The sequence below is a fragment of the Oncorhynchus mykiss genome, chromosome 3 (assembly GCF_057628025.1).
Source record: "Oncorhynchus mykiss isolate SJ-2025 chromosome 3, ASM5762802v1, whole genome shotgun sequence".
NCBI lineage: Eukaryota > Metazoa > Chordata > Actinopteri > Salmoniformes > Salmonidae > Oncorhynchus > Oncorhynchus mykiss.
Genome location: NC_143024.1, coordinates 89,977,552 through 90,048,426, shown reverse-complemented (window position 1 = coordinate 90,048,426; position 70,875 = coordinate 89,977,552). Strand labels below are relative to the sequence as shown.

General features: G+C 43.5%; 4 protein-coding genes and 1 long non-coding RNA gene across 16 annotated transcripts in view; all 5 read left to right on the top strand.

Annotated features, from left to right (window-relative positions):
- Positions 1–10,602: 10,602 nt before the first annotated feature.
- On the top strand, positions 10,603–18,634 carry LOC110520639 (exosomal polycystin-1-interacting protein). Of its 4 annotated transcripts, none has more exons than XM_036975290.2 (3): positions 10,603–10,852; positions 10,966–11,091; positions 13,426–18,634. In XM_036975290.2, the coding sequence occupies exon 3, from the start codon at positions 13,489–13,491 to the stop codon at positions 14,251–14,253; it is 765 nt and encodes a 254-aa protein (XP_036831185.2). In that variant the 5' UTR covers positions 10,603–10,852; positions 10,966–11,091; positions 13,426–13,488; the 3' UTR covers positions 14,254–18,634. The 4 variants fall into 4 exon arrangements, with proteins under 4 accessions (XP_036831185.2, XP_036831187.2, XP_036831186.2 ...); XM_036975292.2 differs by having other exon boundaries at positions 10,690–10,852; positions 10,999–11,091; XM_036975291.2 differs by lacking the exon at positions 10,603–10,852 and having other exon boundaries at positions 10,958–11,091.
- A 6,441-nt stretch (positions 18,635–25,075) lies between these two features.
- On the top strand, positions 25,076–33,668 carry LOC110520637 (uncharacterized). Of its 6 annotated transcripts, XM_021598053.3 has the most exons (8): positions 25,084–25,253; positions 25,657–25,770; positions 26,561–26,681; positions 28,681–28,841; positions 29,067–29,215; positions 29,900–30,059; positions 30,262–30,389; positions 30,767–33,668. In XM_021598053.3, the coding sequence occupies exons 2-8, from the start codon at positions 25,722–25,724 to the stop codon at positions 31,661–31,663; spliced, it is 1,665 nt and encodes a 554-aa protein (XP_021453728.3). In that variant the 5' UTR covers positions 25,084–25,253; positions 25,657–25,721; the 3' UTR covers positions 31,664–33,668. The 6 variants fall into 6 exon arrangements, with proteins under 6 accessions (XP_090086583.1, XP_021453728.3, XP_090086584.1 ...); XM_090230458.1 differs by lacking the exon at positions 26,561–26,681 and having other exon boundaries at positions 25,092–25,253; XM_090230456.1 differs by lacking the exon at positions 25,084–25,253 and having other exon boundaries at positions 25,623–25,770.
- LOC110520638 (uncharacterized) lies at positions 32,997–44,611 on the top strand. Of its 4 annotated transcripts, none has more exons than XM_021598057.3 (9): positions 32,997–33,130; positions 34,175–34,328; positions 35,001–35,130; positions 36,615–36,793; positions 37,064–37,209; positions 37,440–37,605; positions 37,679–37,791; positions 42,563–43,353; positions 44,093–44,611. In XM_021598057.3, exons 2-8 carry the CDS (start codon positions 34,280–34,282, stop codon positions 43,346–43,348), a joined length of 1,569 nt encoding a protein of 522 aa, XP_021453732.3. In that variant the 5' UTR covers positions 32,997–33,130; positions 34,175–34,279; the 3' UTR covers positions 43,349–43,353; positions 44,093–44,611. The 4 variants fall into 4 exon arrangements, with proteins under 4 accessions (XP_021453732.3, XP_021453730.3, XP_090086585.1 ...); XM_090230460.1 differs by having other exon boundaries at positions 33,020–33,130; positions 34,051–34,328; XM_021598055.3 differs by having other exon boundaries at positions 42,563–44,611.
- A 1,275-nt stretch (positions 44,612–45,886) lies between these two features.
- On the top strand, positions 45,887–47,658 carry LOC149984720 (uncharacterized). Its single transcript, XR_016494881.1, has 2 exons — positions 45,887–46,625; positions 46,697–47,658. It is a non-coding gene; the product is annotated as an uncharacterized LOC149984720 (long non-coding RNA).
- An 11,989-nt stretch (positions 47,659–59,647) lies between these two features.
- Positions 59,648–70,875, top strand: part of crfb4 (cytokine receptor family member b4 precursor) — a 12,656-nt gene continuing 1,428 nt past the window's right edge. Inside the window, 6 exon segments of the mRNA NM_001281378.1 lie at positions 59,648–59,759; positions 60,291–60,417; positions 62,589–62,761; positions 63,100–63,254; positions 69,273–69,420; positions 69,602–69,747. Coding sequence (NP_001268307.1) covers positions 59,693–59,759; positions 60,291–60,417; positions 62,589–62,761; positions 63,100–63,254; positions 69,273–69,420; positions 69,602–69,747 — 816 coding nt within the window. The 5' untranslated portion in view covers positions 59,648–59,692.

Sequence of the window (70,875 nt, the reverse complement as noted above, 5' to 3'; positions counted from 1 at the left end):
AGTGTTCACTGAGGATAGCTTGGGTTTAGTGAAAACAAAAAAAAAACATTTTCAGACACTGAGATGGTAAAAATAATTCATGTGTGAAGTTGCTGACGCCTTGCTTGAAGGTAAAACAAAAAGATGAGCTCAGAGAAAAGATCAAACAGATCCCACTGTCAGAATCCACAGCAACGAGGAGAAGTGAAATATTAGCTGAAGATTTAACTTCACAACTTCTTTGTTTCATTAGCAGTGAATGAATCAACAGATGGCACTAATGCCTAGCTTCTGGTGTTTGTCAGATTTTACATCAAAACATAGCAGGTAATTCTCTGAGGAGCTGTTGGACACATCTAGAAGCAAACACACAGGGAGAGGATATCCATGAGGTCATCAAAGGGAGACAAAAATGGGGAGAGAGCGCTGAAGTAAGGGGTCTCCATGACCACTGATGGAGCTCCAGACACGATAGGAAGAGGGATGAGACTGGTTGCACATTTGAAAGAGGACCACCCTGATCTGACATATCACTGCATGATCCATCAATCTGTCCTGTGTACCAGTCTAGGAAAATAACCCCTGCAAAAAAAAAGAAACGTCCTCTCACTGTCAACTGAGTTTATTTTCAGCAAACTTAACATGTGTAAATATTTGTATGAACATAAGATTCAACAACATAAACTGAACAAGTTCCACAGACATGTGACTAACAGAATTTGAATAATGTGTCTCTGAACAAAGGGGGGTCAAAATCAAAAGTAACAGTCAGTATCTGGTGTGGCCACCAGCTGCATTTAAGTACTGTAGTGCATCTCCTCCTCATGGACTGCACAAGATTAGTCAGTTCTTGCTGTGAGATGTTACCCCACTCTTCCACCAAGGCACCTGCAAGTTCCCGGACATTTCTGGGGGGAATGACCCTAGCCCTCACCCTCCGATCCAACAGGTCCCAGACGTGCTCAATGGGATTGAGATCCGGGCTCTTCGCTGGCCTTGGCAGAACACTAATATTCCTGTCATGCAGGAAATCACACACAGAATGAGCAGTATGGCTGGTGGCATTGTCATGCTCGAGGGTCATGTCAGGATGAGCCTGCAGGAAGGGTACCACATGAGGGAAGAGGATGTCTTCCCTGTAACGCACAGCATTGAGATTGCCTGCAATGACAACAAGCTCAGTCCGATGATGCTGTGACACACCGCCCCAGACCATGACGGACCCTTCACCTCCAAATCGATCCCGCTCCAGAGTACAGGCCTCAGTGTAATGCTCATTCCTTCAACGATAAACGCAAATCTGACCATCACCCCTGGTGAGGCAAAACCGAGACTCGTCAGTGAAGAGCATTTTTTGCCAGTCCTGTCTGATCCAGTTACGGTGGGTTTGTGCCCATAGGCGACGTTGTTGCCGGTGATGTCTGGTGAGGACCTGCCTTACAACAGGCCTACAAGCCATCATCAGTCCAGCCTCTCTCAGCCTATTGCGGACAGTCTGAGCACTGATGGAGGGATTGTGCGTTCCTGGTGTAACTTGGGCAGCTGTTGTTGCCATCCTGTACCTGTCCCGCAGGTGTGATGTTCGGATGTACTGATCCTGTGCAAGGGATGTTACACGTGGTCTGCCACTGTGAGGACAATCAGCTGTCCGTCCTGTCTCCCTGTAGCTCTGTCTTAGGCGTCTCACTGTATGGACATTGCAATTTATTGCCCTGGCCACATCTACAGTCCTCAAGCCTCCTTGTAGCATACCTAAGGCAAGTGCATGCATATGAGCAGGGCATCTTTGGGCATCTTTCTTTTGGTGTTTTTCAGAGTCAGAAGAAACGCCTCTTTAGTGTCCTAAGTTTTCATAACTGTGACCTTAATTGCCTACCGTCTGTAAGCTGTTAAGTGTCTTAACGACTGTTCTTTAGGTGCATGTTCATTGATTGTTTATGGTTCATTGAACAAGCATGGGAATCAGTGTTTAAACCCTTTACAATTAAGAACTGTTAAGTTATTTGGATTTTTACAAATTATCTTTGAAAGACAGGGTCCTGCAAAAGGGACATTTCTTTTTTTGCTGAGTTTAGCATTAAGGTCATGACAACAAGGATGAGACTTGTCCACTTTTTTGAGAGCAACATCCCTACAACACCGCCTGCTTCGAGGCATTCTGACAGAGGCCAATGCCAGTTTTAATGACTTACTACTGCCCAATCATGTCAGATGGCTCGGCAAAGGCAGGATTTTGGAAACACTTTTGGGACATTCGGGAGAAAATCAAAGCTTTCTTATCAGAGCAAAAGAGTGACAAGGCAACTCAGTTTTCTGAGTTTTGCTGGAAGATGAGGAGAAGATGGAAACAGTTGCATTTTCGACCGACATTACATCACACCTTTATCCACTGAATGTTAAGCTGCAGGGATGGGACATAACAGCAGTTCAGGCTTTCCAGAAATGTTCGCTTTTTAAGAATCCCCAGGGAGAACTTGCCAACTCCCCAATCTTCTGGTGCCCAACCATGTCGATTTCATCCAAAACAAATGGATAGCTTCAAGGCTCGCTTTGATGACATCACTGTTGGAAGAGAACTGCTGCTGCTCATTCAGAACCCCTTCTTGGTCACAAATGTGAGTTGTCAGAAGAAGCAAAACAGATCTTCAGATGGGTAGATGTTGCCTCAATGCAGATGGAGTTGATTGAGCTGCAAGAAAATGTGTCTTTGAAGGAGCAGGCTAGTGATTGTGACCCTGTTACTTTCTGTGGAAAGATGTTGCCTGCAGCCGATGTCCCTGTTCACATGAAACTGGCACTATACATCCAGACTATGTTTGGCTCCACATACTGCTGTGAATCAGCCTAGTAGTTCAGTACCCCAGATTTAGGGTACACATTTTTTGACAGCTACTGGACATATAATGTTATGCTAAAATATAATTAACAATATCTAGTTAGTAAACGTTGGTTCAATACAAAGTTGTGCCCTGACATTAAAATGTAGAACACATCTAATGTAGAACACATTTTACGATAGTTGCTGTAAAGTAATTTATTGGCATATAACCTAGCTCCGCAATATTTATTGAGTTATTGCCTGGACGGTTAGTTGCCATATAGGTGGCTAAGTTTAGTTACTTACTAAGCTAGGCTAGCTAACTTCGGTTCACTCAGATTTTAAATTCTCAATGTTGAGCACCTCATCATAAACAATTTCACTTCTCTAACTATATAGACCTGCTGGCTATCATAAGGTTGTTGCTGCTGGTGTGCTTACTACTAACGTTACAGCAACGTTAACATTGGGTAAAGTTAGCTAGCTGGCTACAGCCAGGGTCGCATGGTAAGCACTGTCACTTGGCACTGAATTAACGTTGAACTAGCTTTTTTTAGAAAATTCAACTTAACTTTCTGTACTGAGTTTCTCAAACATCGTAGCATTAAAATAATCTTAAGAGGTTAGCATGTCTTGGGGGGGTATAATATTCGTGCCTCTGTCTGTACATTTTCCACTCATCATTATTCACAATGAATTCTGGTTTATCCATAACCATGATCGCATCCACATTCATGTAGAAGTGTTAAGAAACATTATATTCTTATTTACAACAAAGTGACTCCAAAATGACACTGTACGTTATACATGAATTTCTATTGGCACAAAATAATCTGAAACGCAACCAAAATTAACAGCAAATGCAGCCAACACATTTGTAGAGTCAGAAGCTTGATGTAGTCATTGCGTGCTATGAATATGGGATCAAAGACTTTACTTTATTTGAATTTGCCCAAGTACTTTTGGTCTCCTAAAATGGGGGAGACTATGTACACAAAGTGCTGTAGTTTCTAAACGGTTCACCCGATAATGATGGAAATACCCTGAGATTAAAGCTGACAGTCTTCACTTTGTATCAATCCAAATGCAAATTGCTAGAGTACAGAGCCAGAAGGGGGAAAAAATGCTTTACTGTCCCAATAATTAGAGGGTCCTACTCTGAGATGTTGTAATTACAGACCCTGCTTAATGACCAAATTGAGCATGATCTTCTTTTGTGACATCTTATGAAGTGATCTTTTGTCTTTAAATTCTTGTTTCAGCTGAGGGCTGATTCAACTGGCCCTTGGTAGCCCTGAGCTAATAATTTTTTCAGGTGAGGGCTGATTCAACTAGAAGTCTCCTGGGGATCAATCCAGAACTGGGTCAAAGACCAAGATGAAGGGGGGGGGGGGGGTGAACAGATACTGTTCTGAACGACTTTGAAAATCCTTGGAAGTGTTGAAGAGCGCAGGTTAGAAGGAACACGCCTTAGTGAACAAACAGTAGAAAGAACTTTCAATTTAGATTGAAAGAATACGCTAATCTCTCTCCATCTCTTTCCCCTGTCTGTTATTCTTCCAACCTCCCAGCAAACCAATTTTGGTTCTGTTCTCGGAATGCAAAAACTGTCGTTGTGATGATAGTTATAAAATGTTTTTTATAATTTACTTAATGTTGCAAGAACGTTCCCAGAACACATAGTCTGTTCTTTAAAGGCTCCCAAAATGTATTTTATTTAACTAGGCAAGTCAGTTAAAGACAAATTCTTATTTTCAATGACGGCCTAGGAACAGTGGGTTAACTGGTCTAGGAACAGTGGGTTAACTGGTCTAGGAACAGTGGGTTAACTTGTCTAGGAACAGTGGGTTAACTGGTCTAGGAACAGTGGGTTAACTGGTCTAGGAACAGTGGGTTAACTGGTCTAGGAACAGTGGGTTAACGGTCTAGGAACAGTGGGTTAACTGGTCTAGGAACAGTGGGTTAACTGGTCTAGGAACAGTGGGTTAACTGGTCTAGGAACAGTAGGTTAACTGCCTGTTCAGGTGCAGAACAACAGATTTTTACCTTGTCAGCTCAGAGATTTGAATTTACAACCTTCCAGTTTTTAATCCAATGTTCTAACCACTAGGCTACCCTGCCATCCCAGAATGTCCTAACCTGTGTTTGAATACCCATACTAACATACTGTACATACTGAATGAGTGTATATACTATATTATTAGTTCATTTTAGAAGTCTGTAAACTAACAGTATCCTTTCAGTTGAGTTTACGAGCTCTTCGCCTGTCTCCCAGAAGTTGATGCTGTTGCTAGGCAACCTCTTACTTGCTAGTTAGCGTAACAAATAACTAGTTAGACATTTTATGTCTTCGGGTGTGTTCTTAAATTCAATCTGAAGTGCCAGTGTGCGCTCGTAAATTCAGAGCATTGGTACGTTTGTAATTTCTGAGCATTTGGCTCTCTGAGCGCACACTGGATGTTCGGGCAGAGGAGTAGGGTTGATTTGACCGTTCTGACCTTACAACAGACAGTCAAGCACCCAAGCTAACATTGGCTAAGCTTACTAGCTACTTCCAGACACATGAGACAACTCTGACCATTTTACTCGCCTTAGCAGAGCTGGAGAGGCAGTTATCCAGAGCGTTGGTGACTGTAACTGACGTTTACTGACACTGGCCATATTCAACTGGTGTTTAGCCCTCTTAAATTCATTATTATGCGCTCTGGTACACTCAGACAAGAGTGCTCTGAAATCGGAGTAGATAGCCAGAGCTACTTTACAAAAGCACCCGAATGTCCATTGAGAACACACAACGACTATACTATTTAGCTAAGAATGACGGGTATAATCAAGTCAATAAACGTTGGGTAGTTAGATAGCATATAGTTAATATACTGGCAAGTTTGATGTATAAGTAGCCAACTAACATTAGGTAGCTGGCTAACATACCGGTACATACTGCTGCACTGATACGCTATGTGGTTCATAAGGACAGCCTAACCTAACGTGTAACATAACATATTTGCAAAGTCATTACTTTATTACATTGCTCAACATTTTCTTAACATTTGTCATAATTAGTTTGTAAGTTTTTTTGAACACACTACCATAAACAACCTCTGAGAAACTGATGAAACCATCTCCTGTAAGTAAACTACTGTAAGTGGTACATTTGTCAACTGGTACTAGTGCACCAAGTAGGTTATTGTAGTATTCTGAAGAAAAAAAAAACGGTTGATATTGTTTTTAATGTAATTGAGAGGAAGTAGACTATTCATCGGTGCAGAGCTATAGGTGTGCCCTTACAGTTGATCAAAGGCTGGGTTATGGAAAGTGATTGGGGCTCTCCCTCTTCAGAGTGCTGTAAATGTGTGACTCAGAAGATCTCTCAGTTCCGATGATGATGATGTAATGTGAATATGAAGTCATGGGAACTGTTGGTATTTGACATGATTCTTCAGAACAGGAATATAGAAGGATTTTTTTACTGGTTTCCTTTCTCTAATGTACAACCTTGTATTTTTTTATTTGATTTATTTCACCTTTATTTAACCAGGTAGGCAAGTTGAGAACACCTTTATTTAACCAGGTAGGCAAGTTGAGAACAACTTCTCATTTACAACTGCGACCTGGCCAAGATAAAGCAAAGCAGTTCGACACATACAACGACACAGAGTTACACATGGAGTAAACAAAACACAGTCAATAATTCAGTAGAAAAATAAGTCTATATACAATGTGAGCAAATGAGGTGAGATAAGGGAGGTAAAGGCAACAAAAGGCCATGGTGGCAAAGTAAATACAATATAGCACGTAAAACACTGAAATGGTAGTTTTGCAGTGGAAGAATGTGCAAGGTAGGGATAGAAATAAAATGGGGTGCAAAGGAGCAAAATAAATAAATACAGTAGGGGGAGAGGTAGTTGTTTGTGTTAAATTATAGATGGGCTATGTACAGGTGCAGTAATCTGTGAGCTGCTCTGACAGCTGGTGCTTAAAGCTAGTGAGGGAGATAAGTGTTTCCAGTTTCAGAGATTTTTGTAGTTCGTTCCAGTCATTGGCAGCAGAGAACTGGAAGGAGAGGTGGCCAAAGGAAGAATTGGTTTTGGGGGTGACCAGAGAGATATACCTGCTGGAGCGTGTGCTACAGGTGGGTACTGCTATGGTGACCAGTGAGCTGAGATAAGGGGGGACTTTACCTAGCAGGGTCTTGTAGATGACCTGGAGCCAGTGGGTTTGGCGACGAGTATGAAGCGAGGGCCAGCCAACGAGAGCGTACAGGTCGCAGTGGTGGGTAGTATATGGGGCTTTGGTGACAAAACGGATGGCACTGTGATAGACTGCATCCAATTTATTGAGGAGGGTATTGGAGGCTATTTCGTAAATGACATCGCTGAAGTCGAGGATCGGGAGGATGGTCAGTTTTACAAGGGTTTGTTTGGCAGCATGATGAGTGAAGGATGCTTTGTTGCGAAATAGGAAGCCAATTCTAGATTTAACTTTGGATTGGAGATGTTTGATGTGAGTCTGGAAGGAGAGTTAACAGTCTAACCAGACACCTAAGTATTTGTAGTTGTCCACGTATTCTAAGTCGGAGCCGTCCAGAGTAGTGATGTTGGACGGGCGGGCAGGTGCAGGCAGCGATCGGTTGAAGAGCATGCATTTAGTTTTACATGTATTTAAGAGCAATTGGAGGCCAAGGAAGAAGAGTTCTATGGCATTGAAGCTCGTCTGGAGGGTTGTTAACACAGTGTCCAAAGAAGGGCCAGAAGTATACAGAATGGTGTCGTCGGCGTAGAGGTGGATCAGAGACTCACCAGCAGCAAGAGCGACATCATTGATGTATACAGAGAAGAGAGTCGGTCCAAGAATTGAACCCTGTGGTACACCCATAGAGACTGCCAGAGGCCCGGACAACAGGCCCTCCGATTTGACACACTGAACTCTATCAGGGAAGTAGTTGGTGAACCAAGCGAAGCAATCATTTGCGAAACCAAGGCTATCGAGTCTGCTGAGGAGGATGTGGTGATTGACGGAGTCGAAAGCCTTGGCCAGGTCAATGAATACGGCTGCACAGTATTGTTTCTTATCAATGGCGGTTTCGATATTGTTTAGGACCTTGAGCATGGCTGAGGTGCACCCATGACCAGCTCTGAAACCAGATTGCATAGCGGAGAAGGTATGGTGGGATTCAAAATAGTCGGTAATCTGTTTGTTGACTTGGCTTTCGAAGACCTTAGAAGGGCAGGGTAGGATAGATATAGGTCTGTAGCAGTTTGGGTCAAGAGTGTCCCCCCCTTTGAAGAGGGGCATGACCGCAGCTGCTTTCCAATCTTTGGGAATCTCAGACGACACGAAAGAGAGGTTGAACAGGCTAGTAATAGGGGTGGCAACAATTTCGGCAGATAATTTTAGAAAGAAAGGGTCCAGATTGTCTAGCCCGGCTGATTTGTACGGGTCCAGATTTTGCAGCTCTTTCAGAACATCAGCTGACTGGATTTGGGAGAAGGAGAAATGGGGAAGGCTTCGGCGAGTTGCTGTGGGGGGTGTAGTGCTGTTGACCGGGGTAGGGGTAGCCAGGTAAAAGGCATGGCCAGCCGTAGAAAAATGCTTATTGAAATTCTCAATTATAGTGGATTTGTAGTGACAGTGTTTCCTATCTTCAGTGCAGTGGGCAGCTGGAAGGAGGTGTTCCTATTCTCCATGGACTTTACAGTGTCCCAGAACTGTTTTGGGTTTGTGTTTTGGGGGGGGGGTTGAGTTTGTGTATACACATGTCTGCACGTGCACTCACACACACACACACAAGTTGATGTCAATCTGGAACTCTTTGGGGTCTCAGTGAATCCATCATCCCAGAATCCTTTGGGGCACTGGAGCTCCTGAGATTCAGCCACATCACCCACTGGGCCACAGGATTGTGTGTTTTTTATAGAGGCCCAACTCTATGCAAAGGGGATGTGACGCTGCACGGGGCAGATAGTGGTCACACCAGTATTCAAACACAATTCTAGACTGCCTCAGGCTTTTCCTGTTTTTCATTTAACCAACCTGGAAGACCAGGTGTGTTGAATTTATCTCTGAACTGATCAATTAGCTCAGTTGGTCAGGAGTGGTGCCTAGTTGAAACAAAATCCTTCAGTACCTTCGACACTCCAGGAACACTGGCCTTGGCTCTCACATTGAGCAAAGAGACAGCTATGTTAATGTAACGGATGTGAAACGGATAGCTTAGTTAGCGGTGGTGCACGCTAAATAGCGTTTCAATCGGTGACGTCACTTGCTCTGAGACCTTGAAGTAGTAGTTCCCCTTGCTCTGCAAGGGCCGTGGCTTTTGTGGAGCGATGGGTAACGATGCTTCGTGGGTGACTGTTGTTGATGTGTGCAGAGGGTCCCTGGTTCACGCCCGGGTATGGGCGAGGGGACGGTCTAAAGTTATACTGTTACATTAACATGAGTTAAATGTCATGTGTCTTGCTCTGTGGGAAATATTTTCTCGTTACTTAAACTGTATATATTATTTCTATTATTTTGATCTACACTGCTCAAAAAAATAAAGGGAACACTAAAATAACACATCCTAGATCTGAATGAATGAAATATTCTTATTAAATACTTTTTTCTTTACATAGTTGAATGTGCTGACAACAAAATCACACAAAAATGATCAATGGAAATCAAATTTATCAACCCATGGAGGTCTGGATTAGGAGTCACACTCAAAATCAAAATTAAAGTGGAAAACCACACTACAGACTGATCCAACTTTGATGTAATGTCCTTAAAACAAGTCCAAATGAGGCTCAGTAGTGTGTGAACTCCACGTGCCTGTATGACCTCCTTACAACGCCTGGGCATGCTCCTGATGAGGTGGCGGATGGTCTCCTGAGGGATCTCCTCCCAGACCTGGACTAAAGCATCCACCAACTCCTGGACAGTCTGTGGTGCAACGTGGAGTTGGTGGATGGAGTGAGACATGATGTCCCAGATGTGCTCAATTGGAATCAGGTCTGGGGAACGGGCGGGCCAGTCCATAGCATCAATGCCTTCCTCTTGCAGGAACTGCTGACACACTCCAGCCACATGAGGTCTAGCATTGTCTTGCATTAGGAGGAGCCCAGGGCCAACCTCACCAGCATATGGTCTCACAAGGGGTCTGAGGATCTCATCTCGGTACCTAATGGCAGTCAGGCTACCTCTGGCGAGCACCCCACACCACACCACACCATGACTGACCCACCGCCAAACCGGTCATGCTGGAGGATGTTGCAGGCAGCAGAACGTTCTCCACGGCGTCTCCAGACTGTCACGTCTGTCACATGTGCTCAGTGTGAACCTGCTTTCATCTGTGAAGAGTTGATGTGTGCAGAGGGTCCCTGGTTCGCGCCCGGGTACGGGCGAGGGGACGGTCTAAAGTTATACTGTTACACAAGTAATGGTACTCGGACACAGCCAGTGTATTAGTGTGCTTTGGTGAGTGAGTCATGGCAGAGAGGGTTTGAATACTACAAATCATGCATGGTTCTGCAAGCAGAGGTATCTCTTAGATTTTTTGGTTCTATTCTGTACACTGTCAGGCCTTACCCATGAGCCCCAGTGTCACAATGTTCCATGGAAGACAAATGGTGTGTGTGTGGGGGGGGGGGGTAAAAACATTTCAGATTCATTGTTTGGTATTCAAATAACATGATTTGATAGATATGATCTTGAATACTGACATTTTTATAGTGTAAGTAGTCTGTATTAGTCTGAATGGTAAAAGATTTATTCAGTAGTAGGCTTATTATATTCTACCAGCAGATGGCAGCTTGAGGAACATCGACAAGAGGGGAGGGAGTGACATAAGAGAGGGAGGGAGGGAAATAAGAGAGGGAGGGAGTGAAATAAGAGAGGGAGGGAGGGAAATAAGAGAGGGAGCGAGGGAAATAAGAGAGGGAGGTGGGGAGGAAGAGGGAGGGAAGAAAGAAGAGAGAGAGGGAATGAAAGCGAGTGACATGAGGAGAAAATGGGCAGATTATTTGTGTCCCGTGTCATCATCACCGAAGACTGTCCGTGCTGTCCCATGTTCAGAGAGTAAGTCTGTCTTTCTTTCTCCTCTCCTTCTCTCACTCTTCCCAGCTCTCTCTCTGTCTCTCCCCTCTGTGCCTCTCTCTGGGCTGACTGTTTCTCCCCCTTGCATCTGCTAGACGGGTGAGGAGTTCCACTGTGTCTGCCAACAGATGGGGAAGGCTAAGTTGCTGCGTCTGGAGCAGAGCTGAATCATAACGTCTGAGAAGCATATGCCTCCCTGACTGCTGCCAGCGCTCTTCCCTGTAAGTTGCCATACTTTTAATAATCAAGCCACATCGTCTCATTTATCGCGTGTGTGTGTGTGTGTGTGTGTGTGTGTGTGTGTGTGTGTGTGTGTGTGTGTGTGTGTGTGTGTGTGTGTGTGTGTGTGTGTACGTGACAGTCTCAGACAGAAAATGGGATTTCGAGGAAGAAGTAGAGGGAGTATTTTGGAGAGGCAGAGAGGGAGAAAGGGATGATTTGGAGAGGCAGAGAGGGAGAGAGGGATGATTTGGAGAGGCAGAGAGGGAGAAAGGGATGATTTGGAGAGGCAGAGAGGGAGATAGGGATGATTTGGAGAGGCAGAGAGGGAGAGAGGGATGATTTGGAGAGGCAGAGAGGGAGAAAGGGATGATTTGGAGAGGCAGAGAGGGAGAGAGGGATGATTTGGAGAGGCAGAGAGGGAGAAAGGGATGATTTGGAGAGGCAGAGAGGGAGATAGGGATGATTTGGAGAGGCAGAGAGGGAGAGAGGGATGATTTGGAGAGGCAGAGAGGGAGAAAGGGATGATTTGGAGAGGCAGAGAGGGAGAGAGGGATGATTTGGAGAGGCAGAGAGGGAGAAAGGGATGATTTGGAGAGGCAGAGAGGGAGAGAGGGATGATTTGGAGAGGAAGAGAGGGAGAAAGGGATGATTTGGAGAGGCAGAGAGGGAGAAAGGGATGATTTGGAGAGGCAGAGAGGGAGAAAGGGATGATTTGGAGAGGCAGAGAGGGAGAAAGGGATGATTTGGAGAGGCAGAGAGGGAGAAAGGGATGATTTGGAGAGGCAGAGAGGGAGAAAGGGATGATTTGGAGAGGCAGAGAGGGAGAGAGGGATGATTTGGAGAGGCAGAGAAAGAGAAAGAGAGGGAGGATTCAATGGGTGCTTGCGGCCGCATGCGGAACATGATGTCAGAGGAATGTCCTGCACCGCTCCTCATAGCTGACTGGAACAGCAGCCACCTTCCTCTCTCTCTCCCTCCCCGTCTCCCTTTCCTTCAGCATCCGGCCCAGCAGCTGGAGCTTGAAGCTAATGAAGGGAGTGGAAGGGAAGAAGGGAGAGAGACAGAGGGAGAGGCAACGTTTGGTGTGACATAAAGAGAGGGGGATAAGTTGGACTGGGACAGTAAAGGAGTGGGAAGGAAGGGAACAGAACAGTAGTCTGTAAAGCTGCACTGAGCTCTATAGTAATGCAAACCTGTGAGTCATGGCTGTGGTCTGTATAGGAATGGAACAGAACAGCAGTCTATAGAGCTTGGGCTCCGGTAATGTAGACTGGGCTGTGGTCTGTGTACTTAGCAGGGATCCGGTGACTGAAGGATACAGAGGCTACATGGAGCAGTCAGACACCTTAGCACAGAGTGGGAGTAAGTTGACACAGTGTTGTATGGCGTCATGGCTGCTGAGCTTCTAGTTTAGGTTTAAGGTCTATGGTATATTCCGTTTAAAGACTGAGAATGTCTTGATGTTTTGTGATGGATAGGAGATGTTTGATGCTAGGCTGAGGAGAGGGGATCGACATAGCCGAATCCTCTGTTAGTCTGGGTTTTCAACCAAACATATCCTCTTACATAACTTCAGTTGCCACTACAGTGCCAGACTGGCAGACTATCATTAGCGCTACATGCTGGTTATATAAGAGATAAATAAATAGGATTCTTTGTGACCAGAGCCATCCTTCTATTTTTTCAGACGTGTTTCAGACAACTAAGTACATTTTGTCCAACTGTGATGCCAATCACAACATCGGAAAGTCCTCTCCTTTAAAAACAAAAAGAGGGAAAAAGTTATTCTGGAAGTCTTTTATTCATCCCACTTTTCCTCTGCTCCTCGATGGGGAAAGAAAGAGGCAGTGTTTTATTTTTCCTGACAGTTTTAATGTGGCTGGCCTCTGCCTTTACCGCAGCACGGTGCAGGCATTTTTATAGACAGTCGTATGCCATCCGCAGTAGCCCAAGACCTGAAGGACCTCTCCCCAATAAAGTTGGAGAGCAACAAAAAAAAAAAGCTAAATTACGGGCGCCTGGAAATAAAGAGCTGAATTCAGCTGGCTGTCTCTCACGGACCTCCAACCAATAAACTGGAATTTTAAATAAGAAGCAGCTAGGTTACTGTAGGACAGAAGAGCTATTTATCATGTGCTATTCTGAGCGAGTGAGTATGATTGAGTTCTTCTGTGACAGAGGCAGAAGGCTATCTGACACATTTTTCCCAACTGGTAGGATTTGTCTTGGTTTCAATTTAGCTTTTTTTTTTTTTTTTGTCTTGGTGTCTATATTAGGTTGAAATCTATCTCAAAGTACACTTTGCTCTTTAACTTTCACCTCCCATCCTACAGATTTGCTTACAGGCTTCAGGATATCCACTCGGTGAAGATGTAGTCCATTTGGTTTCCGTGGAGATGTCTCTAAACAGGGCCTCCTCTTGTCGCTTCCCTCCTGCCCTGTTGCCGTGGCTACTGTGGACTCTGTGGGTTCTACTCCTCCCCACGGCCGTCGCCTCGACCACGGGCCCCGGCAACAGCACCCTGCTCTTCAACAGTGCCGCCCACGGCAACAGCCTGCGGAAATGCAGCTGCTCCACCCACATCCAGGACTGTGACGAGGCGTTGGCAAACCTGCTGTGCAGCTGCCGCACCATGTCGCACTCAGAGCTGACCCCTGGGGGCCTGAGGGAGCAGGGTAGCTTGACCATGTGGCTCAGAGAGCCTTGGGTCCTCACAGAGCTACTGAATGGGAGTGTGGTGCCAGACCTGCGCCTGTCCTACTGTGGACCCGGGTCCCTGGCCATCCCCACCCAGTACCTGGCCCTGTTCGGTCTCCGTAGGCTGAGGGTCCACAGCGCTGCCCAGGGTGCCCCACACCCGGAGCAGGTCCTCACAATCGCCTCTGGGACTGAGGATATAGACGGGATGGGGTCCCTAGCCTCCACTGACCCCTCGTCTTCTATCCTCCATGTCTCCTTCCTGGATGTAGCGTTGCTTAATGGCTTATCGTCCCTAAAGGCCTACAGTGTGAGCGCCCCTCCCATGCCCACCCTCTCCCAGTACTTCCCCCACCTGCCCCTGTACCCCTCCACCGCCTTGGACCAGCCCCTGTACCCCTCCACCCCTCTGGACCAGCCCCCAGACCCCCAACAGGACTGCATCTTCACCTTCATCTACTAGACCTGTAGGCTCTGAGCAGAGAGCAGGGCTGGGTCAGTTCCTCAGCTAAATAGATCTATGGAAACTAGTCTGGGCTGGATGGATAACACTGAAGTGGTAAGTGCAAGAGCTCCATTCACCCTGATGTTACTGAATGGACTTGATGTGCAGAGAGCTATGCTGCTTTTCAATTTGTTTCTAGATAGTGCGTTTCTACGCTGCAGAAAACACTATTCCAATATCCACAAGAAGACTCTGGACAAGACAAGACAACCATCTCTGAGAAGAAGAAGGAGGCATCTTGCAGTATCAATGCAAGAGCAAGGCAGAGAATAAGAGATGGAAAGAGACTGAGAACGAGACAGAGAACGAGACAAGGACGGCATCCGTCTGCTGCCCTAAAGACTAACAGAAAGTTTGTAGGCCTGCTGTTATGAATGCTATCTGACAGTTAGCTTGTAGGCCTGCTGTTATGAATGCTATCAGACAGTTAGCTTGTAGGCCTGCTGTTATGAATGCTATCAGACAGTTAGCTTGTAGGCCTTCTGTTATGAATGCTATCAGACAGTTAGCTTGTAGGCCTGCTGTTATGAATGCTATCTGACAGTTAGCTTGTAGGCCTGCTGTTATGAATGCTATCTGACAGTTAGCTTGTAGGCCTGCTGTTATGAATGCTATCAGACAGTTAGCTTGTAGGCCTGCTGTTATGAATGCTATCTGACAGTTAGCTTGTAGGCCTGCTGTTATGAATGCTATCAGACAGTTAGCTTGTAGGCCTGCTGTTATGAATGCTATCAGACAGTTAGCTTGTAGGCCTGCTGTTATGAATGCTATCAGACAGTTAGCTTATAGGCCTGCTGTTATGAATGCTATCAGACAGTTAGCTTGTAGGCCTGCTGTTATGAATGCTATCAGACAGTTAGCTTTGCCAGCTGCTCTTTTCTTCAGTTATTCGGTGCAGATGGCCTATTAAGGCATGTTGTTTTGAAGCAGGTTACCATGGCTCCCCTATAAATGGGTCTTCCAGGTTGGAACCCTAATGGATCGTCAGGTCATGTGACCGTTCTTAGTTGAACTGTACGGTTGTGGACCCACCTTAAGCTGGACTTGGTTGGGTTTGTAATTCAAGATGAAGCTGAGGTAGAAGCCTTTTGGACTGTTGTGCTCTGGTGACTGGGTCCGTCCGGCCCATGCTGGATTGATTACATCACTGTGTTTCTGGTGTTCTAAAATACAGGGCTTGTCCTGGAACGGCCTTGGTCTCACCCCTATGGTCCACAATATGTCATTCTGCTCATGTCCTAGAATGAGCATGTCTGTACCCTTTTAGTTTTTAAGTAATACCCTGGCCAGGAATTAGACCATGTTAGTAAAAGTTAATACATCTTACCCTTGGTTTAAAAAAAACAAAATAATTAATAAGAGGGGGGAGAAGGAACATCACAAGAGGTGTTAGGAAATATTTTCTGATCTCCACAACTCAAAAAACAAAATAGCTATATATGTTCTATTTTCAGCTGACATCCGGAGAGAGACATAGTCATATCATTCATCTAAAACCACCCTCACAAACCGACTGCAGCCAACACTTCTGTTCTGCGTGTGCGTGTGCCTAGGCGTGCAAGTGTACATGCATATTCTTATATACGTCTTGTAAATAATTGTTGAAGATGGGTGACGTGACGCTTCAGTTCCTCTGCCTGCCCTGTGGTGAGCAATGGTGGGTATTTTCTAGATTATGTCACTCCAGAACACACTCACTAATGACAGTTGGGAAATTAAGTTTTCTGGATTAGGTCACTCCAGAACACACTCACTAATGACAGTTGGGAAACAAAGTTTTCTAGATTAGGTCACTCCAGAACACACTCACTAATGACTGTTGGGAAATGAAGTTTTCTGGATTATTCTACATTGACATGACACTACAACATTCAGACGTATCAGATCCCAACCAGGTCCATGTATTTAAGAGAGCTGGCAATGTTTAATGTGGTTTCTAATTCTACACATTCGGTTATATAGCATTAGTGAAATATTCCAGTAGAATAGTAAAATATTGCCTATGTCATGTTAATGAGGAGCGAACACATCTCGGATACAATCTCTCAAGCACAGGCTCTCTCTGTAGAGACAAAAACCTGACGCTGGTGCTTCCCATTTGGGGAAATTTAGGTCACACCTCTGGGGAACCATTTACTGTGGATTAAACATTTAGGCTAGGTCGTCACAAAATGTGTCGCTCCTCACGCTCACTGTCTGCACCCTAAAGTATATCTCAGTCACTCACAATCCGGGCAGAACGATCCACGAGCCTCCGTAGCAGGAGATGGGTGTTTGTGTTTCATGTCATGTTTATTAACTAGTGTTTGCTACTTTGATTTTAAAGCACCTTTTGATTCAAGCACTTTTTTTCTTCACTGTATCATATCAGGATATTTTTTGAAGGTATATACAGTTGAAATTTGAAGTTTCAATAGACCTTAGCCAAATACGTTTAAACTGAGTTTATCACACCTCCTGACATTTAATCATGGTAAAAGTTATCTGTCTAAGGTCAGTTAGGATCACCATATTTTTATTTTAAGAATGAGAAATGGCAAAATAACAGTAGAGAGAATTATTTATTTCAGCTTTTATTTCTTTCATCACATTCCCAGTGGGTCAGAAGTTTACATACACACAATTAGTATTTGGTAGCATTGCCTTTAAATTGTTTAACTTGGGTCAAACGTTTCGGGTAGCCTTCCATAAGCTTCCCACAATAAGTTGGGTGAATTTTGTCCCATTCCCCCTAACAGAGCTGGTGTAACTGAGTCAGGTTTGTAGGCCTTATTGCTCGCACACTTTCTCAGTTCTGCCCACAAATTTTCTATAGGATTGAGGTCAGGCCTTTGTGATGGCCACTTCAATACCGTGACTTTGTTGTCCTTAAGCCAGTTTGCCACAACTTTGGAAGTATGCTTGGGGTCATTGTCCATTTGGAAGACCCATTTGTGACCAAGCTTTAACTTCCTGAATGATGTCTTGAGATGTTGCATCAAAATATCCACATAATTTTCTTTCCTCATGAAGCCATCTATTTTGTGAAGTGCACCAGTCCCTCCTGCAGCAAAGCACCCTCAAAATGGTGCTTCCACCCCCGTGCTTCACGGTTGGCTTGGTGTTCTTCGGCTTGCAAGCCTCCCCCTTTTTCCTCCAAACATAACGATGGTCATTATGGCCAAACAGTTCTATTTTTGTTTCATCAGACCAGAGGACATTTCTCAAAAAAGTACAATCTTTGTCCCCATGTGCAGTTGCAAACCGTAGTCTGGCTTTTTTATGGTGGTTTTGGAGCAGTGGCTTCTTCCTTGCTGAGCGGCCTTTAGGGTTATGTCGATATAGGACTCGTTTTACTGTGGATATAGATGCCATTGTACCTGTTTCCTCCAGCATCTTCACAAGGTCCTTTGCTGTTGTTCTGGGATTGATTTGCACTTTTTGCACCAAAGTACATTCATCTCTAGGAGACAGAAGGCGTCTCCTTCCTGAGCAGTATGACGGCTGCGTGGTCCCATGGTGTTTATACTTGCGTACTATTGTTTGTACAGATGAACTTGTTACCTTCAGGCGTTTGGAAATTGCTCCCAAGGATGAACCAGACTTGTGGAGGTCAACAATTTTTTTTTCTTGGCTTATATCTTTTGATTTTCCCATGATGTCAAGCAAAGAGGCACTGAGTTTGAAGGTAGGCCTTGAAATACATCCACAGGTACACCTCCAATTGACTCAAATCATGTCAATTAGTCTACCAGAAGCTTCTAAAACCATGACATCATATTCTGGAATTTTCCAAGCTGTTTAAAGGCACAGTCAACTTAGTGTATGTAAACTTCTGACCCACTGGAATTGTGATACAGTGAATTATAACTGAAATAATCTGTCTGTAAACAATTGTTGGAAAAATTACCTGTGTCGTTGCACAAAGTAGATGTCCTAACCGACTTGCCAAAACTATAGTTTGTTAACAAGAAATTTATGGAGTGGTTGAAAAACGAGTTTTAATGACTCCAACATAAGTGTCTGTAAACTTTCGACTTCAACTGTATGCTTTGCAGAAACATGTATAAATCACATATAGATAAGTACAGGCTCTCTGGTGTTGGGACTGGCTGTATAAATTGCTCTGGGTACAAGCCTTCGATGACATATTTAATATGTCATCAATAAATCACGTATCACAGTTTGGTGGCTTTGATTTGTGTATAATTTGGTTCAAGGCAGATTATTGACTGTTTTATAAGGTAGAAATAATTTGTTTATATAGGTGAGTGTGGGTTATGGCCTCTGTCTACACTCCATTAATGTTGAATATGAGTATTATGTTATTAAAAACCAATAAAAGTGACAATGTCTAAAATGCTATTATTTCTGTGTCGATGTGCCCACACATTTACAGGTGTCAGTGTATGGCCCATAGAGGGCACCTTGGAGCTACACAAACAGCAAAGTACAAAAACATTCAATGTTTTGAGGGGCACCAACTCAAATCCATCCCTTTTTACAGGTGTATAGTTTATGGAACAGCAGCAAAGATTTTGATTCAGAAGCTGGACAGAATCTGGTTTATAGCTTAAAGGATATGTATTGGTGCATTTAAATCAACATATGTACGTGTCTTACTAGTGGAGGCAGGTGAGATGCCTTTGGATATATGGTGTAATAAATTGTCATTGGCTTATTGGGTTGGAAGGCTGTGAGGTTGAGCATCCCACTGCTACTGTTCTAGATGACTGTTGGGAATATACTAGTAGACAAGGCAGGGGTTTTGGTTGGACAGTTGGAAAGCTTGCTGATGACAGTGGTTTGAGGGAGTTGGAGGTTGTTTTCTGTGTTGATAGAGGATGTTCCTCCATGGTTACTCCCAGATCCTGTTGTTGATCTACCTTGGTAGAGAAAAAGGAAAGATTGGTCATAAGTCAGTGATAAAGGAAAACCGGTTGACATTTACATTGGTAGAAGTTTATATGCTTTTAAACGCTTTTCACAGATGGATCCAAGAACCCAGATAGTGGAGCACAGGAGCAGGCGTTTACCTTCCTGGATTTGATGTGCAGATATGTAGAACCCAGATAGTGGAGCACAGGAGCAGGCGTTTACCTTCCTGGATTTGATGTGCAGATATGTAGAACCCAGATAGTGGAGCACAGGAGCAGGCGTTTACCTTCCTGGATTTGATGTGCAGATATGTAGAACCCAGATAGTGGAGCACAGGAGCAGGCGTTTACCTTCCTGGATTTGATGTGCAGATATGTAGAACCCAGATAGTGGAGCACAGGAGCAGGCGTTTACCTTCCTGGATTTGATGTGCAGATATGTAGAACCCAGATAGTGGAGCACAGGAGCAGGCGTTTACCTTCCTGGATTTGATGTGCAGATATGTAGAACCCAGATAGTGGAGCACAGGAGCAGGCGTTTACCTTCCTGGATTTGATGTGCAGATATGTAGAACCCAGATAGTGGAGCACAGGAGCAGGCGTTTACCTTCCTGGATTTGATGTGCAGATATGTAGAACCCAGATAGTGGAGCACAGGAGCAGGCGTTTACCTTCCTGGATTTGATGTGCAGATATGTAGAACCCAGATAGTGGAGCACAGGAGCAGGCGTTTACCTTCCTGGATTTGATGTGCAGATATGTAGAACCCAGATAGTGGAGCACAGGAGCAGGCGTTTACCTTCCTGGATTTGATGTGCAGATATGTAGAACCCAGATAGTGGAGCACAGGAGCAGGCGTTTACCTTCCTGGATTTGATGTGCAGATATGTAAAACCCAGATAGTGGAGCACAGGAGCAGGTGTTTACCTTCCTGGATTTGATGTGCAGATATGTAGAACCCAGATAGTGGAGCACAGGAGCAGGCGTTTACCTTCCTGGATTTGATGTGCAGATATGTAGAACCCAGATAGTGGAGCACAGGAGCAGGCGTTTACCTTCCTGGATTTGATGTGCAGATATGTAGAACCCAGATAGTGGAGCACAGGAGCAGGCGTTTACCTTCCTGGATTTGATGTGCAGATATGTAGAACCCAGATAGTGGAGCACAGGAGCAGGCGTTTACCTTCCTGGATTTGATGTGCAGATATGTAGAACGCAGATAGTGGCGCACAGGAGCAGGCGTTTACCTTCCTGGATTTGATGTGCAGATATGTAGAAGACTGACAGATGAACTGTCAGAACACTCAGTTGAACTGTTGGTGATAATAGCTGCCCTCTGGTGGGTGGAGGACGTACAACCTGTTAGAATTATAGGATGCTCAGATTCTCTGTCTGTATTGAATAGTTTATCATCTGGTAAATCTAATAGGAGGGATTTACTATTGGAGGTATTCATGTTATTATGGAGAGTTGAGACACTGGGTGTGATAGTGAGATTCTGCTGGGTCCCAGCACATTCAGGTGTGGAAGGGAATGAAATTGTAGACCAGTTAGCTAAAAGAGCTTTGAAACGAGACATAATTGATATTAATGTTCCACTGGGTAGAGGTGAGACCAAATTTAAGATCAGAGACATTTTGAGAGATGCAGATGAGATGGGACTCTGAGCCCAATGGCCTGCATTTATATGGGTGGCAGGGTAGCCTAGTGGTTAGAGCGGCGGACTTGTTACCTGGAAGGTTGCAAGTTCAAACCCCCGAGCTGACAAGGTACAAATCTATCGTTCTGCCCCTGAACAGGCAGTTAACCCACTGTTACTAGGCCGTCATTGAAAATAAGAATTTGTTCTTAACTGACTTGCCTGGTTAAATAAAGGTTAAAAAAAAAGAAATATGCCGTCCAAAGAAATGTCGGTGGACCAAGATTCAAGGGTCAGATCAGAAAGGAAGAGGTGGTGTTTGCTCGACAGCGCTTAGGACTCGTCATTACAACTGGTCAGCAAGCAAGAATGGTTTGTGTCTGAAGTGTATGGTCACGAAACAGTGTGTGTTGTAAGTATGTTGAAGAGAGGGAAAGATTGAAGTGTGGGGTCATTGAGTTGGGGGGGTTGGAAGGCAATTGTGGGAAGGGGAGGGTCTGTTAGTAGGGTTATTTTGTATTTTCTCAGAAGTACTGAGTTAGGTAGGAGGATTTAGAAATGTTGCAAACAGTGCTTGACCACAGACTCCAGCCCAGTAGGTGGCGGCATGCACCTTTAACCTTGGAGGACCGCCATTATATCGTAGAAGAAGAAGTCCATTCGTTGAGGACTATGGTTCCGGCTAAAGAAAAAGATGGCGGAAGTGGATCCTGAGTTCGAATCAAGCAGCGCGTCGAGCCAAGTTGATGAAGACGAATGTTCTGAATGGACAACGGTAGTAGTGAAAACTGTAACAAAAAGGAAATTGGCTAAAATTGGAGTGGAGGATATGTGTATGAATGATAATGAATCGCTTCTTGTTGGGATGCATATGTGGGAAACCCGTTTGAGGTGTCGAAAATTGTACAAATGTATTAATTGTTTTTCTGAAGAACAGAGGAAGATTGCAGTGAGCCTGAAAAGAACAACAGAAGTGTTGGGTTTTGAACTTCGCTGTAGAGCACCCGTCAAAGTAGTCATCTCAAGGGTGACGACAGATGTTCAGTTTGAATACCATTTACCTGAAGAAAACTCCTGCTGTGATTGGTTCCTGGTGTCTGATCCGCTGGTGTCTGATTCGCTGGTGTCTGATCCGCTGGTGTCTGATCCGATGGGGGTCTGATCCGCTGGTGTCTGATCCGCTGGTGTCTGATCCTCTGGTGTCTGATCCGCTGGTGTCTGATCCTCTGGTGTCTGATCCGCTGGTGTCTGATCCTCTGGTGTCTGATCCGCTGGTGTCTGATCCGCTGGTGTCTGATCCGCTGCCACTGGGTGAATGAAGAAAAAGAAAGTCTGACGGACCTGTCGTTTTTTGATAAAGAGGTTGTCGGGCACGCTCATAGTGTACATGGGGCATTAGGCGGCCGAATATGGCGGCCGATCAACGACCTAAACTGACCAAGATGCACCTCCAACAACAACACACACAAAACCTCACATAATTCTGCCCACAAACAATTACAATTTCTCTCAACCAGTGGCATATGGGCTTTTTAGGTGTGTGCTTTTGCCGCATTTGATAAGCAGTACCCACTGCAACATATTTTGCTTGTCCATTCCCTGCGCACCTCTCCAGGGTGGAGGGACGCATCTCTTAAGTGTGGGTGCCCTGGTTTACCTGGTGTGCGAGGTTGTGGAGGTGTCGGGGGGGGTTCCCCTGCTGGAATCATTAAGCGCTCCACCAATGTTTTTCATTAATCTAACGTAAATCATGTAGCAGATATAGGATATGGTAGAAAGAGTGTGGCCTTTTCTATAGCCTACAGCCTGGAAATATAAATATATATATAAGGATGCAGACACTTTTTTGTTTACATCATGCAGGTTTCTCCAGATCAAATACCGGAACCTAAATGGCCCCCAATCAAATAAAATATGTGACGTCATGTTAACAAAATAACATATCCTAACAACAGGACAGGTCAAAGTGAAATGGACCATATGGAATGGACCAATCACAACTGTTGTCCAGGAGTTTCACTCCCATTGTCATGATCAGTGGTTTCAAGTTTGTATCGGTCAATGTTTGACAAGCTGATCGTAGCGAAACAAGACAAATACTTCTCCATTTCCCACTATGTGTAAACACACTGCAAATAGGCTCGAGAACTCCTGATGAAGTTGACTAACTGATTTCAGAGCTTAAATAGACAAATGAATTAGTCACAGGAATCAGAACTATTAAAGCCAATACAACTTCCTGTTTTACAAATGGTGGGCCTACCACATGGATGGGCATTCATAAAATTCCATTGCCAGCCACACCCCAGTAAGCACAAGCCGACATCTAAGTTTATCACATCGATGGGCATTCATAAACATGTAATTTTAGGCAACATTGTAAGTTATACCTCAGTTAGCACAGGAGGATGTCTTTTTTTGGTGCAGTTCCAAACAGGCCTTGATTTCAACATCCACAGACATAGATTTTTGATCCGGACCAAATTTGAACCAATCATATGTTAGGTTCAGTTTTTGTCCAGTCTAGACCATTCTTGATTTGGCCCAAACATAGACATATATTTAACCAGGCAAGTCAGTTAAGGACACATTCTTATTTTCAATGACTGCCTAGGAACAGTGGGTTCAGGGGCAGAACGACAGATTTGTACCTTGTCAGCTCGGGGGTTTGAACTCGCAACCTTCCGGTTACTAGTCCAACACTCTAACCACTAGGCTACCCTAAATTACTTATTTTCAACTTTCATTCAGAACTGAAAATGAACCTGATTTCAACATCCATAGAATATGTTTTTTTTCCTGGAAAATGTTATTTAAACATATGGAAAATACCTTTTCACCTTCCATTCAGAACCTAAATTGAACCTAACTTCGTCTTTTAAATACGTATTTTAGACGTCCTTTTAACGTCATTATGCTTACTGGGACTATTCTAGTTATGTGCGGGGGCGATTTTTTTTGGTCTCGCCTATTCCGGCATAACGCCAAGGACCGGTGTTGTGCCGAAAATCTCCCCCCTGCCAGAATCCCCCATTCGCGTGAACGCGCACGCACTCAATTCTTCATTGCTGCGATTTGCTTGCTAGTTGAGATTTCTGATCACGTTAGGCTACGCCCTGGTGAAGTGTAGACCTTACCGTGAAATGATTACTTTCAAGCCTTTATTAACGAACAATGCAGTTTTCATAAAATATAGTTAAGAAAATATTTACAAAATAAACTAATCCAGACATCCTGGAGTGCCCTGTAAACGTGAAGGAGATTGAGGTGACAAAAATCAGAGCGGTCAATCGAATCTCTTATGCAGAAGCGATTAACAGAATTGAGAAAATAAGTGATGCTAGTGAATATGTGGTTGTGGACGCATCACAGTCTGTAGTAAATGTTTGCTGCCAGCCAAAAGATAGCCTGTGCGTTAAAAGGGTGGATTTTGTGGCGTTCATTTCCACAGTTATAAACTGTGCGGCACAAGTCTCTAATAAGTATAAGAATAAGAAACTGGACATTATTGTGTTTGCGGCAGAACGTTTTTGAGACTTAAGGATCTTACTTCTGAAGGCCCGCCCTCCCAGGTTCCCCGTGAGCCTGTGTATGGATCATATGGTTTATTTTGTTAACAGAAAAGTTGTTTGATTTAGTTTATTTTTTGTTAGTTTTTTGTTGTTGTTGGTATTTTGTTCCATTTTGGGGAATCCTGTTTCCATCCCGCACAGCAGGTTGCCGGATGCACATTTAATTGTGCGATCGTCAATATACCATAGAAGAAGTCCATTCCACAAATAGAACAATGAGACAGATATTTCACCAGATGTATAAATGTAAAGCATCCGCTTGGCGTTTAAACTCCCTACCAAATATGGTAGTGAGAGGAAGCCCAGTGGCCGGCAGTGGTAGAAGACGCAACGAGATGGATTTTGGCCAACATTCTGTACATTTTCTCATCGATTAAACATTTTTATCTCAATACAGTTTTCTGTTCCCAAAACTAGAATCTGTTGTAAACAGAGTGGACTACGTTTTGTAGACTTTAACATTTGCCAAAGTTGTAAAAAAATGCATTGTTTAGAAGGAACGCAAAGACGAATTTAGTTATTGCACACGCGCACTTCACCGAGTAGGGTTCCCTAACATGAATATGCAGATATCTGCTAGAACCGGCGAATAGGATCTCATCTCAATATGACTCATTTGTTCCCATTGCAAATGGCAGGCCCTGGTCTATCTTGGTTTAGTTAAAGAAATATTTGCCCCATTGCCTTTTGGGGGCGTTCGACCTGGTTATCATGTGATTTCACAAAAACGAGTGACGTTTGGAAAACACAAGTGACCGGAAGAATTACTAGTATTCACAGCACGGTCAGACTGTTTATGTGTTTACATGTCTATTTTCTCTTCTGCTTTTACCCACGGCGGGAAATATCACGTTCTTTGAAAGGGATTCATCAAGGAAGGCATATCTTCAGGTACAATTATTTATTAATGCCAGCATTTAGTTCGGATCAAGAAACGTGTAGGACAAGCGTAACTTTACCCCTTTACACGCAAAATCATTATTAGAAACACTGTAGACTTGGAAGACGACACAAATCTCTATTTTATTTTCTTCATGAAAATTGTTTGTTGTGTTTTATCATTTCAAGAGTTGCATACTGGTTGTAGACAACATATTTATATAAACACATAACAGTAACCTAAAGTAAGCATAGATTGAGTCAAGTGTTGTTCACCTGTCCCAACGTTAGATCATACAACCTGATCGCTATAGCAATAGACGCCACACAAACCTCACAGTACTGCTGTACCTTTCCTTTTGTGTGAGTGAGAATTTCATTTTCACTTCTGTATTCAATATCTTTTGTTTTTCAGAACATTGACCAACAATGGACCAGTCCTCTCGATAATTTTTTTAAAGGTTTTAGGAATAACAAGATATGAAATATTTCCTTCTAACTATTTACTTGATGTTGCAGTGTTTTTATGGTAAGTTGTCCACTGCTATTATGGGTTTCTGAACAGGTTCAACGTAGCAGTGTTTACCGCTGAGCATGTTTACCGCTGTGCATGTTTACTGCTAAACAGTGCGGAGTTTCCCAAACTAGGGGTCAAGTTGAAAATGCGGTCGCAAGACAAAATTTGGGGCAGATTCTAGATGCGGTTGTAATTAACAGACCGGTTTCTGTTTTCTTCCTATAAATGTGGCTCTCTTTTTAACGTTTTAAGCGTAACAATATTATGATGCCTTCACTGAAAGACACGACTCAGGAACACTTGTTTCCAGCTACTATGCCCACAAGTCATTAGAATGGCGCGGACAAGACCAGGCTCTAAATCAGACTGCGGGGGAAAGAACATTGTCAATGATGGTGTTATTTTCAACACAGAAGATCACACAACGTTATTGCCTGATGGTCTCCTGAACTTCTCAGTACCTTTCTGATGCATTTCAGTCACTTCAAACCATACTGTCTTTCAGACTGAAATACTGTCAGACTGATTTGTAATAAACTGTCATAGTCAAATTAAGAAAGGAACCATTGGCAGTTGATTACATAACATGGTGGGGTTACTGGCGGCTAGGTAGCAAGTCATTGATTTACTGTACCTTGGCTGGGATAAGATACTGAAGTCTCTAGTTGCTCTCAGTTGCTCTCAGACATACACCCACAAACAGTCTGTGTCTGTGGGCAGTATAGTGTCTTGTACTGTATGTTATCTTCATTTACGAGTTTAACGATACAGTCCCTCTCTGTATCCCCTTTTGCCATCCTAGCCCTGTGTACCCTCCCTGCTCCGGTCAATGTTACCATCGATTCTCTCAACTTCCACCATGTTCTCCGCTGGATCCCTGGGCCAGGCACACCACCCGGGACCATGTACAAGATCTTACACAGGTTGTCACCTACACCCCCCCCCCCCTTCCCCCATATTAAATTCTAGATAGTAGTATCACCCATCATCATGATTGTGTTTGTGTTTATCATATTGGATAATTCTACTACTGCATTGTGGTTAAGGTTTATGGACTTTAGACGAATGATGGTGATCTGATTCCCATGACACTTGATATGACTGGGTTGTAACGTGTGTCAGACGTTTGGTGTAGTAATAATAAGGATAATGTCTCCCTGTCATGGCTTTTGCTCCATCAGTACAGATCCCATCACATCTTGACCACCAAAGTCCATTTGATGTCACAAATCTGTCCAGTACTTTAAAAATATCCTCTCCTGTTGTCCTGGTTTCCAGTGGTTTGCAGAAGAGGATGTCTTCCTTAATTGACCCCCCCCCCCCCCATAAGCGTAACGGACACTCACCAGGAGCTGTGCCAGGCCCGCCACGTCTGTTGACTCATCCAGCTGTAACGCATAGAATTCACTGGCTTGTGTGTGAAGCAGTATTTGTTTCAAAACATCTCCTGCCATGTCACTGATGCGTCGTGAAACAGTGTTCGTTTGATGAAGGCATTGTCTGTATAGTTTTTTGGGTCTTTTCCCCCCAGCATTGTCCCAGCCCATATCCGCGGCAGCAGGAAGAATGAAGTCCTCCACAATAGTATGGGGCTTGCCTGTCCTAGCCACTCGGTAGCTCACCATATAAGACACTTCTAGCCCCTTCTTATTAATGGTGTCTGTTGCTTTTATACATGTCTTACTACTCGAGTCATCTTAATTCTCGCTCAAAAAACTCCTGTGGCTTATTTTTCACATTGTCATGTTTCGTTTCTAAATGTCTGCGTAAGAGTGAAGGTTTCGATCGAGAGAGTAACGGTTAATGTGATTGGATGAGTAACGGTTAATGTGATTGGATGAGTAACGGTTAATGTGATTGGATGTTAATAATTTGACATGGCTACCTGTATTTGACATTGTGTTGTTATTTCGCCAGATGGTTTATCTTATTTTTGGCAGTGAAACAAGGCTACTCAGGTGAGGGGGAAAAAAAACTCACACAAATGTATAGCTCCGTTGGAAAAATATAAAATGTGCTGTTTGATTATAATATTTTTGGTCTGTGAACCACATTTTCATTTGGCGTGCCCCCGACGGCATTGCGTGTTCCCCAGTTTGGGAAAAACTGATATAGAGGATATCGCCGTAGTCTAAAATCGGAATGAATGTAGACTGAATGATTTGTTTTCTGCTATTTAACGAAAGACATTCCCTATTCCTAAAGACCTCTTAACTAACTCAGCAATTTGCTTTTTTAGAAAGATAGCTTTTTCGTCAATCCAGATACCCAGATATGTATTAACCCTGGACATGATCAATGTGGGCATCATCTAATGTACATATGGATAAATCATCAGATACATTTCCAATATGGATAAATCATCAAGATACATTTCCAATGTGGATAAATCATCAAGATACATTTCCAATGTGGATAAATCATCAAGATACATTTCCAATGTGGACAAATCATCAAGATACATTTCCAATGTGGATAAATCATCAAGATACATTTCCAATGTGGATAAATCATCAAGATACATTTCCAATGTGGATAAATCATCAAGATACATTTCCAATGTGGATAAATCATCAAGATACATTTCCAATGTGGATAAATCATCAAGATACATTTCCAATGTGGATAAATCATCAAGATACATTTCCAATGTGGATAAATCATCAAGATACATGGATAAATACTCGTAAGCCATTATGGAACAGGAAATACTACTTTCTGTTTGGAAATGTGGTTACACAACACCACTCTGAGATAGAATATATCTTGTTGAGGTCTGAAGGCCACATTGATTCAAAATCATAATGATTTGGAATCCAAAATGAACTCACTGTATTTTGTCAATGAAGTAATTTAACTGGGTCTACTTTGTAATTTTATTCGCTACATTAAAAATGTACCTCCTCGTTTCTATCCTAACAGAGAAAACAACATGACCCTACAGCTACAGCATCAAACCAACATGACAAATCAGAAGCTGGATCTGAAGTACCCCAAAGAAGAATACAGATTGTGTGTTCAGGCTTCCCACGAGCTCTTAGAGTCGCCCCTGACCGTGATCACCTTCACCCCCTACACACAGAGTACGTCTGCTGGTCATTCTGTCTTGCTAATAGGTGGATGACTATACTTCTGCTAGGGATTTTAACCAGGTGTTTGTGTGAGGGCCATTCTTTGACATCACATAACACAATCTAGGCATGTATTTGTGTGTCAATGTGTCTGTTATAGTATGTAATATAATATGTTGTTGTAAAAAATTACATATTTAATTGTGAAATGATGCTACAGTATCATATCTTCCACAGCTGTTATTGGTCCTCCGACATTGTCTTTGGATGGATGTGGCAATTGTCTGGTAATCAACATCACACTGCCTGAGATGGAAACCATTCAAAATGTCTATGGGAGCACCGTATCCTTTCAGATCGACTGGAAGAGAGCAGGAGAGACTCGGGTAAAAACAACCATGCCTATCCTTTCCTGCCTCTCTTTTCCCTGTGTTTCCTGCCTCTCCTTTCCCTGTGTTTCCTGCCTCTCCTTTCCTGCCTCTCATTTCCCTGTGTTTCCTGCCTCTCCTTTCCCTGTGTTTCCTGCCTCTCCTTTCCCTGTGTTTCCTGCCTCTCTTTTCCCTGTGTTTCCTGCCTCTCTTTTCCCTGTGTTTCCTGCCTCTCATTTCCCTGTGTTTCCTGCCTCTCCTTTCCCTGTGTTTCCTGCCTCTCCTTTCCCTGTGTTTCCTGCCTCTCCTTTCCCTGTGTTTCCTGCCTCTCATTTCCCTGTGTTTCCTGCCTCTCCTTTCCCTGTGTTTCCTGCCTCTCCTTTCCCTGTGTTTCCTGCCTCTCCTTTCCCTGTGTTTCCTGCCTCTCCTTTCCCTGTGTTTCCTGCCTCTCCTTTCCCTGTGTTTCCTGCCTCTCCTTTCCCTGTGTTTCCTGCCTCTCCTTTCCCTGTGTTTCCTGCCTCTCCTTTCCCTGTGTTTCCTGCCTCTCCTTTCCCTGTCTTCATTGTAGTGTCAAATTCTATACATATTATTATTTTTTTTTTAAATGTATTATTTATTTATTTTTACAAATGATGTCCATTTAATGAGAATGAGGACCATTTAATCAAATAATGAATACTCTTCGATCATATTCATTTTCAGATCAAAGAGACCCGTACAACTCATTTAAGTTATATGCTGGAGAACTTGAAGGTGGGCGCAGAGTACTGTGTGAGGGTGCATACGATGATCACCACCAACCAAAAAACACAGCTTTCTGAGTGGAAGTGTGCACACACCAGTATTGTGGAGGCTAACAGAGGTGAATATTGTCTATAGTTATGTTAGTCAATGCTTCATCCTCACTTTTTACCATGCCAGATATTAGGTCATGTGTTGGCATTGTGTTACTATTTTAAATATTGCATGGAACTCTTTATGTTATCAGGATTATTCTGTTCATTCAGTGCACCTTGGATTGGGGTATAACCATGACTTGTCTCCCCCCCCCCCCCCCCCCCCAGTCCCTGCTGTTGTAGCTGGGGTGTCGGTTCTCCTCATTGTGAGTGGGGCAGGCCTGATGGTTCTCATGTTTGTCTTGTTCTACACGGGGTTCTTGTGCAAGTTGAAGACCCACCTGCCTAGATCACTGGTGAGAAATGGCTCTATCTTGTAGCTAACCACACCCTACACTCTCACTCCTTTGTTTCAATTCAATTTAAAAGGGCTTTAGTGGCATGGGAAACATATGTTTGCATTGTCAAACCCATTTCTCACAACTCTCTCACTGTTTGTCTATGATATTATTTGTTTGGCTTTGCCATTGTTGATTTGTTGGTCCTGGATGTGAGTTTGAAGAGCTTAAGAAATGCAAAGCCAAAGTAAATTCCTGCAAAAGGCAAATAACATTAACTTTAACTCTTTCATGCCCTGTTGTCCACATAAAGTTAAATCAGCTTCAGGCAGTGACATCACTGTGCTTTTCTCTGTGTCTAACACAGCCTCTCTCTTCTCCCTCTCCCCTTGCAGACTGACCTGGTTGAGGGCTACCTAGTCACCCCAGAGAGAACAGTTCCTGACCTGGTCTCCATATTCTCTGAGCCAGAGCAACAAGGGAAGGCCCTCACAACAAAAGCACACCACAACAGAGAGAACTCGAACCGAGCAGGGGAGGAAGAGGAGGAGGAGGAGGAGGATGAAGAGAAGGAGGGGGGAAATGGCACGGTCTACATGGACCGCGATGCGTGGCTCTCCTTTGATAGCAGCTCCAGCACCATACAGTCCCAGGAAGCATCAGGGGCTAATGTTGCTCTTCTTAACGTAGCAGGGCATTCTGGGGGGTTGAGTTTTGAGACAGCAGCTGAGGAGGAAGAGGAAGTTCCTGTGGGTGTGGTGGTGCTTGGAGGTCAGGGTCAGAGCGAGGTCAAAGGTGAACTAACGAAGGTCATTTCCAGCCTAGACGGAGATCAACCCAGACCTCTGGGACTTGTAGGGTTGGGTGGAGAGGAGGAGAAAGAGATGAGGGAGGTGGAGAAAGAGATGAGGGAGGAGACCTCTGGTAACGTCAATCTGTTCTCTGTGACTCTGGGGGCTTTAAAGAGGGAGGAGGAGGAGCATGAGACAGATGTTTTTTTAGGCTGTTCCAAACAGGAGCAGAAGCCTCTACTTCCCATAGACTCCTTACAGAGGACATTAGGACTGGACAGCATGGGATCACAGGGTGAGATACAGGAAGATACAGGCCTAGTACTGACACCGTCACGGGCAGACTGCACACAAAAATACTTTGAATATTCAGATAGACATGCTGTCAGCTGTACAAAGACATACCCTGACTGCCTGGTAACGCACACTGGCACTGTGCAGTCTCACAATGAGACAGAGGAGGAGGAAGAAGAAGACTTCTCAGGCTATATGGGACATTGATGCGTGCGTGCGTGCGTAGCGTGGTTCATTCTGCGTTGTGTACTTTTAATTAGGACGCTGCCACAACTGAAGGTCTGCTAGTTGAATTATTTTGATTTGCCCTGCACATGAAGAGACAACACACATTATGTTAACCCTTGGCGCAGTCATAGCTCTCAGGCACCTTGTTAGCCGAAGGTCAGGCAAGAGAGAACAATAAGGGGGTATGGAAATACAGATAACCCGCGACGGGCCAAACCAAAATATACGAAACTTTTACAATCACATGTACAATATTGATATGAAAAAGGGTTTGTACACCAAAGAAAAACATTAGCTATGCAGCTGTAATTAAATTTTAAAAAATACACTGAATTATTATTATCAAATTATTAACATCCCCTCTAGACCTGGCCTATTTGAATTGGTCCTTGTGTGCAACTTGGTGCATAATCTAGGGGAACAACATCGCACTGCTACACATGCGTGACGTGTAGGCCTACAGTGTAAGTGTTTTAGCCGATAATTGCACAGCTATTCCACTTGGTTGGATATGCCTTCTATCACGTCCATTCCTTCCCAAATATTGTCTTCTGTTGAGAATGTGTGTAAAACAAAGGTATTCACACTTTCCCGATCCTCACCCCAAAACGGATGACAGCCTTAAAATGTCTCTACGTGTTATCAGGATTCTGTTCATTCAGATACACTTGATTTTTGAAATGATCTTTCTCAAAAACGTTTGTATATTGTCAAATACTATAGCATGTACTATTTATTTGTATTTTTTTTGTTATTTGGTGACATTAATGCAGTTCCTCCAGCCCGACTTTGAATACCACTGATGTGTCCGTTTCATTCATTGTAATGTACGTGCAATTTTATGAAAGAAGAATTAGAGCTCAATGATCAAATCGTGACCCGGTTTTTGTGTAGAATGTGTGTTTTTTAGGCTATTGTTTCTAAAAGTTATTATGTGGGAAATTCCTTGATACGTCGAGACTTGAATGTCATGTTAAAGTACACTGCTCTCTAAAAAAAAGAAATGCTTAGTGTGAAACAATGTCCCCCAGGAAAAGCCAATCCGTTCTTATAAAGATCTGTGGATGGTTGCTCAACATTGTCGTCATTTCCAGCAGCAGCAGCGTTGTTATGCCGCGTTCAAAACAACTGGGAACTCGGAAAAATACGAGGTCGATGATCTTCATGTGAGAAAATCTGATCTCTAGAAAGAGGCCCGAGTTCCCGATTTGGAATTCCGAGTTGGATGACGGTTCGAAATGATTTTCCCAACCGTAACTCGTTTTTTAACGCCTGTAAATCGGAGATTTCCGAGTTCCCAGTTGATTTGAACGCGGCAAAAACCTTTTTGTATTTCTACAAGCTGGCAAGGCAGCAGTTACGGAAAGCACCCCAATTGTGGCAGAGGACTGGCTCTTCTTGTTCGACTTTCTGTTGCCAACCAGGCAGAAATGTCATCTCATAACGGTAGCTATGTTTTATTGTAATTGCATTATGCTTGGCGTTATCAAAGGATATCCACTGTTTGGCCTAGGCTTTGTTAGCGAGAAGCTAACGGACTCGTGGTATTAGTGGAACCGACAGCTAACTGTTGTTTTACTAGCGGTTATCGTGTTTTGTTCTTACTATCTCTCTGCACGTTTAGTTTGGGTAATGTTGATGTAGCTAGTTGGCAGGGGTGTAAAAAAGACTTTAAGTACCACTTAACGTTACCCCCATAAAACTACTTATCTGCTTTACTATTTTTTATTTTTTGACAACTTTTACTTCACCACATTCCTAAAGAAAATGATGTACTTTTTTTACTCCGTACATTTTAACCCCGACAACCCAAAAGTACATGTTACATTTTGAATGCTTAGCCAGGACAGCCAATGAAGAGAACATCCCTGGTCCTCCCGCCTCTGATCTGCGGACTCACTAAACACAAATGATTCAGTTTGTAAATTATGTCTGGGTGTCGGCGTGTTCCCCTGACGATCCGTAAATAAAAACTATACATGTATGCGGTCTGGTTTGCTTAATATATGCAATTTTAAAATATTTCTACTTCGGATACTGAAGTATATTTAAAGTCAAATACATTTAGACTTTTACTCAAGTAGTATTTTACTGGGTGAATTTTACTCGAGTCATTTTCTATTGAGGTACTCTACTTTTACTCAAGTATCCACCTCTGCTAGTTGGCCACCTGAAACGAGAATTTGTGATATCAACTAGTTATGCTACAAAAGTTCCCAGTTTCATTATCACAAAGCAGCAGATTTCTGTAAAAAAAAAAAAAGAGTTAAGGAAAAGAAACGCATTCTGACACCACCCCGGTTGCAATAGCCTAATGTAGCTTACCAAATTAGTCTGTTTTTCCTTTTATCTTTCCAAAATTCCAGCACAATGTTGGTTTGAGTTGTGAATTATGAACCCCAGACGCAACTCGATCGCCCGATCCCTTTGAAACCAAGTGCACAAACACCACACCCAAAGAGACAATGAAAGCCCGCCTGTCCTTTTCAGCTAGAAGAGGATGGACATGAGAGCTGCTGCACAGTGGAGTCCAGGTGGAGGATGTACGAGTCAGCTTGATTGACATGACACACCGAGTGTTGTGGCAGTGGTGTCATGTCTCCAGTGATATGGATGGTTACCTGGTTACTACAGGCACATTCAGGTGAGACATTTTTGAATAGCTTGTCGTCCCTCTGCATCTTGTACAATATATATATTTTCCTCAGTAACGTTACGGCTTCATAATTGTAGTCATCATTACTGTATTTCCGAGGGGTAATACCTAAAGTGACTGTCCAGTGTGATTTCTTTGAAATAATGACCTATAATTAATTACATTATGAGTGAAATAGCATTTTTTGGGGGATGAAAAACTAAATAATCTTTCCTGTGTTTGAATGGTGTGGCCGTACCCCAACAACAAAATGGTGTGGGTGTAGGCCTGTACTTTAAGTTGCTTTTATCAATAAGGCCTGAGTGGGTGTGGTATATTTAAGCAATATGGCCCGAAGGGGTGCGGTATTTGGCCAATATAACACGGCTAAGGACTGTTCTTACACACGACACGAAGTGGAGTGCCTGGATAAAACTCTTAGCTGTGGTATATTGGCCATATATCACAACCCCCCCCCCCCCCCCCCCCCCCCTCGAGATGCATTACTGCTATTATTAAAGACTGGTTACCAATGTAATTAGAGCAGTAAAACAAGTGATTTTTGTGTCATAGTATGTTGTGGTATACGGTCTGATATACCACAGGTTTTCAGCCAATCAGCATCCAGGACCCAAACGACACACTAAATAAAATGCATCTTCCTCTTCTTCTCTTTCTCAGCTATGTGTGATTTGCCTGCTCCAGTCAATGTGACTCTCTCCTCCAGACATTTTGTCCACCAGCTGAGGTGGGACCCAGGCTCGGGGTCCCCCAGGAACGTGTCCTACCGCGTGATGATTTTCTCTAGCAGGTATGATGTAGGTGTGTCATTCAGTATGAGTATCTCTCTCGCTCTTTGATCCTCTCAGTTAAATAGGCCAAACTGCTTTTCCTAGATGCGTTTGCTCTTTGAATGATTCAGTACTGTAATCACAACATATTGTTTGATTCTGGGTTAAACTTGGAACATTGTTAAACTCAGTATCTTATTTAAGGAGTGATAGCGACTGGTTTTTGTTTTACATCAGAAGTTAATGGTTATCTGTAGGAGCCAGATGGCTTCGGAATGTGTTGCGTGGACGGGAGGAAGTCACAGGATTGCTATAGGGGATACGGGTGGTGATCTGTGGGTTAGGAAAATGGGGGGGTTGAGGTCAGGTCAGGTCCCCTTAAAGGGAGAAATGATGCTTTATTGCCCTATTACTTCGTCTTCCCGTCAAACCATAATAGATGTAAGGATTAGAGAGAAGGAGTTGTGCCTAAATTTGAGTATATATACTAGTGGTGTTGGTGGAAACATGTTTTGTCTGAATGCAGTTGTATTGACCCTCTGGGAAGAATAAACTTGGTTCAAGCTTTCATAATGAGAATTAGAACCGAACTATATCATATACCTAGGTGAAGATAGACTTGTCAGAACATGACTTGGGAGTGTCTTCTTGTATTTTAGCTCAATGATACACACACCATACTAACTACCGTAATTGCTGGACTATCAAGCGCATCTGAATATAAGCCGCACCCACTGAATTTAAAAAATATATGTATTTTGTACATAAATAAGCCGCACATGTCTATAAGCCGCTGGTGCCTACCGGTACATTGAAACAAATGAACTTGACACAGCTTTTAAACGAAACACGGCTTGTAACAATTTTTTTTTTTAAATAGCAGTAAACCGTAGCCTAACAAGAAAGTCATTGGTCACTATCTTCCTCCTCCTGTGCACTGAAACCACTGAAGTCATCTCCTTCGGTGTCGGAGTTGAATAGCCTCAGAATTGCTTCATCCGATGTTGGATCGCTGCCCTCTTCAACACGCAGCAGTCCATCCTTTCGAAACCCGTTGATGATAGTGGATTTTGTTGACAATGCTCCACGCTGTCAGCAGCTCCATTTCCTTTTCCAACAGCCAGATCGATCGCCTTCAACTTGAAAGATGCATCATATGCATTTCTCCGTGTCTTTGCCATGATGAGGGTGACAAAATGACTACCGTAATCAGAATGATGGGAAGTTTGAGCGCGCTCGATTTACGTCACATTATGTGACGGTGCTCAGTTTTTTGGGCGGCATGAATCTTGTGAAAGCGGGGGAAAAATCCATAAATTAGCCGCGTCATTGTATAAAACGCGAGGTTCAAAGTGTGGGAATAAAGTAGTGGCTTATAGTCTGGAAATTACGGTACAGTGTAATGTTAGGCCAACTAGCAAACAAATAAGCTAGACTTGAACTTCTCGGTCTGTCTGTCTGTCTATCATTACCTCTCTCTTTTTTTCCCCCTCATTTAAATTAGGGGTGGCCAGTCTTGGGAGGTGGTGGCTGGCTGTGAGCACGTGGAGTCCCCTCTGGTGTGTAACCTGACTAAAGCATTCTCAAGCCGCAGTCAAACCTACTACAACCGGGTGTTCGCTGTGTCTGGGAACGAAGTCTCACCCCCGGGCAACCAAATCGGCTTTAAACCCATCGATGGCAGTGAGTGTCAGCGTTTCCTCAGTCACGCCGAAAAGGAGAGCAGGCCGGTGCTTATCAGGGTTGTGGGGGAAGGAGGGGCCGGGAATGGAGTTTGTAGGGTTAATGTTATAATACTTTGGAGTTGTGTTCAGGAGCGCTAGCAGAACAACTAGTAGGCTGACACGTTCTTCATTTAACAAAAACATGTTCTCCCCTTTCTGGAGAGACTTTAAAACTGCTTGGTTGAACAGCAGCCACTAAGTGCTGTTTGTCCCTCTGTGTGTCCTGTAGCCCTCCTGGACCCGCCCGTGGTGAGTGTTAAGGCCTGCGGCAGCACTCTGTGTGTGAACCTGAGGCCTCCTGTGGACGGCTTGTGGGATGTCTACGACAGTTTCCGCTACAGTTTAAGCATCAGAAGCAGCAGGCATGGAGCTAAGGTGAGGACAGGAAGAGTCAAACCTCTTGGAAAATCTAAAACATGCCTAAGGGTTGGAGCTACATGGGTCATTTTGATATTGAGTGACCGATTCACACACAGTATAACATCATCACTGCATCGTCAGAGATGCTTTACTTAATGCATGCCATGTTCTAATTTCAGTGCTGATTAACTCAGTGTATTCAAGCATGACGCATTGGTTTGATTGGTTTCTGTTGTGTGTCCCAGTACTCTGAGGAGATGACGTCTCTGAAAGAAAAGATTCTAAATAACCTGGCTCCAGGCAGAGAGTACTGTGTCTCCGTCAGAATAAGGGACAGCGAGGAGAGAAGCAACAAGAACTCTTCCTACAGCCAACCACACTGTGCCTTCACAGCTGCCAAGTACAACGCAGGTACACTGTGTGTGTGCAAGCACATAAGCACATATGTGGTCTTTGTGTTCTGACTGTCGATCTCTCTCCACAGACGCAGAGATCTCAGTGGTTTTGTGTTTGCTTGTGTTGTTTGGCCTGTTTACTACTACCCTACTGTTCCACACTGGATTCATCTGTCTGAGACGACACCTTCCAGAAGTACTGGTAAGCTATAGACTGATACAGATAGATCTATTCTAGCCCTGGTTTCAATCAATCAATAAAATCTATTTTATAAATATCTTTTAACAACAGCAGTTGTCACAAAGTGCTTCACAGATACCAGCCTAAAACCCCAGAGAGAGAGAAAGCAATGCAGAAGCACAGAAACTAGGAAAAACACCCTAGAAGGCAGGACATGGTTGGAATACTCGATCAGAAGGGGTCTGGGACTGGCCTCCCGAGTGGCGTAGCGGTCTAAGGCACTGCATCACAGTGCTAGAGGCGTCACTACAGACCCGGGTTTGATCCCAGGCTGTGACGCATCTGGCCGAGACCCGGATGACCCATGACTTTGGTCGCCAGCTGTACGGCGTTTCCTCCGACACACTGGTGCAGCTGGCTTCCGGGTTAACCACGCAGTGTGTCAAGAAGCAGTGCGGCTTGGCTGGGTTGTGTTTCGGAGGACGCACGGCTCTCGACCTTCGCCTCTCTTGAGGAGTTGCAGCGATGAGACAAGACTGTAACTACCAATTGGATACCATGAAATCGGGGAGAAAAAGGGGTCTGGAACAAGGTAGAACTGACTGAAGAGTGTTGGGTCACATTCACAAATCTTAACATTAGCTCATGCTAAAATGTCAACAGGAGGCTCAGACAGTGGAGATAGAAAATTCCTTTTTGTAATCTTCAACATAGAAAATGCTACTAAAAATAACCCATGATTCACCAAACTATATTTTGAAAGGGGAAGCAGAGTACTTTAAGCACGTGTTTTTGTTTTAGTCCACTAGCCGAAGATAATTGTATGGATTTTTTTTCTACTATTAATGTGAAATTAACAACTGTACAGAAAGACTCGTGTGAAGGATGAATTTCTTGACGCAATTAAAGGCTTTATGTCTGAGAGAACTCCAGGGTTGGATGGCATACCAGTGGAAGTATACCACACTTTTTAATATAGTCAGAAGACCACTATTAGCACGAAACTATTAGTTTTAATAGAAATGGTAGATTACCAGATACTCAACAAGGTCTGATTTAATTATTACTGAAACAGGACCCAGGTGGTAAATATAAAGATCCAGTCCATTTAAACAAAATTGGAGGCCCCTTACATGTCAGTGTTCTAGTCAAATGCATAGTGCATAGAATTAAAACAGTATTGTTTGATATTATTCAACCTAATCAGACAGATTTTTTTTTTACATCGATGATACAATAGAGATAATATAAGATAAATACTGGAAACAATAGAACACTATAAAAAATAATCTGGGAAACCAGGTCTGGTATTCATAGCTGACTTTAAAAAGGATTTTGTATGCCTGGAATTTATAAGCGATGAGACAAGATAGTAGCTACTAAACAATTGAATACCACAAAATTGGGGAGAAAAAGGGGTAAAATAAAAGGAATCTCAGACGACACAAAATAGAGGTTGAACAGGCTAGTAATAGGGGTTGCAACAATTTCGGCAGATCATTTTAGAAAGAAAGCGTCTAGATTGTCTAGCCCGGCTGATTTGTATGGGTCCAGATTTTGCCGCTCTTTCAGAACATCAGCTGACTGGATTGGACCCTGCCTATTCCTAACAACCTGTTTTTTTTTTTTAAATGATATCATCAAAAAATATTCAAGTTTATCTGAAATGGCAAATCAGACAAAATTAAACAGGATTATTTATATAATGAAGATGAATTCGGAGGGCAGAAATGATTAAATATTGAAGGATTAGACCTCTTACTAAAAGCTTCAGTCATACAAACGTTATTTTAAATCTAGACTGGTTCTCTAGCAAATTAGTAAGAATGTCTCACCCCATGTTCAAGAACGGCCTTTTTCCCTTTATTCAGATTACGAACTATTACTTTCGGATATTTTAAAATTAAATAATCTCCAAAATATTGCTATATTTAAAACAAGCCTTAGAAAGTTGGTTTCAATTTCAGTTTAATCCACCAGAAAAGACAGAACAAATAATAAAACAGATATTGTGGTTAAACTCAAATATACTAATAGATAAAAAAAATAAAAAAAACATTACAAAAAAAAGTATAATCTTTATAAATTATATCATAAATATGACTGGTGGAGTTAAGTCACACATGCAGTTTACAGAAATACATGGAAATGTCTACTCTAACCAAAATTACAATCAACTAATTGCAGCAAAATAATGGCGGATTCAAAACTTAGAATTTGTCTATTTAAATTAGTATAAAAATTTGAATAAATAATTTTGTACATGTGTAAATTGTTTTTGGTCGCAGGTCCAGGATGGTTGGAGAAGTGCAACATTGACTTGGAACTAACTCAGCAGTTAGCACTACTGGGTGATTTGATAGATAATATAGTAATACTTTTAGCAATTTAAAAACAAATCTTTAATATACAATCAGTAGAAACTATGAGAATAAGAAAGATTCAAAACTTTTGTGAACATCATAGCACTGTTGAAAAATATATGGCAAGTAGAAATACAAAAGTGATGGTGTGAAGAGATTTTCTGAGAGGGGTTGTGTGGGGCTGAAGGATGGGATTAGACACTACAGCTGAAGGATGGGATTAGAAACTACAGCTGAAGGATGGGATTAGACACTACAGCTGAAGGATGGGATTAGACACTACAGCTGAAGGATGGGATTAGACACTACAGCTGAAGGATGGGATTAGACACTACAGCTGAAGGATGGGATTAGACACTACAGCTGAAGGATGGGATTAGACACTACAGCTGAAGGATGGGATTAGACACTACAGCTGAAGGATGGGATTAGACACTACAGCTGAAGGATGGGATTAGACACTACAGCTGAAGGATGGGATTAGACACTACAGCTGAAGGATGGGATTAGACACTACAGCTGAAGGATGGGATTAGACACTACAGCTGAAGGATGGGATTAGACACTACAGCTGAAGGATGGGATTAGACACTACAGCTGAAGGATGGGATTAGACACTACAGCTGAAGGATGGGATTAGACACTACAGCTGAAGGATGGGATTAGACACTACAGCTGAAGGATGGGATTAGACACTACAGCTGAAGGATGGGATTAGACACTACAGCTGAAGGATGGGATTAGACACTACAGCTGAAGGATGGGATTAGACACTACAGTTGAAGGATGGGATTAGACACTACAGCTGAAGGATGGGATTAGACACTACAGCTGAAGGATGGGATTAGACATTACAGCTGAAGGATGGGATTAGACACTACAGCTGAAGGATGGGATTAGACACTACAGCTGAAGGATGGGATTAGACACTACAGCTGAAGGATGGGATTAGACACTACAGCTGAAGGATGGGATTAGACACTACAAGATCTAACTAATGTACTACTAATGTAAAGTATACTTTGTCCGTGTGTATATAAATTCAGAACTTTTGTGAAACATAACAGCACAGTTGGAAAAATAGAAATAAAACTGGATGGACTTCAGAGATCAATGGGAGGGGTTCGTGGTAGCTGAAGGATGGGATTTAAAAAAAAAAAAAAACACACATGATAACTATTGTAAAATACGTTTTGTCAAGTAAAATGTATAAACTGGAAGTAGAAGCCTAAGTGTTGTTTTCCATTAGTTTACACCAATTAGAGGAGGAGTGGTAAAGTTAGGGGGAAATAATAAAGGTACCAATATATACAGTAGTATGTATAAACTGGAAGTAGAAGCCTAAGTGTTGAGGAGGAGTGGTAAAGTTGGGGGGAAATAATAAAGGAAAATATAAATATATTTTAATATATACAGTACCAGTCAATGTCTTCATTATTATTCTACAATGTAGAAAATAGTAAAAAATAAAAACCCTTGAATGAGTAGGTGTGTCCAAACTTTTGACTGGTACTGTATATGCTTACAACAACAAAAATATACAGGGGGATTGGAAGTGATGCAGACGATTACGTTGATAGAAGCTACAATCTGTCTGCTCTGTTAAAGCGGATCTACACCCTAACAAAAAGAAAGACAGCCCTGCACAATGCCGGAAAGAGCTGCAAGTCACACACACACACACACACCCAACAAACGGCATCGTGTTTACCAGACAGCTGAAGCCCCAGGCTGCTGCAACCAACTTGGTTCAAACAAAAGCCCTCTTGTTTCTCTCCTAGTCTCTTTATCGGATTATGGGGTATTGTGATGTCATTATGGGGTATTGTGATGTCATTATGGGGTATTGTGTGTAGATTGATGAGGGGGAAAAAAAACTAATGTGATACATTTTAGAATAAGGCTGTAACGCTACTAAATGTGGAAAAACAGTAATCCAACTCAGGAACTCAGGCCTCTTTCTACACCTCTGTCTCTGAAGATCACTGACGTCATTATTTGACCTTGTATTTTTCAAAGTTCCCAGTTGTTTTGAACACAGCATTAAACCACTGCGGAATTTACATTAATGTGTCGTACAGGGGAATGGGGGGGTCTGATTTAAACCACACAGCTGAATTAACATATCACACAGTGGAGGGGGGAGTCCAGGCTAACAATGTGCTAATGAAAGCTAGGTTGTTTCCCATCTGCTGTTTCTATCATGAAGTGTTGACCACAGCGGTGCTTTTAGTATTCATGAGGTGACCTTAGTCACAGGCTCACACATGGTGTCAAAAGAGGCGCAACGCTCTGTTGATTTAAGACTTGTTTTGTTTTTTAATCTACGTAATCTACATATTTAAAAACATTTTCGGTAGCCATGGTCTTATTCTGTGGTACGTGTCTGACTACTCACCTCACAGACGAACTCTATCTCTCCTCTGCAGAGCTCAATACAACACCACGAGGAGAGCCTATACCTAGTGCCCTGTGATGAGAAACCATGTCCCTCGGTGCTTCCAGTGCCACCATCGCCCCCTTCAGGAAGCACTGGGAAGGACACAGAGAGTGAGGAAGAAAGCGAGGCAGAGACAGAGCGAAGCATTGGGATAGGACAAGGATACAAGACACGAGGGATCACTGCTGGTCTGACCTCTCATAACCCCCTCTCTTCCTCCTCTTCCTCTAGAGCAGAGGTGTTCCTACACCCCTATCTAAGCACACGCTCTCTGGCATATCCCACTGCCACAGACACTCAGACCACCGCTGAGACGCAGTCCAACCGCCCTCACGTTCCTCTCTTCATAACCAGCGACCAGCAGCCTGAATCTCTGGTCAGACCTGACGGCCTCTCAATGTCTCTATCAAACAACCATCCACCGTCTGGACCGTCACAAACCAGTCAGCTTACAGAGCCAGCTCAATGTGCCTCACGGGGACAAGACTTGAGCTTCAGTCTTTCCTCAGAGAGGGACACAGGGAATGCAGGGGGATTACATCCGGAGGAGGAGGAGAGCTGCCTGGATGTCAACCTGCTTTCTGTAACCCTAGGTAGACATGAGGAGAGGAAGGATCCAGAACACCGCTCTCTGGGGGAGCCCCCTGAGCCCACCACTCCCTTCCTGCCCTCTGACACCAAGTTTTGGGCCACAGAGCCTGCCATAACACAGACGCACACTGCTACCTCTGAGGAGGAGGAAGATGAGGAGTATTTTGGTTACATGAGGCGATGAGAGAAGTAATTTGTTGCACAATTAACCATTCCATTTATTTTTTTTTGCCAGGAGTTTTTTTTTATTTGTTAATGAAAGCCATATGGTGCCTGTGGACATTGTGTACTCTTCTGGCATAAATATCAAGGTCCCAAGGTAGCCTGAAGTGGCTTCCTGTGGACATTCAGTGTACTCTTCTGGCATAAAAATCAAGGTCCCAAGGTAGCCTGAAGTGGCTTCCTGTGGACATTCAGTGTACTCTTCTGGCATAAATATCAAGGTCTCAAGGTAGCCTGAAGTGGCTTCCTTGTCCTTCCTTTATTTTTGTTATAACATTTAACTAGGCAAGTCAGTTAAGAACAAATTCTAATTTACAATGACCGTCTACCGGGGAACAGTGGGTTAACTGCCTTGTTCAGGGGAACAGTGGGTTAACTGCCTTGTTCAGGGGAACAGTGGGTTAACTGCCTTGTTCAGGGGAACAGTGGGTTAACTGCCTTGTTCAGGGGAACAGTGGGTTAACTGCCTTGTTCAGGGGAACAGTGGGTTAACTGCCTTGTTCAGGGGAACAGTGGGTTAACTGCCTTGTTCAGGGACAGAATGACAGAATGTTACCTTGTCAGCTCGGGGATTCGATCCAGCAACCTTTCGGTTACTAGTCCAACGCTCTAACCACTGGGCTACCGACTGCTCCTTTATCTGCATTAGGTGAAAATAAGTGTTTATCTCTCCACCATATTGCTTAGACTTTTCTTGTATTTTCAGACCAGTTCAAATTTAAAAGAGAAGAGCCAATGTATTTGCCTGACTACCCAGACTCCTTGCTCCGGCCATATGCTACGCCACGCCCACGGACGTTAGTTTCTCCTCCGCAATGAGTCTGGATCCGAGTACCTCCCCGACGATTTCTAGAATGCAAACACTTTCTAACCATTCTGATTGGTCCCAGAAACTGATGGATTGGACCAGAGCCAGAACGAACACGTGGATAAAGCGCCGTTTTAAAAAATGTGTCATTGGGTTTTTGATACTCTGATTGGTCAGAAATGATCCAATCGCTGATGACTTTGTTTTGTACAACACCCCCTCCTTTTGATGTCAGTTTGACTGAAGTATGTAGCGAACGACAGAACAGCAGAAGTATTTAGTTTGAGTCGTCGGCCAACCAATAGTATTGATATGGACTGTACTATATTATTGCAGTTTTTTAAAAGTATTTAGACATATAGAATTGTTTTTTTTACATCATTAAATTGTTCGTTTTTCCCAATTGCTAAAATACAATTTTGCAAACTAGGCTGGTTTTATCCAAATACTAAACACAATTCACAAAACCACACAGCCAAACTGCAAAATGAAGCACTGCAACCAACTACATATATCAAAATCAAACAGTAGCACCAAATGGCCCACACTTCATTCATATTACCAGATTTATGTCTAACCAACTACACACACTTCATTCATATTACCAGATTTGTGTCTAACCAACTGCACACTGTTGGGCATAATGAAAAGCATTCTCATCTTTAGGATGCTTTGCCATAATACTAAAATAGTTCAAATTCTAGAAAATTGTTCAGATGCACAGAAATATTTGCAGATACACACACATGCTGTTGAAACATTTAATTTTTCACCAAAACAAGTCAGTGCAACATATGCACAGCAGATATATTTACATTGGACCGCACAAAAATATGCTCACAAAAAAAACTGTAAACTGAAAAATAAAAATATATAGAGAAAAAAAAGGGATGAAAAATAATTAGGCAGCATCTTGCCGAACAGCTGGGTCTGGCCACAACGCCTCGTCCACATCACAGGCAATATCTTCCCTTGCCAGACATCGAGGGAAGAAGCGCCTTGAGTGCCTTATCCATCCCTGAATCACGCCCACATCAATCTCATCACATGCCTCTTCCATAGCCTGTACAAGAGGCATGCTCACAAAGGGCTGCCGGTCATATACCTTCCACCGCCATGCCGAAAACAACTCTTCTATGGGGTTCAGAAATGGTGAGTATGGTGGGAGGTATTGCACGAGAAATGGTGGGTGGTCAGCAAACCAGTTTTGGACTGAGGCTGCACGATGAGAGCTCACGTTGTCCCATACTACAACGTACCGGTTTCTTTGATGGTCTGCATCATTCATACGCTCTGGTGGTATGAGAACGTTGTGGAGTCTGTCCAGAAATGTGAGAATATGGGCTGTGTTGTATGGTCCAAGGTTGGCATGACGGTGGAGGACACCATGCGCATTGGAGATGGCAGCGCACATTGTGATGTTCTCACCACGTTGGCCAGGAACATCTATAATGGCTCTGTGGCCAATGACGTTTCTCCCACTTCTGGTCTCTGCTAGGTTGAACCAAAACTCATCTATAAAGATGAACTTGTGGGATTGCATGAGCATCCATTTCCAGTACTCCCTGAAAACATAGAACAAAAGCAGTCTATATGGTGTTATCCAGTACACTGGGAAACAATGTTGTAGTGTACTGCAGTCTATATGGTGTTATCCAGTACACTGGGAAACAATGTTGTAGTGTACTGCAGTCAATATGGTGTTATCCAGTACACTGGGAAACAATGTTGTAGTGTACTGCAGTCAATATGGTGTTATCCAGTACACTGGGAAACAATGTTGCGTGTAGTGTACTGCAGTCAATATTGTACTTACATCCACATATGCTCGTCTGACCTCTTTTGTTTCTTTGAGAGTTTCTCTCAAACGGCACCTTTTTATAAAGTTGTTTCATTCTGATTTGGTTTCGCTTGAGAATGCGAGCCAATGTGGACAGACTGACTCGTTGAATATGGTGTTGTCTTGGATGATGTGGCTTTGAATTTCTCGTAATCTGATTTCATTATTTTCCAAAACCAAGTTTACAATGGCAGCTTCCTGTACCCCGGTGAACATTTGGCCCCTTCCTCCACCATGGTTGGCCTCTTCCTCCACCATGGTTGTGTCTCTCAGTCCTTTAGAAAAACAATAAAAATAGGGCTTGGACAATGCAGCCTAAAGATATTTCCCCCACAGTAGAGTAAATTCTACAGGAAATTTGTGCAGTTAGTGTATGACATCAGCCGTTCATGAAGTAAACAGGTGTCACCCAACTGATACACTATGACATGGGGTGTACTACATAGTGTGAAAGAAATGTTGGTTACATACCTGTACTCCAGTCTAAATGTCCGGAGGACACAGGCGACAGTAAAACGGCTCAAGTTGGGCTGCGCTCTCTGTCCAGCCTCTCGCATTGTCAGCCCATGGCTGATGACATGATCAACTAAGGTTGCTCTGATTTCACTCTCTGTCCAGCCTCTCGCATTGTCAGCCCATGGTTGATGACATGATCAACTAAGGTTGCTCTGATTTCATTTGAAAGTTGTCTTTGGCCATGAATTCCTCTACCCCTACCTCTCACTCTTCCTCCCCCTCTCATTCTCACCCTTCCTCTTCCTCTCTCTACAACGGCTTCCATTGTTGTTGTAAAACAGAAGGTGCTCACCTGTGGTCTTTTCATGGTGCTTACTTCCTGATTGAAGTGGTAACAATTAACCATTGAGGTGTTTGGCCAGGTGGCACATGTATTGGCCAATTAGCTCATGTAGTGTCATTTTGAATGGCAGTGTTTTGAAATGGCAAACATGTGACTTTATGTCAGATTGTTGTGTCTTATGCAGAGAACTGTGTGCAGTGCATTTAAAAAGTGCCATATTGAATTGCAAAAATGTGTGTAATGCAGAAAATATGTTCAGACTTTTGGAGACTTGAGAAGAGGTTTTGCTCTCTGTGTGTCAGTTTAAATAATTGTGCCGTGCATGTCGTTTTAGTGTGTTAGCAATGTAAAGTACATATTACCTCAGCGGAGTTCTCAAGTTGCTAACTTGAATGTGAGAGCCATTATCAAAAGTTTAAATTAGGTTTCCAAGTACTTTGGGGGTTATATTATCGATGTTCACAGACAGCATTAGTACTACTGGCTAATGCTAACGGGCAAACGTCAAGGGCATCACTGGTCAAGCTATACGATACAGTATTCTGTACTTATTCAGAAGGTCAACATGCTTTTTAGTGTTTATGCGATTATCGTAGTAGTACTTCTTTACTTGCTTTTTGCTATACTGTAAGAAACATTACATTTTTTACATATTCAGGAAAAAGTAGTCCTTTTGAAGTGTGTATTATACAATTTTGCAATCAACGTTTATCGGTAAAATAAATGTAATATTTGTTAACGCCAATTCATTTTTTATAAATCTTATACATTAATTTTTTTAATCCTTAATGTTGTATGTAATAAAATATTTTTCTACCATCTTAACATTTTGTTTTATCGTTTGTTATAAACACAGTTAAGAAACTATTCAGTACAACATTAGAAGTTTCATGTTCATGACAGATATCCTTCAAACCACAGAAACACAACTAATACAGCAAACACTTCAAAATATTACATCAAAATGGACAGCAAAGAAATACACGGAGTCTACAAAACATTAGGAACACCTTCCTAATATTGAGTTGCACCCCTCAGATCAGTCAATTGGTCGGGGCATGGACTCCACATAGTGTCCAAAGCGTTCCACAGGGATGCTGGCCCATGTCGACTCCAATGCTTCCAACAGTTGTGTCCAGTTGGCTGGATGTCCTTTGGGTGGTGGACCATTCTTGATACACACAGGAAACTGTTGAGCGTGAAAATCCCAGCAGCGTTGCAGTTCTTGACACTCAAACCGGTGCGCCTGACATCTACTACCAAACCCCGTTCAAAAGACACTTAAATATTTTGTCTTGCCCATTCACCCTCTGAATGGCACACACAATGTATGTCCCAAGGCTTATAAATCCTTCTTTAACTCGTCTCCTCTCCTTCATCTACACTGATTTGAAGTGGATTTAACAAGTGACATCAATAAAGGATCATAGCTTTAATCTGGATTCACCTGGTCAGTGTGTATCATGGAAAGAGCAGCTTCCGTTACCTACCTTATCTTCATTGTTCTCTGAAACATCATTTTCTTGACTTGTTTGATTTGTGTATTATCTATGGTACTAATATTTTGCTCTACTATAATACCTGTCTCTCTGGCTGTCCTGTTTAATACCTGTCTCTCTGGCTGGTGTCCTGTTTAATACCTGTCTCTCTGGCTGTCCTGTTTAATACCTGTCTCTCTGGCTGTCCTGTTTAATACCTGTCTCTCTGGCTGGTGTCCTGTTTAATACCTGTCTCTCTGGCTGGTGTCCTGTTTAATACCTGTCTCTCTGGCTGTCCTGTTTAATACCTGTCTCTCTGGCTGTCCTGTTTAATACCTGTCTCTCTGGCTGGTGTCCTGTTTAATACCTGTCTCTCTGGCTGTCCTGTTTAATACCTGTCTCTCTGGCTGTCCTGTTTAATACCTGTCTCTCTGGCTATCCTGTTTAATACCTGTCTCTCTGGCTGGTGTCCTGTTTAATACCTGTCTCTCTGGCTGTCCTGTTTAATACCTGTCTCTCTGGCTGGTGTCCTGTTTAATAACCGTCTCTCTGGCTGGTGTCCTGTTTAATACCTGTCTCTCTGGCTGGTGTCCTGTTTAATACCTGTCTCTCTGGCTGGTGTCCTGTTTAATCCCGGTCTCTCTGGCTGGTGTCCTGTTTAATCCCGGTCTCTCTGGCTGGTGTCCTGTTTAATACCTGTCTCTCTGGCTGGTGTCCTGTTTAATACCTGTCTCTCTGGCTGTCGATATGTTCCAGTGGTTTGCCTGCCCCCAGTCTTTAGCAACGTGTCCATTGTCTCCTTCAACCTTGAGCACACTTTGACCTGGCTGCCTTGTTCAGGGACTCCTGCCAACACCCACTTCACAGTTCAGAGCCTCAGGTACGCTCTTACTCTTCAGTCCCATGCTTTCATTGTTCTATCCTTCTAGTGTAGCTGCTGAGTTAAGTGCTTCCATTTCAGCTGGTTACATGGTAAAGGCAAAATACTGACTCACTGCAGTCTAGGACAGGCACACCACTGGTAGAAATAGAGAGAAGGGGGGAAAAAAGTGATTTAATCCATGTAAGGGCTGTAACGTGAAGAAGGGGTCTGAATACTTTCCGAATGCACTGGATCTACTTCATTTGGAGGTTGTTGTTGTTTTACAGTGTAGAGAGGTACATATACCTAGAAAAGAAAGCAAGTTCTGAGAATCTGGTCCAAACCCACTCACATTTTCTTTTGAATAGAACCTGACAATAACACCAGGACTGAGGATGACAAAGTAGATCAGTATTTAGTCTAATATAATGATTACATCCGGCACATTTTTCCTCTCTGAGGGGTTCTTTACCTCGTACTGCAGATGTAGATACGTCTGGTTTTTCCCACTACTTCCTCTCACCAGAACACACACTGTTTGTGTTCAAGGAAACTCACCTCTCGCTCTAAGAATTACACCACCACAAGTTCAGGGGGAGGGGGCTCATCTCGAACCCACAGGGGGAGGGGGCTCATCTCTAACCCACAGGGGGAGGGGGCTAATCTCTAACCCACAGGGGGAGGGGGCTAATCTCTAACCCTCAGGGGGAGGGGGCTCATCTCTAACCCACAGGGGGAGGGGGCTAATCTCTAACCCACAGGGGGAGGGGGCTCATCTCTAACCCACAGGGGGAGGGGGCTCATCTCTAACCACAGGGGGAGGGGGCTCATCTCTAACCCACAGGGGGAGGGGGCTAATCTCTAACCCACAGGGGGAGGGGGGTAATCTCTAACCCTCAGGGGGAGGGGGGTAATCTCTAACCCTCAGGGGGAGGGGGCTCATCTCTAACCCACAGGGGGAGGGGGCTCATCTCTAACCCACAGGGGGAGGGGGCTCATCTCTAACCCACAGGGGGAGGGGGCTCATCTCTAACCCACAGGGGGAGGGGGCTCATCTCTAACCCACAGGGGGAGGGGGCTCATCTCTAACCCACAGGGGGAGGGGGCTCATCTCTAACCCACAGGGGGAGGGGGCTAATCTCTAACCCTCAGGGGGAGGGGGCTCATCTCTAACCCACGGGGGGAGGGGGCTCATCTCTAACCCACAGGGGGAGGGGGCTCATCTCTAACCCACAGGGGGAGGGGGCTCATCTCTAACCCACAGGGGGAGGGGGCTCATCTCTAACCCACAGGGGGAGGGGGCTCATCTCTAACCCACAGGGGGAGGGGGCTAATCTCTAACCCACAGGTTCAGGGGGAGGGGGCTCATCTCTAACCCACAGGTTCAGGGGGAGGGGGCTCATCTCTAACCCTCAGGTTCAGGGGGAGGGGGCTCATCTCTAACCCACAGGGCGAGGGGGCTAATCTCTAACCCACAGGTTCAGGGGGAGGGGGCTCATCTCTAACCCACAGGTTCAGGGGGAGGGGTCTAATCTCTAACCCACAAGTTCAGGGGGAGGGGGCTAATCTCTAACCCACAAATTCAGGGGGAGGGGGCTAATCTCTAACCCACAGGGGGAGGGGGCTAATCTCTAACCCACAGGTTCAGGGGGAGGGGGCTCATCTCTAACCCACAGGTTCAGGGGGAGGGGGCTCATCTCTAACCCTCAGGTTCAGGGGGAGGGGGCTCATCTCTAACCCACAGGGCGAGGGGGCTAATCTCTAACCCACAGGTTCAGGGGGAGGGGGCTCATCTCTAACCCACAGGTTCAGGGGGAGGGGTCTAATCTCTAACCCACAAGTTCAGGGGGAGGGGGCTAATCTCTAACCCACAAATTCAGGGGGAGGGGGCTAATCTCTAACCCACAGGGGGAGGGGGCTAATCTCTAACCCACAGGTTCAGGGGGAGGGGGCTCATCTCTAACCCACAGGGGGAGGGGGCTAATCTCTAACCCACAGGTTCAGGGGGAGGGGGCTCATCTCTAACCCACAGGTTCAGGGGGAGGGGGCTCATCTCTAACCCACAGGATCAGGGGGAGGGGGCTCATCTCTAACCCTCAGGTTTAGCGAGAGGGGGCTCATCTCCCATCTCTAACCCACAGGTTCAGTGGGAGGGGGCTCATCTCTAACCCTCAGGTTTAGCGGGAGGGGGCTCATCTCCCATCTCTAACCCACAGTTTATTTATCAATGGGGGCAGCATGTTAGAACGTTGGGCCAGTAACCGAAAGGTTGCTGGATCGAATCCCCGAGCTTACATGGTAAAAATCTGTCGTTCTGAACAAGTCAGTTAACCCACTGGTCCCCGGTAGGCCGTCATTATAAATAAGAATTTGTTGTTGACTGACTTGCCTAGTTAATAAAATCTAAATGTGGTACAGATAGTGAATCTAATTCACAACAACAATGAATGAACAAAAGTCATAGGACAAATACTGTATCTCATTGATGGTATTATAGCTACACATGGCTACGAATCAGACCATTATGATGATAACGATCAATGTAGATTACCTATATATGTAGCATTGTAAAACATGGCTATAAACATTAACTATATGAACATTGTGGGTCACCTCTACTGAGGAGCCAGGGCCGGAGTATTGTGTGACCGTGACCCTCAGTCTATCTGAGCTCCACTGTGACTTTACCAGTTCTACTGCAACCAGCACAGGTAATGTACCAGGACCTAACAGCACAGATCAGACCACAACAGTTAACATTTTACATTATAGCCCCTAAACCCTTGGTGTCTGTCAGTGTTTTTCTATTTATTTATTTCACCTTTATTTAACCAGGTAGGCTAGTTGAGAACACCTTTATTTAACCAGGTAGGCCAGTTGAGAACAAGTTCTCATTTACAACTGCGACCTGGCCAAGATAAAGCATAGCAGTGTGAACAGACAACAACACAGAGTTACACATGGAGTAAACAATAAACAAGCCAATAACACAGTATAAAAAAAAGAGAGTCTATATACATTGTGTGCAAAAGGCATGAGGAGGTAGGCAAATAATTACAATTTAGCAGATTAACACTGGAGTGATAAATGATCAAATGGTCATGTGCAGGTAGAGATACTGGTGTGCAAAAGAGCAGAAAAGTAAATAAATACAAACAGTATGGGGATGAGGTAGGTAAATTGGGTGGGCTATTTACCAATAGACTATGTACAGCTGCAGCGATCGGTTAGCTGCTCAGATAGCAGATGTTTGAAGTTGGTGAGGGAGATAAAAGTCTCCAACTTCAGCGATTTTTGCAATTCGTTCCAGTCACAGGCAGCAGAGAACTGGAACGAAAGGCGGCCAAATGAGGTATTGGCTTTAGGGATGATCAGTGAGATACACCTGCTGGAGCGCGTGCTACGGGTGGGTGTTGCCATCGTGAACTGAGATAAGGCGGAGCTTTACCTAGGAAAACTTGTAGATGACGTGGAGCCAGTGGGTCTGGCGACGAATATGTAGCGAGGGCCAGCCGACTAGTGCATACAGGTCGCAGTGGTGGGTGGTATAAGGTGCTTTAGTAACAAAACGGATGGCACTGTGATAAACTGCATCCAGTTTGCTGAGTAGAGTATTGGAAGCTATTTTGTAGATGACATCGCCGAAGTCGAGGATCGGTAGGATAGTCAGTTTTACTAGGGTAAGTTTGGCGGCGTGAGTGAAGGAGGCTTTGTTGCAGAATAGAAAGCCGACTCTAGATTTGATTTTAGATTGGAGATGTTTGATATGAGTCTGGAAGGAGAGTTTACAGTCTAGCCAGACACCTAGGTACTTATAGATGTCCACATATTCTAGGTCGGAACCATCCAGGGTGGTGATGCTGGTCAGGCGTGCGGGTGCAGGTTTTACTAGCGTTTAAGAGCAGTTGGAGGCCACGGAAGGAGTGTTGTATGGCGTTGAAGCTCGTTTGGAGGTTAGATAGCACAGTGTCCAAGGAAGGGCCGGAAGTATACAGAATGGTGTCGTCTGCGTAGAGGTGGATCAGGGAATCGCCCGCAGCAAGAGCAACATCATTGATATATACAGAGAAAAGAGTCGGCCCGAGTATTGAACCCTGTGGCACCCCCATAGAGACTGCCAGAGGACCGGACAACATGCCGTCCGATTTGACACACTGAACTCTGTCTGCAAAGTAGTTGGTGAACCAGGCAAGGCAGTCATTAGAAAAACCGAGGCTACTGAGTCTGCCGATAAGAATATGGTGATTGACAGAGTCGAAAGCCTTGGCCAGGTCGTTGAAGACGGCTGCACAGTACTGTCTTTTATTGTTGGCGGTTATGATATCGTTTAGTACCTTGAGCGTGGCTGAGGTGCACCCGTGACCGGCTCGGAAACCAGATTGCACAGCGGAGAAGGTACGGTGGGATTCGAAATGGTCAGTGACCTGTTGGTGTGTGGTACTGACCCTTGGTGTCTGTCTGTCCCTCAGTGTCTGTGGTACTGACCCTTGGTGTCTGTCTGTCCCTCAGTGTCTGTGGTACTGACCCTTGGTGTCTGTCTGTCCCTCAGTGTCTGTGGTACTGACCCTTGGTGTCTGTCTGTCCCTCAGTGTCTGTGGTACTGACCCTTGGTGTCTGTATGTCCCTCAGTGTCTGTGGTACTGACCCTTGGTGTCTGTCTGTCAGTGTCTGTGGTACTGACCCTCGGTGTCTGTGGTACTGACCCTTGGTGTCTGTGGTATTGACCCTCAGCGTCTGTGGTACTGACCCTTGGTGTCTGTGGTACTGACCCTTGGTGTCTGTCTGTCTCAGTGTCTGTGGTACTGACCCTTGGTGTCTGTCTGTCTCAGTGTCTGTGGTACTGACCCTTGGTGTCTGTCTGTCTCAGTGTCTGTGGTACTGACCCTTGGTGTCTGTCTGTCTCAGTGTCTGTGGTACTGACCCTTGGTGTCTGTCTGTCTCAGTGTCTGTGGTACTGACCCTTGGTGTCTGTCTCAGTGTCTGTGGTACTGAGTGTACTGTGTATATTCAGCCTCCTGGTGGTCTATACTGAAATATTTGTATGAACATAAGATTCAACAACTGAGACATAAACTGAACAAGTTCCACAGACATGTGACTAACAGAAATAGAATAATGTGTCCCTGAACAAAGGGTGGGGTCAAAATCAAAAGTAACAGTCAGTATCTGGTGTGGCCACCAGCTGCATTAAGTACTGCAGTGCATCTCCTCCTCATGGACTGCACCAGATTGACCAGTTCTTGCTGTGAAATGTTACCCCACTCTTCCACCAAGGCACCTACAAGTTCCCGGACATTTCAGGAGGGAATGGCCTTAGCCATCACCCTCCGATCCAACAGGTCCCAGACGTGCACAATGGGATTGAGATCTGTGCTCTTCACTGGCTATGGCAGAACACTGACATTCCTGTCTTGCAGGAAATCACACACAGAACGAGCAGTATGGCTGGTGGCATTGTCATGCTGGAGGGTCATGTCAGGATGAGCCTGCAGGAAGGGTACCACATGAGGGAGGAGGATGTCTTCCCTGTAACGCACAGCGTTGAGATTGCCTGCAATGACAACAAGCTCAGTCCGATGATACTGTGACACACCGCCCCAGACCATGACGGACCCTTCACCTCCCTCCAAATCGATCCCGCTCCAGAGTACAGGCCTCGGTGTAACGCTCATTCCTTCGACGATAAGCGCGAATCCGACTATCACCCCTGGTGAGACAAAACCACAACTCGTCAGTGAAGATCACTTTTTGCCAGTCCTGTCTGGTCCAGCTACGGTGGGTTTGTGCCCCTAGGCGACGTTGTTGCAGGTGATGTCTGGTGAGGACCTGCCTTACAACAGGTCTACAAGCCCTCAGTCCAGCCTCTCTCAGCCTATTGCAGACAGTCTGAGCACTGATGGAGGGATTTTGCGTTCCTGGTGTAACTCCGGCAGTTGTTGTTGCCATCCGGTACATGTCCCGAAGGTATGATTTTCGGATATTTTTTTGCACACCAGTATTTCTACTTGCACATCATCATCTGCTCATCTATCACTCCAGTGTTAATCTGCTAAATTGTAATTACTTTGATAATATGGCCTATTTATTGCCTTACCTCCTCACACCATTTGCACACACTGTATATAGACTTTCTTTTTTTTCTATTGTGTTATTGACTGTATGCTTGTTTACTCCTTGTGTAACTCTGTGTTGTTGTTTGTGTCACACTGCTTTGCTTTATCTTTGCCAGGTCACAGTTGTAAATGAGAAATTGTTCTCAACTTTCCTACCTGGTTAAATAAAATAAATGCATTTGCATAGCTAACGATGTAGGATCTTAATTTGAGCCAGTTTGCTACAGCAGGAAGTCTAAATTATTATGCGTTTTATAATTCATGGGCAAATTCTTATTTACAATGACGGCCTACCCCGGCCAAACCTGGGCAACGATGGGGCCAATTGTGCGCCGCCCTATGGGACTCCCAATCACGGCCGGTTTTGATACAGCTTGGGTTCAAACCAGGGACTGTAGTGACGCCTCTAGCACTGAGATACAGTGCCTTAGAGAGCTGCACCACTCGGTAGCCCAGTATACTGTTGAATGTGTTCTCTGTACCTTGTGAATATTCCCTTTTGTTCTCTGCTATAAAAATAAAATACAGGATTATGGCCACATGTTAATTAAATACCTAAGTGGGCAAAGGCCTCTTGGAAAATGGCCTTCTAATTGACAATTCATCTTTTTCTAAAAAGAAGACCAACTGCAAAATAATATCACCACCATATACTTCATAATTAAAAGACCAGCATGTACTTTAAGAAGGTAGTACAAACCCTAAGGTTTTCAAGAAGCGGTATTGCTTGCGATTCCCCTCCACTGATACAGCATGGCTCTCCCATCCACTGATACAGCATGGCTCTCCCCACCACTGATACAGCATGGCTCTCCCATCCACTGATACAGCATGGCTCTCCCATCCACTGATACAGCATGGCTCTCCCATCCACTGATACAGCATGAATCTACCATCCACTGATACAGCAATACGCGCTCATAGCCCGGTGTGCTATAGGCCAGTCCCCCGCAAGTGCCATGCGAGAGTGGGCATCCAGCCAGGGCGTATTGTGCTGGTCCAGCGTGTTTGGTCTCCGGTACGCCGTTTCGGCCCAGGGTATCCTGCACCGGCTCTGTGTGCTGTGTCTCCGGGGCGCTGGGAGGGTGCAGTGCGCCCTATGCCTGCACTCCGCCCCTGCCAGGCGAATGTGGGCATTGAGCCTAAGGGAGAGGTGCGAGTGGTATGCACCAGATCTCCAGTGCTCACCCACAGCCCGGTTCAACCTGTGCCTGCAATCTGGAGGGTCCGGGCTAAAGGGGGTCATCCAGCCTGGAGGAGTGGTGCCAAGGCTGCGCTCCAGTGCTCCCCCACAGCCCGGTCCATCTGGTGCCTCCTCCACGCACCAGGCCTCCTGTAGGTCTCCCCAGCCTGGTGGGTCCTGTGGCAGCGCCACGCACCAGCCTGTCTCTGTCTCCTCCCTCCAGGTTCTCCCGCCTGTCCGGAGCCGCCAGAGTCGCCCTTCACTCCGGTGCTGCCAGAGTCGCCCTTCACTCCGGTGCTGCCAGAGTCGCCCTTCACTCCGGTGCTGCCAGAGTCGCCCTTCACTCCGGTGCTGCCAGAGTCGCCCTTCACTCCGGTGCTGCCAGAGTCGCCCTTCACTCCGGTGCTGCCAGAGTCGCCCTTCACTCCGGTGCTGCCAGAGTCGCCCTTCACTCCGGTGCTGCCAGAGTCGCCCTTCACTCCGGTGCTGCCAGAGTCGCCCTTCACTCCGGTGCTGCCAGAGTCGCCCTTCACTATACTGGGGAAATGGAAAGAAATATCACTATCACAAATTGAAAGTGTAATGCTGTGCGATAGCTTTCTCGAAAAATCTCCTCAAATCCGAACTTGTGCCTCATCCCGCTCTTTGCTCATTTCTCTATTTGGTTGAACATAAATCAAGATTATTAACGTAGAGAAACAAGTACCAAAATGTGTGATCACATACTGAGAGATGATATACAGTTGAAGTCGGAAGTTTACATACACCTTAGCCAAATACATTTAAACTCAGTTTTTCACAATTCCTGACATTTAATCCTAGTAAAAATTCCCTGTTTTAGGTCAGTTAGGATCACCACTTTATATTAAGAATGTGAAATATCAGAATAATAGTGGAGAGAATCATTTCAGCTTTTATTTCTTTCATCACATTCCAAGTGGGTCAGAAGTTTACATGCACTCAATTAGTATTTGGTAGCATTGCCTTTAAATTGTTTAACTTGGGTCAAACGTTTCAGGTTGCCTTCCACAAGCTTCCCACAATAAGTTGGGTGAATTTTGGCCCATTCCTCCTGACAGAGCTGGTGTAACTGAGTCAGGTTTCTAGGCCTCCCTGCTCACACACACTTTTTCAGTTCTGCCCACAAATTTTCTATAGGATTGAGGTCAGGCCTTTGTGATGGCCTCTTCAATACCGTGACTTTGTTGTCCTTAAGCCAGTTTGCCACAACTTTGGAAGTATGCTTGGGGTCATTGTCCATTTGGAAGACCCATTTGTGACCAAGCTTTAACTTCCTGAATGATGTCTTGAGATGTTGCATCAAAATATCCACATTTTCTTTCCTCGTGAAGCTATCTATTTTGTGAAGTGCACCAGTCCCTCCTGCAGCAAAGCACCCTCACAAAATGGTGCTTCCACCCCCGTGCTTCACGGTTGGCTTGGTGTTCTTCGGCTTGCAGCCCTCCCCCTTTTTCCTCCAAACATAACGATGGTCATTATGGCCAAACAGTTCTATTTTTGTTTCATCAGACCAGAGGACATTTCTCAAAAAAGTACGATCTTTGTCCCCATGTGCAGTTGCAAACCGTAGTCTGGCTTTTTTATGGTGGTTTTGGAGCAGTGGCTTCTTCCTTGCTGAGCGGCCTTTCAGGTTATGTAGATATGGGGCTCATTTTACTGTGGATACAGATACTTTTGTACTTTCCTCCAGCATCATCAGAAGGTCCTTTGCTGTTTCTCTGGGATTGATTTGCACTTTTCGCACCAAAGTACGTTCATCTGTAGAAGACAGAACGCGTCTCCTACCTGAGCAGTATGACAGTTGTGTTGTAGAGATAAACGTGGTACCTTCAGGCTTTTGGAAATTGCTCCCAAGGATGGACCAGACTTGTGGAGGTCTACAATTTATTTTCTGAGGTCTTGGCTGATTTCTTTTGATTTTCCCATGATGTCAAGCAAAGAGGCACTGAGTTTGAAGGTAGGCATTGAAATACATCCACAGATACACCTCCAATTGACTAAAATGATGTCAATTAGCTTATCAGAAGCTTCTAAAGCCATGACATCATTTTCTGGAATTTTCTAAGCTGTTTAAAGGCGCAGTCAACTTAGTGTATGTAAACTTCTGACCCACTGGAATTGTGATACAGTGAATCATAAGTGAAATAATCTGTCTGTAAACAATTGTTGGAAAAATTACTTGTCACGCACAAAGTTGATGTCCTAATCGACTTGCCAAAACTATAGTTTGTTATCAAGAAATGTGTGGAGTGTTTAAAAAAACAAGTTTTAATGACTCCAACCTCAGTGTCTGTAAACTTCCCGACTTCAACTGTATATATAAACTCAGCAAAAAAAGAAATGTCCCTCTTTCAGGAGCCTGTCTTTAAACTAAGATGAGTATTTTGATTTCCTGTCACACTCACACACTCGACTCCTTTCTTTGTGCTGGTAACCCAGGCTGAAAACACTCCTAAAGCACCAATAATATTCTATGAGGGGGCGGGTACTTCTTGGTAGGAACCAAACGAAAATATAAATGTAATAAATATTGTTATTTGTTTCCCATTATTCCCTGTCTAATTTTGACACCATAAATGACAAACAAAGTCGATTTCCGTTTTTCAAATTCGGGAACAATAAATTAGCCTTTATCCGTTTTGACTCAGAAATGTAACGTTACAAAGAAGCAAGGTGAAGCAGCAGTTCAGGCAATCTTGCAAGTCAGAACAATACTTGACAAATCAATATAATTTTTGTATTTGAAAAATTACTTGACAAGCAGTAGGCATTTAGAATGAAATGTGGAGTGAAACTATAGTTATGGCGAAACATCACGTGCCCTGTTTTCTATCAAACGTATTAGGCAATCATTCACTCGAAAAACACTGCTCATTCAATCAGAATTTGTCGCAATAAAGTAAGACAAAATAAAGATCCACCCCTGTCGAACGGATACACATTTTGTCGATCTTATATCGAATATTATATCTGCCGTTTCCATTAAGCCTAAAGCCTAAAGGTTTTTTCCGACATCGACTAAACTTGGTTCAATGGAAACCTGCCCGGGCTTCTTCTGTATTTATATCACTCAGCTTGGTTTCGCTTCCCCGCAATTCTCCGCCCTTTCAGAAAGTACACAATAAACTCTCAAGATCGGCCTGAAGCAAATATAGCGAACATTTCAGTGTCGCTGGACTACACAGAACATCTCTCGGGCAACATGCAATCTACGGTGTTTACTATCTTGTTTGTCAAACTATTATGCTTAACTTTACATGGAATGACAGGTCAGTATTTCTCTTTCGACTTCACCACATCATAGTCTACCAACGTGCTGTCAATCGATTGGCTTTGACTGTAGATGAATGTTTTAAACCATTCAATATCACGACTGGTTTACGAACTTTTTGTTGTTGATATTTCGTGATAATTTCAGTCTTTTATAGGCTACATTTATTTAGCACTTATACATTCCATAATCTACTTTTACTGTCACTAGTGGGAACCAATGGAAACACGTCGCATTTTGGTCTCTGTTAGATTGACATACTGATGATGTAGGCTAAATATATGCATACACATTGGTTTAAGGTTTTACCCACATACCATATGTGGTCAAGAGTGTTCATCTCGAGGAAGTGCAATGGGCTTAATTTCTCTCTAAATGTTTTTTTTTTTAACTCTTAAAATCGTCCAAGACACATAAAATACAATTTTCCCCATCTGACTCAATACCCGTGTTTATCTAAAGCCTGTAATCCCCCTGAATGATGTGTATTTGTCAGTATGTTCAACTGTGTATAACTGTGCTTTTACAGCAGTGTTAGCTGAACTTCCAAGTCCCAGTAACATCAGAATTACCTCCATCAACATGGGACTAGTGTTGGAGTGGGATCCCCCTCAGAACCACACGGGAAACCTCACCTACAGATCAGAATACAAGGGGTAATATGAACAGAACCAAACAACACAACCAAGTGAGGGTGAACATTTAAATATGGCACACTTCCTGCTTATGGGTGCTGGGAAAGAGGAGAAATGACACACCCACAAGTTGTCGTCCCCAGAAGAATCTGTGTCATACACCCTCACACACACACCCTCACACACACACACACACACACACACACACACACACACACACACACACACACACACACCCTCACACACACACCCTCACACACACACACACACACACACACACACACACACACACATCAACATACACTCACTATATCTATAAGGAATAGGTGCAACTATTTCACTTTTTTTTTTTTTTTACACAATTACTTGTCAGAACTTGTTTCAGACATACAAACAGCGTACAAACAAACAGCGTACATACACTGAACAAACAAACAGCTTACAAACACTGGTAACAATAGTCTTTTTTTGTTTGTTTTTATACCATTATTTAACTAGGCAAGTCAGTTAAGAACAAATTCTTATTTTCAATGACAGCCTAGGAACAGTGGGTTAACTGCCTTGTTCAGGGGCAGAACGACAGATTTGTACCTTGTCAGCTCGGGGATTCGTTCTTGCAACCTTTCGGTTACTAGTCCAACGCTCTAACCACTAGGCTACCTGCTGGTTACTAGTCCAACGCTCTAACCACTAGGCTACCTGCTGGTTACTAGTCCAACGCTCTAACCACTAGGCTACCTGCTGGTTACTAGTCCAACGCTCTAACCACTAGGCTACCTGCTGGTTACTAGTCCAACGCTCTAACCACTAGGCTACCTGCTGGTTACTAGTCCAACGCTCTAACCACTAGGCTACCTGCTGGTTACTAGTCCAACGCTCTAACCACTAGGCTACCTGCTGGTTACTAGTCCAACGCTCTAACCACTAGGCTACCTGCTGGTTTCTAGTCCAACGCTCTAACCACTAGGCTACCTGCTGGTTACTAGTCCAACGCTCTAACCACTAGGCTACCTGCTGGTTACTAGTCCAACGCTCTAACCACTAGGCTACCTGCTGGTTACTAGTTCAACGCTCTAACCACTAGGCTACCTGCTGGTTACTAGTCCAACGCTCTAACCACTAGGCTACCTGCTGGTTACTAGTCCAACGCTCTAACCACTAGGCTACCTGCTGGTTACTAGTCCAACGCTCTAACCACTAGGCTACCTGCTGGTTACTAGTCCAACGCTCTAACCACTAGGCTACCTGCTGGTTACTAGTCCAACGCTCTAACCACTAGGCTACCTGCTGGTTACTAGTCCAACGCTCTAACCACTAGGCTACCTGCTGGTTACTAGTCCAACGCTCTAACCACTAGGCTACCTGCTGGTCACTAGTCCAACGCTCTAACCACTAGGCTACCTGCTGGTTACTAGTCCAACGCTCTAACCACTAGGCTACCTGCTGGTTACTAGTCCAACGCTCTAACCACTAGGCTACCTGCTGGTTACTAGTCCAATGCTCTAACCACTAGGCTACCTGCTGGTTACTAGTCCAACGCTCTAACCACTAGGCTACCTGCTGGTTACTAGTCCAACGCTCTAACCACTAGGCTACCTGCTGGTTACTAGTCCAACGCTCTAACCACTACGCTACCTGCTGGTTACTAGTCAAACGCTCTAACCACTAGGCTACCTGCTGGTTACTAGTCCAACGTTCTAACCACTAGGCTACCTGCTGGTTACTAGTCCAACGCTCTAACCACTAGGCTACCTGCTGGTTACTAGTCCAACGCTCTAACCACTAGGCTACCTGCTGGTTACTAGTCCAACGCTCTAACCACTAGGCTACCTGCTGGTTACTAGTCCAACGCTCTAACCACTAGGCTATCTGCTGGTTACTAGTCCAACGCTCTAACCACTAGGCTACCTGCTGGTTACTAGTCCAACGCTCTAACCACTAGGCTACCTGCTGGTTACTAGTCCAACGCTCTAACCACTAGGCTACCTGCTGGTTACTAGTCCAACGCTCTAACCACTAGGCTACCTGCTGGTTACTAGTCCAACGCTCTAACCACTAGGCTGCCTGCTGGTCACTAGTCCAACGCTCTAACCACTAGGCTACCTGCTGGTCACTAGTCCAACGCTCTAACCACTAGGCTACCGTGCCGTCTACCGCAATAAAAATACAGGGCTGTCTTGTTTTGAACACAGGAAGAGCATCAGGAACAGCTACCAGGTTGTATGTTTGGACACAACTGCCCTATGCTGTGACTTCACCAGACATCTAAACAAATTTGGAGTGTACACTTTCCAAGTGAGGGCAGAACGAGAGGGAGAGACATCTCACTGGGTGGAGACTAAGGAGTTTGTCATGGATGAACACAGTGAGTTCCTAGTTACCCATCTGTAACTTCAATCTACATAAGGATTTCATAACACATTCATAACCTATACCTAAGACATACATGGGCATTTCATAGTATTTTTTTTTTTTTTTGCAGTGCACTAGAGATGGGTATGAAATTTGTAATAACAGGTACTGTTAAACCAGAGGTCAGGGCAAAGCAGAGTGTTATCATTACAGACTGGAGCCTGACAGCTTTTGCTCTTTAATGGACTATGGTGATCTGCTAGCAGGTGCCATGTCATTTCTTTACCCCTGAGAGGTCGCCACTTCCTTTAGGTCACTTTCTTCCCCATGTCTCTCGGTCTCTCTCCACAGCCACTTTAGGCCCTCCCAGTGTGACTCTAGTCTCCAGTGGTGCGAACATTGAAGTGAGCATCGAAGACCCAGTGCTCAGGATCTCTGAGTTTAAAGAGATCTACAATCATGCAACCTTTAACGTCGCCTACTGGAAGGAGGGCCAGGAGAAGAAGGTATGGTGGCCATTTTACTTTCCATCTGGGATTATACATTTGGAGTGTAATGTCCACTGCCTACAACCAGGGGATCTGAGGAATGGCGAAACAAAGTAAAGCAGTTTGCCTGACCTTTCACATCTGATGTCATATTGACAGTAACCAATAAGGAGTATGAGATGCAGGTTTAGGGTCTGAGCACATAAACTACTTTCCATCTGCCAATGGTGAACTTGATAACCGTAGGGGTGATCATCTGGTGACACATTGAGTACGGTTACATGCACACAATGATGGGACTATTGTAGATAGATTAATATATAATGGGATTATTGTAGATAGATTAATATATAATGGGATTATTGTAGATAGATTAATATATAATGGGATTATTGTAGATAGATTAATATATAATGGGATTATTGTAGATAGATTAATATATAATGGGATTATTGTAGATAGATTAATATATAATGGGATTATTGTAGATAGATTAATATATAATGGGATTATTGTAGATAGATTAATATATAATGGGATTATTGTAGATAGATTAATATATAATGGGATTATTGTAGATAGATTAATATATAATGGGATTATTGTAGATAGTTGAATATATAATGGGATTATTGTAGATAGATTAATATATAATGGGATTATTGTAGATAGTTGAATATATAATGGGATTATTGTAGATAGATTAATATATAATGGGATTATTGTAGATAGATTAATATATAATGGGATTATTGTAGATAGTTGAATATATAATGGGATTATTGTAGATAGATTAATATATAATGGGATTATTGTAGATAGATTAATATATAATGGGATTATTGTAGATAGATTAATATATAATGGGATTATTGTAGATAGATTAATATATAATGGGATTATTGTAGATAGTTGAATATATAATGGGATTATTGTAGATAGTTGAATATATAATGGGATTATTGTAGATAGTTGAATATATAATGGGATTATTGTAGATAGTTGAATATATAATGGGATTATTGTAGATAGATTAATATATAATGGGATTATTGTAGATAGTTGAATATATAATGGGATTATTGTAGATAGATTAATATATAATGGGATTATTGTAGATAGTTGAATATATAATGGGATTATTGTAGATAGTTGAATATATAATGGGATTATTGTAGATAGTTGAATATATAATGGGATTATTGTAGATAGATTAATATATAATGGGATTATTGTAGATAGTTGAATATATAATGGGATTATTGTAGATAGTTGAATATATAATGGGATTATTGTAGATAGATTAATATATAATGGGATTATTGTAGATAGTTGAATATATCATGGGATTATTGTAGATAGATTAATATATAATGGGATTATTGTAGATAGTTGAATATATAATGGGATTATTGTAGATAGATTAATATATAATGGGATTATTGTAGATAGTTGAATATATAATGGGATTATTGTAGATAGATTAATATATAATGGGATTATTGTAGATAGTTGAATATATAATGGGATTATTGTAGATAGATTAATATATAATGGGATTATTGTAGATAGTTGAATATATAATGGGATTATTGTAGATAGTTGAATATATAATGGGATTATTGTAGATAGATTAATATAATAGTTTGATATTAAAACGTTTACATGCTTTGCAAGAAGGAACGATTTCCCTAATAATCCTCTTTTAACATGGATACATCTGAAATCAGACTACCGGATGGCACTCTGATAAATGCAGAAAATCGGCAATCAAAAATAATATTATACCACAGCAATCGTGTTTATTTTTGGGAAGTATATTTGAGTTTGGACGTATAAAGTTTGGCTAACGCTTTTCATTTTAAATGGGGGTCCTTATTAGTGGTCCTTATTACAGTGGTCCTTATTAGTGGTCCTTATTACAGTGGTCCTTATCAGTGGTCCTTATTACAGTGGTCCTTATTAGTGGTCCTTATTACAGTGGTCCTTATTACAGTGGTCCTTATTAGTGGTCCTTATTACAGTGGTCCTTATTACAGTGGTCCTTATTACAGTGGTCCTTATTAGTGGTCCTTATTACAGTGGTCCTTATTACAGTGGTCCTTATTAGTGGTCCTTATTACAGTGGTCCTTATTAGTGGTCCTTATTACAGTGGTCCTTATTAGTGGTCCTTATTACAGTGGTCCTTATTAGTGGTCCTTATTACAGTGGTCCTTATTAGTGGTCCTTATTACAGTGGTCCTTATTAGTGGTCCTTATTACAGTGGTCCTTATTAGTGGTCCTTATTAGTGGTCCTTATTACAGTGGTCCTTATTAGTGGTCCTTATTACAGTGGTCCTTATTACAGTGGTCCTTATTACAGTGGTCCTTATTACAGTGGTCCTTATTAGTGGTCCTTATTACAGTGGTCCTTATTACAGTGGTCCTTATTAGTGGTCCTTATTACAGTGGTCCTTATTAGTGGTCCTTATTACAGTGGTCCTTATTAGTGGTCCTTATTACAGTGGTCCTTATTACAGTGGTCCTTATTACAGTGGTCCTTATTCGTGGTTCTTATTACAGTGTGTGTAATTACCCTTTAACGAGTATTGTAATTCACTGTAACAGCCACATGGCAGTAATTGTGGTCTGTTAATTAGAAAAAAAGGTGTAACAATGAATGCTTGTTTTCCATGCTTGTGATAAAAGGGCAGGTTGCCCAATACATTCGCCAACTTAGTGTTTAGTTTCTTATCAGCTGTGATAAAAGGGCAGGTTGCCCAATACATTCGCCAACTTAGTGTTTAGTTTCTTATCAGCTGTGATAAAAGGGCAGGTTGCCCAATACATTCGCCAACTTAGTGTTTCGTTTCTTATCAGCTGTGATAAAAGGGCAGGTTGCCCAATACATTCGCCAACTTAGTGTTTCGTTTCTTATCAGCTGTGATAAAAGGGCAGGTTGCCCAATACATTCGCCAACTTAGTGTTTCGTTTCTTATCAGCTGTGATAAAAGGGCAGGTTGCCCAATACATTCGCCAACTTAGTGTTTCGTTTGTTATCAGCTGTGATAAAAGGGCAGGTTGCCCAATACATTCGCCAACTTAGTGTTTCGTTTGTTATCAGCTGTGATAAAAGGGCAGGTTGCCCAATACATTCGCCAACTTAGTGTTTAGTTTCTTATCAGCTGTGATAAAAGGGCAGGTTGCCCAATACATTCGCCAACTTAGTGTTTAGTTTCTTATCAGCTGTGATAAAAGGGCAGGTTGCCCAATACATTCGCCAACTTAGTGTTTCGTTTCTTATCAGCTGTGATAAAAGGGCAGGTTGCCCAATACATTCGCCAACTTAGTGTTTCGTTTCTTATCAGCTGTGATAAAAGGGCAGGTTGCCCAATACATTCGCCAACTTAGTGTTTCGTTTCTTATCAGCTGTGATAAAAGGGCAGGTTGCCCAATACATTCGCCAACTTAGTGTTTAGTTTCTTATCAGCTGTGATAAAAGGGCAGGTTGCCCAATACATTCGCCAACTTAGTGTTTCGTTTCTTATCAGCTGTGATAAAAGGGCAGGTTGCCCAATACATTCGCCAACTTAGTGTTTAGTTTCTTATCAGCTGTGATAAAAGGGCAGGTTGCCCAATACATTCGCCAACTTAGTGTTTAGTTTCTTATCAGCTGTGATAAAAGGGCAGGTTGCCCAATACATTCGCCAACTTAGTGTTTCGTTTCTTATCAGCTGTGATAAAAGGGCAGGTTGCCCAATACATTCGCCAACTTAGTGTTTCGTTTCTTATCAGCTGTGATAAAAGGGCAGGTTGCCCAATACATTCGCCAACTTAGTGTTTCGTTTCTTATCAGCTGTGATAAAAGGGCAGGTTGCCCAATACATTCGCCAACTTAGTGTTTAGTTTCTTATCAGCTGTGATAAAAGGGCAGGTTGCCCAATACATCCGCCAACTTAGTGTTTAGTTTCTTATCAGCTGTGATAAAAGGGCAGGTTGCCCAATACATTCGCCAACTTAGTGTTTCGTTTCTTATCAGCTGTGATAAAAGGGCAGGTTGCCCAATACATTCGCCAACTTAGTGTTTCGTTTGTTATCAGCTGTGATAAAAGGGCAGGTTGCCCAATACATTCGCCAACTTAGTGTTTAGTTTCTTATCAGCTGTGATAAAAGGGCAGGTTGCCCAATACATTCGCCAACTTAGTGTTTCGTTTCTTATCGGCTGTGATAAAAGGGCAGGTTGCCCAATACATTCGCCAACTTAGTGTTTCGTTTGTTATCAGCTGTGATAAAAGGGCAGGTTGCCCAATACACTCGCCAACTTAGTGTTTCGTTTCTTATCAGCTGTGATAAAAGGGCAGGTTGCCCACAACATTCGCCAACTTAGTGTTTTGTTTCTTATCAGCTGCGTACAGTTACAACTGTCACAAAGGTTGTGACCCCTCGTCGGGTGCGCTGGGTGTCCCAATAGATTTTTTTATTCAATAGGCTCTGATTACTTAGCCATGAAAGTGCACTGTTGTTATTATATCTCCACTCAAAATAAAGTATACCAATCTGGGTTAACTTGGTCATCCCAGATGAGGATAAATACCCTGTTTCAAAGGATACTACATTTAAATGTTTGCCTAAGTACAATGTAATTACTAGGAGTTACACAGGATGTAGATAGTTCAAATGAAGTGTATCTTGAGGTGTACTTACTTGTAACTAATGTAATGTAACTAACTACAGTACATGATCCATACGGACAATCTGGCCCTCATTTTAAAGCTTCCGGAAGTTTAATTCCAGAATTCACTTAATTTCTGTACCTTGTTGTGAAGTGAAACTTCCGGAAGCTTTAAAATGAGGGCCGCTCAAGATAAACTTCATTTTAACTAGCTACAGCCTGTGTAAAACCTTTAGTAATTACATTGTACTTGGGCAAAACATTAAATGTACTATGCGTATTAGATCCCAGTCAGTGAGATTGCCCTACTGATCTGTTTTTGCCAGCTCAACCAAGTTAACTTTATTTTGGGGTCAAGTGCTAGCAACAACACTGAGTGAAGACACAGAACAGTGCACATTGAAGGGTAAGTAATTAGAGCCTATTGAGCATAGGCTCCCTCACAGTGCAGTATCACCGCAGTACACTGCAGTATAAAGGCAGTTATAGTGCAGTACGCTCCAAAATGAATAAATCACTTTTTTTTACTGCAGTACTTTTGCAGTGTTACTGCAGTTGTTCTGCAATTAATGTGTTTCAAAATACCACAGTTTAACTGCAGTTATTGCACTTTTACTGCAGTTTCTCAGGCATCCAGCACACCGACGAGGGGTCACAACCTTTGTGACAGTTCTAACTGTACGATTCTGAGAAGAAACACAACACATTTCCTTGGCGAATGTGGTGGCACACCGACGAGGGGTCACAACCTTTGTGACAGTTGTAGCTTGTATGCAGCTGATAAGAAGCGAAAACACACAAAGTTGGTGAATTTAGTGGGAAACCTGCCCATTTTGAAACAAGCATGGTAACAACCATTCATTGTTACACCTCCTGTAATTACATACTGCAACTACTACTGGTAGTTGTTACTGTTAACTATAATAGTTGTTACAGTGTAAATGCATGGTTGATTGCGGTGTAGTAAAGATCCTTTCAAAGGAAGTGTTACCGAAGTTTGTACTACTGTATGTGAAAGCTACTTCTGAGACACACATACATTCAGTTGTTCCCGAACTCACTTAAATCGCCCTGAGGGAGGACGGCTCGGCTGGTGCTAGCCCACGCGCAGATCAATTACACTGCTGGATCGCCGATTTACGTGTCCTAATCATTTTAAAAGATGGCTCAGAAAAAAACAGATGTTTTAATCGGCGCATGCTAACTTTAATTTTGACCGTACGCCCGATTTTTTTAAGATAATCAGAGTAAGGTGTTTACATGACTATTGCATAATGTGCCGGCTGCCAATCAGTTTAATATGAAAGAATTACAATGTGTGTAAAACAGACTCATTGCGTGGCGCTCACTGCTTCCTCACTGCTCCTCTATCACCCCCTGCAGGTCACACGGATGAATGGCATCCAACTGCATGAAGTGGTGTTGGAGCTGGAGCAATGGACCAGGTACTGTTTTCAGGTCTGGGTGGTAACCGAAAGGTTCTTCAAACAAAGCCAGCCCAGCAACGTTACGTGTGAGAGCACCGCTAAGGGTGAGCGCCGTCTCTCTCTCTCTCTCTTGTCCTCCCCTTTTTTTTTTTACATCTGTAAAAAACACAAATTATGAGTATTAGATTGTTGCCTTCAATGATTCTCCGAGTACAAGTCTACTCTTGCTCAACTCAATTCTTCGTCCCCCGGTGTCCACTTTCCCCAACCCCAAACCGTCTGCAGCCAAGGACAGGCCCTGGGTGATGGCCCTGGGGATGTTTGTGGTGATGGCTGTGTCTGTGCCCCTGGTGGTTCTAGCATTCTGGCACTGCTACAGGGTGGTCCGCTTCCTCAGACCCAAGGTCAAGCTGCCTGGACATTTCACAGTGGTCAGTATGGCGCATGATCATTGTGTTTTAATGAATAATAATACACTGTGTGTTTCTTTGTGTGTAGTAACTGTATCATTTGTTATTTTGCGCACCCATAAATGACATGTTCATGCTGCTGTTTAAGGGGGGGGGGGACTGTCAATGAGGCTCTGTCTTTGGCTGAGTTCCATGTAATCAGTGTGTCCTGTTATATCTTGGCATAATGATGAATGGTTTTAGTCTAATCTCTTGTGGACAGACTGCTTAAACATAAATGTGCATCTGTTCTGCCAGTGTAATCGATGTGAAACGGCTAGCCAGTTAGCGGTGGTGCGCGCTAATAGCATTTCAACCGGTGAAGTCACTCGCTCTGAGACCTTAAAAGTAGTTGTTCCCCTTGCTCTGCAAGTGCTGTCGCGGCGTTTGTGGCGCGATGGGTAACGATGCTTCCGTGGGTGTCAGTTGTCTATGTGTGCAGAGGGTGCGAGCCCGGGTTGGGGCGAGGGGACGGATGAAAGTTAAACTGTTACACCAGTCACATTCTGTTAAAAGTCCCCAAAGTGCACACATCCCTGGGCCGCTCGTCTTTTCAGATCGCTGCAGCTAGCGACTGGAACGAGCTGCAACAAACACTCAAACTGGACAGTTTTATCTCAATCTCCTCATTCAAAGACTTAATCATGGACACTCTTACTGACAGTTGTGGCTGCTTTGTGTGATGTATTGTTGTCTCTACCTTCTTGCCCTTTGCGCTGTTGTCTGTGCCCAACAATGTTTGTACTCTGTGTTGTTGCTACCATGTTGTTGTCATGTGTTGCTGCCATGCCATGTTGTTGTCTTTAGGTCTCTCTTTATGAAGTGTAGCTCTGTTGTCGTGATGTGTGTTTTGTTCTATATTTAATCCCACCCCCCGTCCCCACAGGAGGCCTTTTGTCTTATGGTAGGCCGTCATTGTAAATAAGAATTGTTCTTAATTGACTTGCCTCGTTAAATAAATAAAATATGACCAAATTTCACAAGGTTTTTGGTTAATTGAGATTAGTTTGAAAGACCTTTAAAGAGATTACTTTGAAAGGCCTTTAAGGCGTCCTCATGCTTCCCATCCGAAACAGTTCAGAACAGTTCGTGCATATATTATGACAACAT

What these genes read in the sequence shown, in the direction of transcription:
- LOC110520639 (XM_036975290.2), top strand. Translation starts at nt 13,489, where the DNA reads ATGTCTCTAAACAGGGCCTCCTCTTGTCGCTTCCCTCCTGCCCTGTTG.
- LOC110520638 (XM_021598057.3), top strand. Translation starts at nt 34,280, where the DNA reads ATGTCTCCAGTGATATGGATGGTTACCTGGTTACTACAGGCACATTCA. An exon ending in AGCTGCCAAGTACAACGCAG is followed by an intron (nt 37,606 to 37,678) that starts GTACACTGTGTG and finishes CTCTCTCCACAG; the next exon opens with ACGCAGAGATCTCAGTGGTT. An exon ending in GACACCTTCCAGAAGTACTG is followed by an intron (nt 37,792 to 42,562) that starts GTAAGCTATAGA and finishes TCTCCTCTGCAG; the next exon opens with AGCTCAATACAACACCACGA.
- LOC110520637 (XM_090230454.1), top strand. Translation starts at nt 28,110, where the DNA reads ATGGATAAATCATCAAGATACATTTCCAATGTGGATAAATCATCAAGA. An exon ending in CTTCACCCCCTACACACAGA is followed by an intron (nt 28,842 to 29,066) that starts GTACGTCTGCTG and finishes TATCTTCCACAG; the next exon opens with CTGTTATTGGTCCTCCGACA. An exon ending in TATTGTGGAGGCTAACAGAG is followed by an intron (nt 30,060 to 30,261) that starts GTGAATATTGTC and finishes CCCCCCCCCCAG; the next exon opens with TCCCTGCTGTTGTAGCTGGG.